Raw genomic sequence first — 72,089 nt, 5'->3', positions numbered from 1 at the left:
CAGACTGATTCCTGGGGTGTCAGGACATTCATATGAAGAAAGACTGGATAGACTCGGCTTGTACTCGCTAGAATTTAGATAGAGAAGTTTATAGAAAATTACAAAATTCTTAAGGGGTTGGACAGGCTAGATGCAGGAAGATTGTTCCCGATGTTGGGGAAGTCCAGAACAAGGGGTCACAATTTAAGAATAAGGGGGAAATCTTTTAGGACCGAGATGAGAAAAACATTTTTCACACAGAGAGTGGTGAATCTGTGGAATTCACTGCCACAGAAGGTAGTTGAAGCCAGTTGATTGGCTATATTTAAGAGGGAGTTAGATGTGGCCCTTGTGGCTAAAGGGATCAGGGGGTATGGAGAGAAGGCAGGTACAGTACAGGATACCGAGTTGGATGATCAGCCATGATCATATTGAATGGCAGTGCAGGCTCCAAGGGCCGAATGGCCTACTCCTGCATCTATTTTCTATGTTTCTATGTTTCCTTCGCTCCGTAGATGCTGCTGCACCCGCTGACTTTCTCCAGCACTTTTGTCTACCTTCGATTTTCCAGCATCTGCAGTTCCTTCTCCAACCCAACTAATGGTCGGGATATGGAGAGAAAGCAGGAATGGGGTACTGAGTTTGGATGATCAGCCGTGATCATCTTGAATGGCGGGGCTGGCTCGAAGGGCTGAATGGTCTACACCTGCACCTATTTTCTATGTTTCTAACCCAACCCCCTCCCCCCATTCAAACAGGAAATGCACCCTCAATGTCTCCACATCCTTCCTGTAATGAGGCAACACTCTAAATGCGGCCCGATCAAAGTCTCATAAAGCTGCAACATGTTTAATCTAGTTTAGAGATACAGCTTTGAAACACACCCTTCGACCCACCAAGTCCAGCCGACTAACAATCATCCTTACACTAGTTCTGTCCTACACACTGGGGACAATTTATAGAGGCCAATTAACCTACAAACACACATTCTTTGGAACGTGGAAGGAAACCGGAGCACCTGCAGAAAACCCACGTGGACACAGTGAGAACATGCAAACCCGGGTCTCTGGTGCTGCAAGGAGCAACTCTACCGCTGCGCCACCATGCAACCCTGGCTGTGTGGACTTTCTGACTCGGACTCACTGCCCCAACTACTGATAGCAAGCATAGCATATGCCATCTGTACCACTGTGGTGTGACTTTCAGGGGGCTAGGAAATTGGACCCCAAGATCCCTCTGTTCTATTTATTTGTAACTCCTCAGAAGATTCAAAAGTCCACGTATATGAGTGTAACCCACACAAGTATAATCATTTCCCCACCATTATCATCCCAAGTAAACTGGGTAGAATTACCAAAGGACAATTAATTGGACTATTCCCTCTTCCAAAAGATAGCCAAGGCAACAACTATCATGGGCAGCATGGTGGTGCAGCGGTAGAGTTGATGCTTCTCAGCGCCAGAGACCCGGGTTCAATCCTGGGTGCTTTTCAGTACGGAGTTTGTTCGTTCATCCCATGACCCGAGTAAGTTTTCTCCGGGATCTCCAGTTTCTTCCCACCTTCAAAAGAGGTACAGTTTTGTAGGCTAAATGGCTTGGGTAAAATTGTAAATTGTCCCTACTGTGCGTTAGGATAGTATTAGTGTGTGGGGATCGCTGGTCACCACAGACTCGGCGGGCCGAAGGGCCTGTTTTCACACTGTATTTCTAAACTAAACTGCAGTTTGGAGGTGATACTTAGGTCACAAGCCTCATCACCATTCACAGGGCAGATGGGAGTACTGGCTACTTGCCCAGATGCGTTGAGCAGCTGCCAACAGCATCAAAGAGCCCAAGCGAGCATCACCAGCTTCTACCTCGTGGATACACAACGGGACTTCATCAACACAATAGACAATAGACAATAGGTGCAGGAGGAGGCCATTCGAACCAGCACCGCCATTTACTCTGATCATGGTTGATCATCCACAATCCAGCCTTCTCCCCATATCCCATGACTCCACTATCTTTAAGAGCTCTCTCTAACTCTTGAAAACATCCAGAGAATCAGCCTTCATTGCCTTCTGAGGCAGAGAATTCCACTGATTCACAACTCTGGGTAAAAAAGTTTTTCCTCATCTCAGTTCTAAATGGCATACCCCTTATTCTTAAACTGTGACCCCAGGTTCTGGACTCCCCCAACATCAGGAACATGTTTCTTGCATCTAGCATTTGCAATCTCTTAATAATCTTATATGTTCCAATACGATACCCTCTCATCCTTCTAAAATTCCAGTGTATACAAGCCCAGTCACTCCATTCTTTCAACATACGACAGCCCTGCCATCCCGGGAATTAACCCCGTGAACCTACGCTGCACTCCCTCAACAGCCCAAATCTCCAAGCAGCCTTTTCCCATCTCGACGTGGAAGTATAGCATGTACCCTTTGTTACTGGACTACAACCCTCGTTTCAGTGCCGCTGTTATAGCAATCCACAGACCCCGGTACGTTACAACACAGTGCTACCTTCCTTCCTTGCAACGCACACATCCCGACACACACATCCCAACGCACACACACACACAAAATAAAACAGCTCGTCGATCAGTGACGAGTCTCTCAAACAAGTCGCATTATTAAAGGCTTGAACAGTGGGCACCGGAAAACACTCAGAGAGAACCCAAAGTGGCTCAACATTTCACAGTAACTACAGCATTTTATAACATTCAGTGACAAAGAGCAGCGGTGATCTCAAGGTTGCAACGGATGACGGATGAGAACCTAGACAGGACTAGAAGCATCTATACCCCCTCAACAGATAAGGAAAGCCCGATTTTCATCAGAGTGTATTCGTTTTAGCTATTTACAACCTCCAATGCCTATTTTAACAACGTTTGCTGTGCTGCGAAAGCTAAATACATTGACACCTCCATTTCCCCCCCATCCTAACATTCTATGTTGGCCATTTCCCCCCCCCCCCCCCCCCATCATGCTTCCCCATTATGTGAGCTCTAGGGTTCAACAGATTATAAACCACTCAACTTCCTTATAATTTTTTTAATTTCTGACAACAGAAACGGGACAGCACAGTGGTAGAGCTGCTGTCTTGCAGCGCTGGAGACCCGGGTTCGATCCCGACTACGGGTGCTGTCTGTACGGAGTTTGTACGTTCTCCCCGTGACCACGTGGGTTTTCTCCGAGATCTTTGGTTTCCTCCCACACTACAAAGACGTACAGGTTTGTAGGTTAATTGGCTTGGTATAAATGTGTAAATGGTCCCAAGTGTCTAGGATAGTGTTAAGGGGCTGTCCCACTGTACAAGGTAATTCAAGATCTCGACCGAGTTTAAAAAAAAAAAATCAAACTCATGGTAAGCACGTAGAATGTACGTAGCGGGTACGTTGGAGCTCGGGGACGTCTCTTAGCGGCTCGTAACGCTAACGGCAGGTACTCGGGAAACGCGGTAAGCTCGTGAAGATTTCTCAACATGTTGAAAAATGTCCACGAGAGCCCCGAGTACCTGCGAGCGGCTATTACTGTAATTCTCCAAGTTCAAATCAGGGGGAACTCTTGAATTACCACGTACAGTGGGACAGGCCCTTTAGTGTGCGGTGATCGCTGGTCGGCGCGGACCCGGTGGGCCGAAGGGCCTGTTTCCACGCCGTATCTCTATACTAAACAGGTAAGGTTACCCAAAACAACAGACACACCCCAGCAAGTTCCTCCACAGCATGCATATTTTAAGCTCTATGATTTACGATGTTTAATTACCGTTGTGGGCAGACAAGTTTGATTCATGGTTTAAGAAAAAACAAGTTTTATTTATGACTCAAGACAAGTACTGGAGTAACTCAAAGGGTCAGGCAGCATTTGTGGAGGACATGGATGACGTTTCAGGTCAGGACCCTTCTTCAGACTGATAGTTGAAGAGGGGAAATGGCTAGAAGTGGGGAGGGGGGGGGGGGGAAAGAGACAATCTGGCAAGTGATATGTGGGTACAGGAAGGCTTGGAACTGTCTTCCAGCTCTCTCCCCCCCACCTCCATCAGTCTGAAGGATCCCAACACAAAACATCACCTATCCACGTTCCCCAGAGATGTTGCTTGACCTGCTGAGTTATTCCAGCACTGTGTGTCTTTTGTAAAGCAGCATCTGCTGTTCCTTGTGTCTACAAGTTATTTATGGTACAGAGTGCAATTCTCAGAAACTAGTTAAACATTTGTGTCGTCTAAATTTTTTATTTTGAGATACAGCACGGAAACAGGCCCTTTGGCCCACTGAGTCTGCGACGACCAGCTGAGTTACCATGTCTCCACACACTAACACTATCCCACACACACTACAGATACTTTTACAGTTACAACAAGCCAATTAGACTACAAACCTGTACGTCTTTCGAGTGAGGGAGGAAACTGAAAACACCTGGAGAAAACTCACGCAGGTGACGGGGAGAACGTGCAAACTCTGTACAGAGAGCACCCGTTGTCAGGATCGAACATGGGTCTTTGATGCTGTAAGGTGGTAACTCTACCACTGCGCCACCGTGACACCCTGTTATGCTTAGCCAAAGTAATAATAACAACATCCAACAGACACTTTGATGGGATATTACGTATGGTTTGTGATCAAACAACAATATCATGGACTGCCCTCGCCCCAAAATGTAACTGAAACCAAACTCAGTTGGGTGAAAAAAAAATTAAAAAAAAATTAGAAAAATCGCAGCTACTACTGGGGTGGCACAGCTGGTGGAGCGGCTGCCTCACAGCACCAGAGACCCAGGTTCGATCCTGACCTCGGGTGCTCCAGTTTCCTCCCACATCCCAAAGACGGGCGGGTTTGTACGTTAAATGGCCTCTAAATTTCCCCTAGTGTGCAGGGAGTGGATGAGAAAGTGAATAACAGAACTGGGTGATCGATGGTCAGTGCAGACTCGGTGGGCAGAAGGGCCTGTTTCTGTGCTGTATTTCTCAATCAATCAAGTGGGAACAGGGCCCTTCAACCCAATAAGCCACTGTGCAACAAGACCAAGGCTGATCCAAAATAGTGTAAAACCCACATTCCTGCCATTCCCTCACGATCCCCAATTCCCCCATCGACTAAAATCTCAGCCTTTAATATACAAAGCCCTCGGTCCCCACTATACAACTCCCTTTCCAGAGAAGGAATCCACTTGGTTAATAGCAATCACACACAGTGAACAAGAGCTTATTTTTCAGGTCGAGCTGTTAACCAGTTGACAGGAGTTAAGCACCATCAACCCAAGATGGTGTTCACATAAATATTGACACCAGTTTTGAAGCACTCTAAACATCCTTTACACATGTCAATATGTTCAGCTCAATACACGAGCTGTCAAGGAGGGGGGCCGTAAATATTGTTTCTAAACTGTTGACGAATATTGACTCAAGGCTGCATTAAAACATCAAGCACTCGGTTTCTTTAGGACATGGGGCAGGGAAAGATACAGCACAGGAACAGGCCATTCGGCCCACAATGTCTATGCTAGAGATAAAGTCATCTTCTCTGCCTCCACATGGCCCACATCCTCCATTCCCTGCATATCCATGTGCCGATCTGACTATCATATGGTATACGCCTCCACTACCACTCCTGGCAGTGCATTCTAGGCATCCACCACCCTACTTAAAAAAAATAACATTCCCCACATAGCACCTTTCAACTTTGCCTCCCACAGCTGTGCACCTCTATGGTGGCACAGCAGTATAGTTACAGAGGCAGGGACCTGGGTTCGATCCTGACCATAGACACCATTTTTGTATGGAGTTTGCACCAACCAGCCATCACTCCGTACACCTGCACTATCCTACACACTAGGGGCAATTTAACCAAAGCCAATTAACCTACAAACCTGCACGTCCCTCATTGTGGGAGGAAACCGGAGCACCCGGAGAAAACCCACGCAGTCACAGGGGGAACGTTCAAACTCCACACAGACAGCGCACGGGTCTCTGGCGCTGTAAGGCAACAACGCTACAGCTGCGCCATTGTGCCACTGTAATAATCACACAAATCGGATCACTATATTGAAAAGTATCAAAAACAACAAAACTTGTATCTATACAACAGATCGCGTGGTTTAGGGAAGCTGGTGTGTAATAAATGCATGGATAAACCTTCAAACAGAAGCGCACACACTAATGACGTTACTGGTTACATTGGGATGGGAATGCATATTGTGTAGAAAGGAACTGCAGATGCCGATTTAAACCAAAGATAGACACTAAAAGCTGGAGTAACTCAGCAGGTGACAGCGTCCCTGGATAAAACGAATGGGTGACCCTCTGAAGACGGGTCTCGACCCAAAACGTCACCCATTCCTTTTCTCCAAGGATGCTGTCTGACCCGCTGAGTTCCTCCAGCATTTTGTGTCTAAGAGGGATAATATTCTTGCTTCTCAAAAAGACAGTGCTGGCGTAACTCAGTGGGTCAGGCGAGATCTCTGGAGAGCATGGATAGGCGACGTTTCAGGTCGGGATCCTTCTTCAGACCAGAATCGTCACCTATCCATGTTCTCCAGAGATGTTGCCTGACTCGCTGAGTTACTCCAGCAGCACTTTGTGTCTTTTTGTTGGCAAGCCGGGAACTGCAGTTCCTCATCTCTACATTTTTGCTTCTGTTTGAATACTAGGACTTTAAACTCTCCCCCGAAAGTCACGATCTGTGGAGAGTGCTTCAGTTTCACACTATGACTCCGATCTAGATCTTGTGCAGGTTTCTAGTGTGCAACCTCAGCAAGAACAAATGTACATGTTGCAGCAGGCTTCAAGGTATGGATCGACACAAAATGCTGGAGTAACTCAGTGGGACCGGCAGCATCTCTGGAGTGAAGGAATGGGTGACGTTTTGGGGCGAGACCCATATTGATAGCAGGACAGCCGTACAAAGCCAGCGTGTGAAATAATCAGTACAGAAGTCGGGGAGGTATGCTTGGTCAGAAATATATTCTGAAGAAGAGTCTGGACCCGAAGCATCATCCATTCCTTCTCTCCAGAGATGCTGCCTGTCCCGCTGAGTTACTCCAGCTTTTTGTGTCTACCTTCAGTTTAAACCAACATCTGCAGTTCCTTCCCACACAATACATTATAGACGCTCCGAGCTAGCCGTGCAAGGCCAGTGAGCCGCGGGCTCACCGCAACAGCAGGCCTGGCTCACCCGCCACAGAACCAGGAACCCATCTAGAGTCGTCTAAGCCTCGTCTCCTGCTCCACCCCAAAGACCACAAACAGGGGAGCAGTGGGGAAGGGAATCGGTGATGGACACTGAACACAGGGCTGTTTTGAAGATGGCGGCCTAGATAGAGTGGACGTGGAGATGATGTTTCCACTAGTGGGAGAGTCTAGGACCAGAGGCCACAGCCATAGAATTAAAGGACAAACCTTTAGAATGGAGATGAGGAGGAATTTCTTTGATCAGAGGGTGGTGATTCTGTGGAATTCATTGCCACAGATGGAGATGGAGATGGAGGCCAAGTCATTTGGGTATTTTTAAAATGGAAATTGACAGGTTCTTGATTAGCACGGGTGTTAAAGGTTACGGGGAGAAGGCAGGAGAACGGGGTTAGGAGGGAGAGATAGATCAGCCACGATTGAATGGCGGAGCAGACTCAATGGGCCGAACGGCCTAATTCTGCTCCTATGTCTAATGAAGAAATATTAAATAGAAATAGAAAATATTAAAAGTGTGGGCCAGAACGTGAGCGCCAGTGTGTGCTGAATTCTCAATGTGAATCGAGACCAGCCTTTACCACACCGATACGCCAGAGATGATGTGGGGGGGGGGGGGGAAAGGAGGGAGTAACAAGGTCACTTGTGGGCTGCACATAAAATTACAGGATGACATTAGAAGTGTTGAACTTGTCAGAGGCAGACACAAAGCCAGACAAGTGACTGGTGTTTACATTGCATTAGTTACTCTAGTGCCATCTAACACCAATGCCATGTTTTACAGACGTGACACATCGTCTCAAATTGCACATTCCGTTACCAAGGTGCATCATACAAACAACACCACTGATATCTCCATCTTGCTAAACACTTGCATTCCCCCTCCCATTCCCACACCCACCGCCCATCTCCTGGTTTCTAAACACTTTAACACCCCCTGCCATTCCCACACATTCCATCAGTCTGAAGAATGGTCTCGACCCGAAACGTCACCCACTCCTCTCCAGAGATACTGCCTGTCCCGCTGAGTTACTCCAGCATTTTGTGTCTGTCTTCACTAATATACAAACCAAAGATCCTATAGCGGAGCAAGATAGACCACTCCTGCTAAATGCAATGGGCTGACGTGTAGTACGCAATGGAGCGGAACGTGGGCCTTTTTTTCATCCATTTCAGTAACCCGACCCGACCGACCCGCAGTGTAATCAACGTTGCGGGGGAACAGTTTGTGTTAATAAATTATAATTCTGAAAATGAGAAGATTTTTACCAAAGAACTTTGATTTTTACGAGGATGTTTCCGTAACCGGTTTCCGTCTCCGCACTAGTATCTTTGCTCCGCTACGGGGTCTTTGGTGCAGAGACGGAAGCCGGTTACAGAAATGGGGCCGAAAATTACCCATGAATCTGCCCATGACCGCACTACGTATTTTACGTCGAGTGATCTATCTTGCTCGCTGTAGGACCTTTGATACAAACCAGCACTTGATCCCAGTGTTAACACAAACCTCTCCACAGAAGGGGGAAGCTCCCTCTAGCCCTACAGTTCACACCTCTTCTCCTTATCTGACACCATATTGTCTTTGTTGCATCTTTAGCCTTGCTCACTTACTCCACCCACCTGCTAATCAACCATCCCCCCTCACCTTTGTCCAGCCAGGAAGAATGGTCCCGACCCAAAACATCACCTATTCCATTTTCTCCAGAGATGCTGCCTGACCCGCTGAGTTACACACAAGGGCACAAAGTGCTGGAGTAAGTCAACAACTGTATTCCTCGTTTCTACCTCTCCAGTTATCATGCCCCGTTTTCCAGCTTTCTCCCCCCCCCCCCCCCCCCCCCCCCCAACACCCATCACAATCAGTCTGAAGAAGGGTCTCGACCCAAAACAGGGGTACTGATTGGGGATGATCAGCCATGAGCATATTGAATGGCGGTGCTGGCTCGAAGAGCCGAATGGCCTACTCCTGCACCTATTGTCTATTGAAACATCATCTGCCCATTCCCTCCACAGATGCTGCCTGACCTGCTGAGTTCCTCCAGCACTCTCCAGAAGGCTCAGGGCCAATAATAACTGGACATATTGTCATTTTACATTTGCCATTATTCAAATTCACACACCCATCTTAATCATATTGCTAACGATAAAATAGTCTAGGGCTCAAGAGTAGCTAATTGTCATTCGTATAGATAATGGAACAATAACATTCTTACTGCACGAATATTGACCATTAACTCCAGTGACATTTTGAAAACCTAATTAAAGGAACTTCTCCCCATTATCTTTTAAATTGTTTACTTGGCAGTGGAAATAATTTGAACTCAGTTTTATTGAAGGAATTTAGAGTTGCACAAAATCACGAGGGAGGATTTTGCAGAGATGTATAAAACCACGAGGGGAAAAGAGGGTGAACAGACACGTTCCATTTCCCACCAGGGTCAGAGAATCAAAAGCACGAGGGCAACAGGTTTATGAGAAGCAAAAGATTTTATAGGAAGATGAGGAGCACCCCTTTTCACAATGAGGGGGGTGGGTGGGTGTATGGAACGAGCTGCCAGAGGTAGTGCTCGAGGCAAGTACTATCCCCAACATTAAAAAAAAACACATTTTGACCGATGCAAGTAAGAGTTTCATTGTTCAGTCTGGGACATATGACAATAAAACACTCTGGACTCTTGGATAGTAAAGGTTTAGAGGGATATGAGGCGAATGGTATGTTAGCTTTCATTGCAAAAGGATTTGAGTATAGGAGCAGGGAGGTTCTACTGCAGTTGTACAGGGTCTTGGTGAGACCACACCTGGAGAATTGCATACAGTTTTGGTCTCCAAATCTGAGGAAGGACATTATTGCCATAGAGGGAGTGCAGAGACGGTTCACCAGACTGATTCCTGGGATGTCAGGACTGTCTTATGAAGAAAGACTGGATAGACTTGGTTTATACTCTCTAGAATTTAGGAGATTGAGAGGGGATCTTATAGAAACTTACAAAATTCTTAAGGGGTTGGACAGGCTAGATGCAGGAAGATTGTTCCCGATGTTAGGGAAGTCCAGGACAAGGGGTCACAGCTTAAGGATAAGGGGGAAATCCTTTAAAACCGAGATGAGAAGAACTTTTTTCACACAGAGAGTGGTGAATTTCTGGAACTCTCTGCCACAGAGGGTAGTTGAGGCCAGTTCATTGGCTATATTTAAGAGGGAGTTAGATGGGGCCCTTGTGGCTAAGGGGATCAGGGGGTATGGAGAGAAGGCAGGTACGGGATACTGAGTTGGATGATCAGCCATGATCATATTGAATGGCGGTGCAGGCTCGAAGGGCCGAATGGCCTACTCCTGCACCTAATTTTTCTATACATAGAAAAATAGACAATAGGCGCAGGAGTAGGCCGTTCAGCTCTTCGAGCCAGCACCGCCATTCAATATGATCATGGCTAACCATCTAAAATCAGTGCCCCAATCCTGCTTTTCCCCCATATCCCTTGATTCCTTTAGCCCGAAGAGTTAAATCAAACTCAGGCCAAATGTCGGCAGGGATGAATTGGGCTGGAGGGCCTGATCCGTACTGTACTACCATGCAATCAAGATCCAAGTCAAGAGAGGTTATTGTCATGTGTCCCAGATAGCACAATGAAATTCTTGCTTGCTGCAGCACAACAGACTATTGTAAGCCAAAATACAGAACAGTTCAGTTCAATATACACATAAATAAGCAGATAAAGTGCAATAGGCTGTGATCCGATAAGCATCTCATTCTCCTAGACTACAAAAACTACTGACCCACTGAATGCTGTTTCAGAAGTGAATAAGGTAGACACAAAGTGCCGGAGTAACTCAGCGGGACAGGCAGCATCTCTGGAGAGAAGGAATAGGTGATGTTTCGGGTTGAGACCCTCCTTCAGACTGATGTCAGGGGGAAGGGCGGGACAGAGATGCAATGCAGTCAAAGACAGTAAGACTGGTGGGAGAACTGGGAAGGGATGGAGAGAGAGAGAAGGAAAGCTTGAGAAGTCAATGTTCATACCGCTGGGGTGTAAACTACCCAAGCGAAATATGAGGTGCAGTTCCTTCAATTTGCTCTGGGCCTCACTCTTGACAATGGAGGAGGCCCAGGACAGAATGGTCAGATTGGAACGGGAGGGGGAGTTAAAAGTGCTGAGTAACCGGGATATCAGGTAGGTTAAGGCGGACTGAGCGGAGGTGTTCAGCGAAACCATCGCTGAGCCTGTGCTTGGTCTCGCCGATGTACAGGAGTTTTAAAAGTTCACAAGTTCCTGGAGCTGAATTAGGCTTTTCGGTCCATCAAGGCTACTCAGCCATTCAATCTATATTTCGCTCTCAACCCCATTCTCCCCATAACCCCCAACACCTGTACTAATCAGGTATCTATCTATTTATCTCTGCCTTAAAAATATCCCTTGACTTGGCCTCCACTGCCTTCTGTGGCAATGAATTCCACCGATTCACCACACTCTGACTAAAGAAATTTCTCCTCATCTCCTTCCCAAAGGAACGTCCTTTTAATTCTGAGGTTATAACCTCTGATCCTAGACTCTCCCACTAGTGGAAACATCCTCTCCACACCCACTCTATCCAGGCCTTTCACTATTTGGTAAGTTTCTATGAGGTCTCCCTTCAACCTTCTAAATTATAGCCAGTACAAGCCCAGTGGCTTCAAACGCTCATCCTATGTTAGCCCACTGTTTATTGCTTAAGGGGGAGGGGGGGATTCTGAGCCACAGCCCAGCTTTAAGTCGCCAAGCCGGGTATACAGTGAATTAAGGCAACGCTGCCCAGAGCCGACCAACGCCTCATATGCGTGCCAAGAACACGCAAGTGGGACAGGCCCTTTAATACCGTCCCGCCGCGACCTATTCCCAACTCGCTGACCCACCAACATTACCGGGCACTCGGGAAGGGATTTATTCAGTGGCTGTAAAATCCCAAAATACCACCCACCCCCCATAAAACAAAAAGATACATTTATAATTGCCAAACACGTGCGCTCCAACCACCTGTAATTAAACTTGGTGTGGTTTCAAGGTTTAAAACCCGACTCAACTTCAAAGCCATCTCCCTATCTCTTGACTACACCATTACCAAGATGTAGTTCTTGTTTCCGCTTTGAGGAACTGTCTCCACGCAGAAGCAAAACAAAAGAAACTCTTTTCAAATATTTCACCTCGCCTGTGTTTCAAACTTGGGTGACAAAGGGCGGAGGCTCCAGATAGACTTTGGCTTGCACAGGAGGGAAGTCCCTCATCCACAACCCTATCCTACCACAGCCTGCTCTGGAGTGAACACTCCGTCCTCCCCAACAAAATCCTACCTCCCTTTCCCTCTACCCCAGAATAAAACTGCCCCACACCTTACCCTCCCCCCGCCTCTACCTCCACCTGAACCCTATCCTACTCCCCTCATTCTGCCCCAAAGGAAGCTCCCTCCTCCACTCCCCTACCTCCCCCTCGTTGCCCGACCCGGCATCTGCATTGCGGGGCCGGCCCGGGCACAGTGAGTGAATGAAGTGGTTCTCGTCCCCCACCGTCTGTGAGAGAGGGAGGCGAGACACACACACACACACACATAGAGACAGCCAGCTGCCTCGTCAACGGCCACACTCACAGTGGGGAAAGTAGCCCACTGGAGGACCGACCATACGGTGGGTGGGGTGGGGTCTCCAAACCCCCTCTACCCACCGTCCACGGACCCACCAGTGAGCAGGTCCACGCCCCTGACAGCGAAAGAGAAAACGAAAATATAGCACTCACCCTCCGACTCTCTCCCGTTTAAAAGGGCTTGGTCCGTCCCTCTCGGCTGTTCAAAAAGCATTGAGTAAATGGGAGAGAAATTGAAGGGAAGGGGTGGTGAGTGTGTGAGGCGTCTCACAGCAGTAGGGTGCGGTTAGTCAGAGAGCGCGGGGTCCCAGTGAAACTGGCCAGGAAACTAACATGAAACTGGCCCCTCTGTCTGTCTGCCTGTTGTCTGTCTGTCTCTCTCTCTCTCTCTCTCTCTGCCTCCCTCCCTCAGTCTCTGCCTCCCTCCCTCAGTCTCTGCCTCCCTCCCTCTCTCTCCCTCTCTCCAGTCCTGACACACTCGCTCTTCCCCCCCTCCCTACTCAACTGTGTCTTCCTTATTTTCAACCCTCCTTTTAATTTATTTTTTTTAAACCCGGCGATTTTCTCCAAAGATATCAGTTTAAAGGAAAACAAATTCACCCCCCCGTGACTGACTGACTCTCTCTCTCTCCCCCCCTCCCTTGACGTCAACTGCAAGGTCTGCCTTTCGCTGGGTCGCCTTTTTTAAAATAACATTACGTCGCCAGCTCTGTGCGATGTTACCAGGAAGAGGCGTTGCTTGTAAAACGCAGAGAATCTCCCGGTCAACGCCACTGCCTGCACCGCCCTTATTTAATCGCAGATTTGCTGCACAAATGTCAGGAGTGGCTCTGACCGCAGCCCAGACGCCTAGATGGGGTTTGTTGGTATAGAAAATACACTCTGGGGCGGGCCGGGCCAGGCCAGGGCAGGCCAGGCCAGGTGGTGTAGACACAACACAACTATTGCAACGTTTAAGAAACATTTAGACTGGTACTTGGATAGATAGACACAGAATGCTGGAGTAACAATGGGTCAGGCAGCATCTCTGGAGATAGGTTGTTGGGTGACGTTTCAGGTGGAGACCCTTCTTCAGGCTGAGAGTTAATCATGAAGGATTAAGCTGAGGGGGGAAAGATTTAATAGGAACCTGAGGGGTAACCGTTTTCACATAAAGGGTGGTGGGTGTATGGAACGAGCTGCTGGAGGAGGTACTTGAGGCAGGGACTGTCACAACGTTTAGGAAACATTTGGACAGGTACACGGATAAGGCAGGTTTAGAGGATATGGGCCAAATTCAGGCAGGTGGGACTGGTGTAGATAGAAGTCTGAAGAAGGGTTTCGGCCCGAAACGTTGCCTATTTCCTTCGCTCCATAGATGCTGCTGCACCCGCTGAGTTTCTCCAGCATTTTTGTGTACCTTTGATTTTCCAGCATCTGCAGTTCCTTCTTAAACACTTTGTAGCTAGAGCATGTAGGCCAGTGTGGGCAAGTTGGGCTGAAGGGCCTGTTTCCACGCTGTATCACTGACTCTAAAAATATTCCACCCTAATGCCACAGAGCAAGGGACTCACAAGTTCACGAGTTATAGGAGTAGATATTTTTAAGGCAGACATAGACAAATTCTTGATTAAAACCGGTGTCAAGGGTTATGGCAGGAAAATGGGATTAGGAGGCAGGAATCAGCCATGATTGCATGGCAGAGTAGACTCGATGGGCCGAACGGCCTGATTCCACTATAACTTGTGAACTTGGACAAGAGCTGCCATTGTGGCACCATTTTACAGTGCCAGCTACAGTTGGTAATATAGACCTGTTACAGCCGTTGGCTCCATCCCAGTGGTCCCGCGACCCTTCGTCACACCGTCCTTCTTCACACCATCACAGCGGTAGAGTTGCTGCCTTACAGCGCCAGAGACCCAGGTTTGATCCTGACTACGGGTGCTGCCTCTATGGAATTTTTTAAATCGTTCATCCCACCCACCCTGGCACTTTCCCCAGAAACCACAGGAGCAGCAACACCTGTCCTCACACCTCCTCCCTCACCACCATCCAGGGACCTCGACAGCCCTTCCAGGTGAGGCAAAGGCTCACAGGTCCCTCCTCCCACCCGGTCTACTGCACTTGGTGCTCCTGATGTGCCCTCCTCTACGTCGGAGTGGACAAATTGGTCTAGCACCAGAGGGCACAGCCTCAGAATTAAAGGACGTTACTTTAGGAAGAAGATGAGGAGGGTGTCAGGGGTGATGGGGAGAAGGCAGGAGATTGGGGTTAGGAGGGAGAGATAGATCAGCCATGATTGAATGGAGTAGACTTGATGGGCCAAATGGCCTAATTCTACTCCTATCACTTGACCTTATGACAAACTAGCATTGAACTGTCCAATTTTAGTTTGTGACCCTCCCGCCCGCAGAATATATTTTCACTTGTCAACCGACCCAGTTCAGCACATGCAATCGAGTAATATTTATGCTGGGAGACCGTGAGGCACAGCATTATTTTGTCAACACATATGAATGTGTTTTGAAATGCTTCTTCCTGGCTTCCGTGAGTCATCCTGGTAATCCCGGTGATTTCCGTGTGAAAGCCAGTCACGGTTCCCCAGCAACTGTATTTTTAATGCGTCACTGGTAGACCTTGGGAAGGGATACTGGGGAAATCCCAACCTTTTCCCAGCCTCCCTCCCATCCCCACACGTACAACAGGGCCTGAGCAACTCTGCAAATTGGCTGCAGGTCCCCATGCATTAGTGTTGCCAACTGTCCCGTATTATCCGGGACATCCCGTATATTGGGCTAAATTGGTTTGTCCCGTACAGGACCGCTACTACTCGGGTGGAGAGGACTGTTGGGTCAGAGTGCCGTGTCCGGCCCAGCCTCAACTGTCCGGTCATAGTGCAGCCCATGGAGTGCAGCAGCAGCGCCTCGCCCGTGGCCCCGTCCGTCGACAGCCCGGCCAGCTGTCCGACCTTCGGACCTTCGCTTACCGCCGACACCACCACCCCTCCTTCTCGTGGCCGATCATCGGTTCACAAGTCGGAGGGGGTGCCGGACTCTGCGTGCAGCAGAACGCAAAGCCCAGCTGAGGAGTTTTGGCCCGGGCCGCGCGATATCGCGCGCAAAGTCTAGTGCCCGGGCCAAGACTCCTCAGCTGGCCTGCTGGCTGGGCTTTGTGTGCAGTCCAGCACCCGGGCCAACTCATCATTCACCCAGCCAAGGCCGAATCGGTCGGGAATTTGTCCCTTATTTGGGAGTGAGAAAGTTGGCAACCCATCTTCCATCGAGTGAGCGGGGAAAGATTTAATCGGAACTTGAGGGGCAACTTTCGCATGCAGATGGCGGTGGGTGTATGGAACAAGCTGCCCGGGGAAGCAGATGAAAACAGTACAATAACTACATTGAAAAGCCACTCTGGTAAGTACACGCATAGGAAAGCTTTAGAGGGATATGGGCCAAAGATTCACCCCCATTACAGGAAAGATGTGGAGTCTTTGGAGAAGACCTAGAGGAGGACTACCAGAATGATTAGAGGGTTTCAGCTATTGGGAGAGGCTAAATAGACTTGGATTGGTTTCTTTCATGGAAGATTGAGGAGAGATTTGATAGAAGTATATACAATTATTAGAGGCATAGACAGGGTAGAGTCAGAACCGTTTTCCCAGGGTGAAAATGTTCTACACTAGAGGGCATAGTTGTAAGATGAGAGGGGGAAAGTTGAAATGTGGATCAAGTTCTTTACACAGATTAGTGGAGGCCTGAAACACGTTACTAGGGTGGCTGTGGACTGATCATGGCAGTTTAAGAGGTTTTTAGACAGGTGCATGGAAGTGCAGGGAATAGAGGGATTTGGATCATGTACAGGCAAGTGCATTCATAGTGGCACAGAGGTGCAGCGGTAGAGATGCTGCCTTACAGCACCAGAGACCCGGGTTCGATCCTGACTGCGGGTGCTGAAATTCTCCTGTGACTGCATGGGTTTCCCCGGGTGCTCCGGTTTCCTCCCACACTCCAAAGATGTCCAGGTTTGTCGGTTAATTGGCTTCTATAAATTGTAAATTGTCCCTGTTGTGTCGGATAGAACAAGTGGACAGGGTGATCGCAATCTCAGTGGGACGAAGTTCCTCTTTCCACATTGTATCTCTAAAGTCTGACATTAGTTTATCTTGCACAAACATTGTGGGCTGAAGGGCCTCTTCCTGCACTGTACTGTTCTGAGTTTTACTTTCAGTTTCGTTTAGAGATACAGCACGGAAACAGGCCCTTCGGCCCACCGAGTCCACGCCGACCAGCGATCCCAGCACACTGACACTATCCTACACACACTAGGGACAATTTACAATTTTACCAAAGCCAATTAACCTACAAACCTGTAAGTCTTTGGAGCGTGGGAGGAAACCAGAAATTCCAGAGAAAACCCACGCAGGAAGAACGTACGTACAAACTCCGTAGAGACAACACCCATGGTCAGGATCGAACCCAGGTCTCTGGCACTGTAAGGCAGCAACTCTACCTCTGTGCCGGTATCATCTCATCTTCTTTTCGTGTCCATCTTCCATGTTTCAAATGTTGACCTCGCTGTCATCGTCCGTCCTGAAAAAGACGCAAGCTTCCGGCAACAATCAGTGGGAGCCACCACTTGTTGCAATAGATGATGGTGGTGGCAGAATTAGCCCGGGATACTTCCAGCTTCCAGCCCTGCGACATGGCCGCCTTCTGCTATGGGGCCATGATCTCATCTGCCTGTATATGATTCATATCCCCTTATTCCCTGCATTTTCACGTGCCTATCTAAAAGCCTCTTTAACGCTACTATCATGTCTGTCTCCACCGCCTCTCTGGCAATGTGTTCCTGGCCCACACACCACTCTCTGTGTAAAAAAACTTGCCCCACACATCTCCTATATGCCCTGTTTCCCTGTCGTACGACTCTATCTAACCCAGACTGACAATGCAGTATTGGGGCAGCTAATTTCCAGATAGTGCAAGTTAAATCAAACGCTGGTTGACCCTGTCAAGATGAAACTCCAATTGTCCCTGGTTAATACTCAAACCACATCGCCATGAAGCAACATCTCTTATCACGTCAGACTTTCTGTCAGGCTGAGTTAGGGTATTTCCCACTGTCCACAACTCATTATGATTTGTGCTGCCCTTAGGCTGTGAACGATGGTAAATGAATTCACATTTTAAGCATTAGACTGATCTAATCTGACGTTGAGATGAGAAAGAATCTTTGGTCAGAATCCCGGGGACAGTTCTCCTGCTGTTAAAGCTGCAGAGAGAAGAGACGGGCTCGTCATCCCACCAAAGACGAACACAAAAAGCCGCAGTAACTCAGCGGGTCACACAGCATCTCTGGGCCAAATGGAATCGGTGACGATTCGGGTTTTTTTTCTTCTGAAGGGTCTCGACCTGAAACGTCACCTATTCCGTTTCTCCACAGATGCTGCCTGACCCGCTGAGTTAAGGGCCTGTCCCACTTCACGATTTTTAAAGTGACTGCTGGCATCATTGACCGACGTATTAGGTCACCGAAAAATTTGCGGTGTTATGCGGCGTTATACAGCGTGATGACGTACGACGTGCGGTGTTTTTTCAAGTGTTGCAACTTTTTTTTTGTCGCCGTTGGATTTTGAAATGTTCAAAATCTTTTTGTCGGCAGTCTCCGAAAAAATCGCCAAGTGGGACAGGCCCTTTACTCCAGCTTTTTGTATCTATCTTCGGTTTAAACCAGCATCTGCAGTTCTTTCCTCTACTTTCATCCCACCAAGTCCGCTCCAACCAACAACCACACAGATACATTAATCTTATCCTAATCCGTTTTATTTCCCCATACATTAACATCAATATCCCCAGATTCCACAACAGGGCTAATTAATTTACCAACCAGCACCACTTTGGGATGTGGGAGGAAATTGGTGGTGTATTTTGTCACAGGGAGAAGATGCAAACTCCACACAGACAGCACTGGATCGGGTAGGTGCACATAGTCTCTTGCCTACAGTAGGGGAATCGAGAATCACTCACTTCAAGGGGAGTCAGAGTCATAGACCACGTAAACAGGCCCTTCGGCCCAACATGCCCACTCTGACCAAAGTGCCCCATCTACACTAGTCCCACCTGCCTGCTTTTGGCCCATATCCTACCATGAACCTACCCTATCCATGTACCTGTCTAAATGTTTCATAAACGTTGCGATAGTTCCTGCCGCAACTACCTCCTCTGGAAGCTCATTCCAGACACCCACCACCTTTTGTGTAAAAAAAAGTTACCCCTCAGGTTCCCATTAAATCTTTTCCCCCCTCCCCTTAAACCCATCTCATTGGATTCTCTGTGTGGGAAGGAACTGCAGGTGCTGCTTTAAACCGAAAATAGACACAAAGTGCTGGAGTAACTCAGCGGGACAGGCAGCATCTCTGGAGAGAAGGTACGGGTGACGTTTCGGGTGGAGAAAGAGAGACTGAAGAAGGATCTCGACCTGAAACGTCACCCATTCCTTCTCTACAAAGCTGCTGCCTGTCCCGCTGAGTTCCTCCAGCATTTTGTGTCTATACTCTGGTTCCCTGTTCCCTTAATTTGGGCAAAAGACTCTATACATTTAAGATGGAACCCTGGTCACTGAACGATGAGGTAGTGTACGGGGATCGCTGGTCGGCGCAGGCTCGATGGGCCGAAGGGCCTGTTTGCGCTCTCTATCTCTAAACGCAACTAAAACTAAACAATCAAAAGATGTTCAATATATAACAAACAATGAAACAATATAATGCCAAGACAAAGGTATATAAAATCATGAAGGGAATTGATAGGGTGAATGCACAAAGACTTTCTACCAGAGCAGGGGAATCAAGAACCAGAGGTCATATGTTTAAAGTGAAGGGGGAAAGATTTAATAGGAGTCTGAGGGGTAACTTTTTCACTCGCATGGTGGTAGGTGTATAGAACGAGCTGCCAGAGGAGGTAGCTGAGGCAGGGACTATTGCAACGTTTAAAAGATGGAAACAAAGCCCTTCTTCAGACCAACATCTTCAGAAGCTGAAGAAGGAACCCCACCAAAAACATCACCTCTCCATGTTCTCCAGGGATGCCCCAGGTCCGTTGAGATACTCCAGCACTTTGTGTACTTCTTTGTAAACCAGCACCAGTTCCTTGTTTCTATATTGAAAATAACACTTGGACAGGTGCATAGATAGGATTGGGGAAGGTTTAGGGGGAGATGGGCCAATGGGACGAGCTTAGAAGAGGCACCTTGGTCGGCATGGACGAGTTGGGCAGAAGGGCCTGTTTCCATGCTGTACGACTGATTCCAGTACTTGTCCTCTTCGAAATATCCACCAGAGGGCGCAATATACAAGACAATGAACTTCCTCCTTCCAGTAACTCTATGCAGTATAGTTTAGTTTAGAGATACAGCACAGAAACAGACCCTTTGGCCCATCAAATCCACGCCAACCAGCAACCCCCGTACACTAGCACTATCCTACACACACACACAAGGGACATTTTACATTCTTACCCAAGCCAATTAACCTACAAACCTGGACGTCTTTGGAGTGTGGGAGGAAACCGGAACACCCGGAAAAAAACCACGCAGATCACGGGGAGAACGTGCAAACTCCGTACAGACAGCACCCGTAGTCAGGATCGAAGCCGGGTCGCTGGCACAGTCAGGCAGCAACTCTAGCACTGTGCCACTGTGCCTGCCCTTTAATCCCCATCATCAATACCATTTTTAACGGCATGCTCAGAACTTTGTTACTATTGTTATTATTATTGTTATTAAAAAACTTTACTTCAGATTCAAGGTCCAGACAAGAGATGGCATTACGTAAAATACATTGCATATAAAAACACCATAAAATGCATATAAAAGCTTAGTAAATTACTTATAAGAGCATCATTCGGAGTGGCGGCGCGGCTCTGGCTGCAGCGGCTTATCGGCGGTCCCGTTGTTTTGCGTTTTTTATGTTGTTTATTTTGTTTGGTTAGTCTAGTTTTTTGGTTTTAGTTTGTGTGTTTTTGGGGGGGGGGGTTGAAACGGGGTTTGCAGTTTCTCCCTGCCGGGGAATGCGACCTTTTTGCCGTATTCCCCTTCTCTGCCTCCGTCTGCGCTGAGGCCTAATGGAGCTGACGACCTCGAGGCTCCGGAGGCAGAGCCCGCCAGGACTCGCTCTGAGCTCGCTCCCGTGAGGGTGGTCCGGCTCAGGGCTGGAAGAGGTTGGGACGCTCCCGTGAGGGCGGCCAGCTCGAGGGTGGAACGAGGCTTCCGTCGGAGCGGCCGAGCTCGGGAAGGTGCGGCGCTGGCAGCCCGAGAGAGGTTCGGCGCCCATGTCGGGGCAGCCCAGGCCGGGGAAGAAGCGACGCCCAAGTCGGGGCGGCCCGGTCCGGGGGGAGAAGCGACGCCCAAGTCGGGGCGGCCCAGCCCGAGGCTGAAGACGGCGCAGTACTCACGTGAGGGTGGATGGGACGGTGTTCTGGCGGTGGTGGCCTGAGTCTGGGGTTCGGCCGCGGGCCAGTGGCTGCGTCTGCGTCTGCAGAACTGGTGGGCGGCAGCTTCAACCACCCCGGGCCACGGTGTTTGAGCCGCGGGACTGTTCTTAACATCGCCCGGGGGGAAGTATCGCCCCATCGCAGAGGGAGAAGAGGAGGGAAGTGACTGCGGACCTAAGACTTTTGCCTCCATCACAGTGAGGAGATGCTGGGTGGACTCACTGTGGTGGATGTTAATATGTGTTTATTGTTGTTTTATTGTATTGTATTATATGTATGACTGCTGCAATTTCGTTCAGACTTCGGTCTGAATGACAATTAAAGGCTATCTATCTATCTATCTATCTATCATATATTATATACAAAAATCACAACACATGATTTAAAATCCAGAAAATTTTATTCACTTTTTGTTTGAATGTTTCTCGGTGGAGCAGATCACAAGAAATGGCAAAGAACTGCAGATGCTGGTTTACAAAAAAAGACACAAAGTGCTGGAGTAACTCAGCCGGACAGGCAGCATCTCTGAAGAACATGGATTAGAGTATTGTATTCAGTTCTGGGAACCATGTTATAGGAAAAATGTCGCCAAGCTGGAAAGGGGACAGAGAAGATTTACAAGATTGTTGCCAGGGCCAGAGGGTCTGAGCTACAGGGAGAGGTTGAGTAGGCTGAGACTCTTTTCCTTGGAGCGCAGGAGGATGAGGGGTGATCTTATAGAGGTGTATAAGATCATGAAAGGAATAGATCGGGTAGACTCACAGAGTCTCTTGCCCAGAGTAGGTGAATTGTGGACCAGAGGACACAGGTTTAAGGTGAAGGGGGAAAGATTTAATAGGAATCTAAGAGGAAACTTTATCACACAGAGGGTAGTGGGTGTATGGAACAAGCTGCCAGAGGAGGTAGTTGAGTCTGGGACTATCCCAACATTTAAGAAACAGTTAGACAGGTACATGGACATTTCAGGTTTGGAGTGATATGGACCAAACGCGGGCAGGTGGGACTAGTGTAGCTGGGACATGTTGGCCAGTATGGGCAAGTTGGGCCGAAGGGCCATTTCATTGCTCTATGACTCGATGACTCTAATGAACATGGATGAAAACAACTACCGGTTCACTAACGCACGGCTGTTAGTGTGTAGAAGTAAGCTGCTGCATCTCTCTACAAAAGTGAAACCAGTTCAAAAATATTCAATTTATAACCCGAATACTTAAATCCAAATGCAAGTCCACCGCCGATTTTCCAGCACCCGTGGTTCCAGAGCCTTGGTGATTCCAGAGCGGTTCCAGAGCCGAGGTCATTGCCTCGGAGCTTGGCGATGGGAACGGATTTGCTGGCTCTGCAGTTCCAGAGCCCCAGCCACAGGGGGGCAAACTCAACTGGCTGATTGGCCACGGAAGTCCCAGTGAGGTCGAGATCGAGGGAGATTTGCCGGAAAATCGGCGGTGGACCTATATTATCCCAGAGGGCCTGTCTTGTTCTTGGTTCTTGGTCCTCCAAAATATTCCAAATGGAATTTAAACTGGAGGTGGTGGAGGGAGGACTTAAGCCAGAAAGGGTTATTGGGAAGAAAGAGCTACTTTAAATTTAGTTGCATCTGATTGGGTAACTATAGTAGGGTGGAGATTATTCCATGCTTTAATTGTGCGGGGGATTTAATTGTGTGCCTGTCCCACTGTACGAGGTCATTCAAGAGCTCTCCCGAGTTTAAAAAAAAATCAAACCCGTGGTAAGCACGTAGAATGTATGTAGCAGGTACGCCGGAGCTCAGGGACGTCTCTTAGCGGCTCGTAACGCTAACGGCGGGTACTCGGAAAACGCGGTAAGCTCGTGAGGACTCGTGAAGATTTTTCAACATGTTGAAAAATGTCCACGAGAGCCCCCGAGTACCGACATGCGGCTATTACCGTAATTCTCCGAGTTCGAATCAGGAGAAACTCAGGAGAACTCTTGAATTACCTCGTACAGTGGGACAGGCCCTTTACACATGACATTGGTGCTGTCAACCCCTACCTATTAGCAACAGTTCTCATTGACCCATTTCATTTATCATTGAACCACTGAACCAGATTAGCATCGATTAGCCCATGAGATGCACTAAGCATATTTACATGCATCGGATTTAAAAAATGAAAACGGAAAGCACTTTGCTTCAAACATATTTTTTTAATGTTTCAGTTAATCAAAAGTAAACATTTGTAAACGTAAAGAGCATTCGGCAAAGTGTGTCCCGCTAAACTGAGCTAATAATCCTGCCAGCAACTTTTAATTTGCATGGCGACACTTCAGTTCTGCACATGAACTCTCTTGGAGAATTGGTAACAAATGGTGGGAATCACAATCTGATCCCACCTCACCCTACCCTGCTTCCATTGTGAAAACCACCAGCCACCTCACTATTAAAGCTGACATACTCTTCAGAAATCAATAGTTGCCACCAGAAGTATACAAAATATTTTTTTGGCACAAGTAAATACATATTATTTTTCACACAATTGCATTGCTCAATAAAATCCATTTCATGATTTGTGCTTCCTGATATATTTGCCCTCTTTTTATATGCAGCTGATGTACACCCATAATGTTAGCTGCCGGTGAATCTTTGGAGTAAGGAATGATCAGAAAACACCCTGTAAATCAACTCTGAAAAAAAAAACCTGCAGATGCCGCAAATCTGAAATAAAAACAAAAACATGCTGGAAACGTACAGCGGATCAGGCAGCGTCCGTGGATAAAGGACTCTATGTTAAGGGCCTGTCCCACTGTACGAGGTAATTCAAGAGTTCTCCCGAGTTTCCCCGATTCGAACTCTGAGAATTACGGTAATGGCCGCTCGTAGGTACTCGGGGCTCTCGTGGACACTTTTCAACATGTTGAAAAAACTTCACGAGCTTACCGCGTTTCCCGAGTACCTGCCGTTAGCGTTACGAGCTGCTAAGAGACGTCCCGAGCTCCGATGTACCCGCTACGTACATTCTACGTACTTACCACGAGTTTGATTTTTTTTTTTAACTCGGGAGAGCTCTTGGGTAAACTCGTATAGTGGGACAGGCCCTTTAACACTCTTCAGAACTGGGAAAGATTGGAGATAGTTTCTCAAAACTGCAAAAGATTGGACAAAGTCAGTTCTGGGAAAGGATGTTGGGTTGAAACGTCAACTTTGTTTCTCTCTCCACAGATGCTGCCTGATCTGCTGAATGCACCCCAGTAAAACAATTTTTTACATTCTATGAATGTGCGGTTCCCAAATTTCTAACTACTAAATTCTACACAATGATTTATTTTTTTCTGAGGAGTACCATGGATCAATTTCCACATGATTTAACAAATAATGAAATTCAAAGTTTACCACAGCTGAAGTACAATCGAACACGTAAAAAACAAGGCTGACACAATAAAACTTAAGTGCTTATGTTCATAGGTTCATTCAGCAGAATTAGGGTCCATCAAGTCTACTCCAACATTCAATCATGGCTGATCTATCTCTCCCTCTCCACCCCATTCTCCAGCCTTCTCCCCATAACCCCTGACAACCACACTAATCAAGAATCTGTCAATTGCTGCCTTTAAAAGATCCATTGACTTGGCCTCCACTGCCATCTGTGGCAGTGATCCACAGATTCACCACCCTCTGACTACTGATGAAAGGAATTCCTCCTCATCTCGTTTCTAAAGGTACATTCTTTTAACTTGTGACTATGGCCTCTGGTCCTAGACTCACTCTCCCACCAGTGGAAACATCCTCTCCACATCCATTCTATCTAGACCATGTTTGGGTTCATAGCTCAGGTTAAAGGTAGCTCACTTTCCAAAGTATCTGAGGTACTGGTGACTGTATCAGGATAAGATGGGCCAGGGTCTCAGTCAGGATGGTGTCATTTGGTTCAGTTTAGTTTAGAGATACAGCATGGAAACGGGCCTTTAAGCCCCCCGAGTCCACGTTGACCATTAATCGCCCCGTAAACACGAGTTCCGTGTTATCCCACTTTCTCATCCACTCCCTACACACTGGGGGCAATTTGCCGACAGCCAATTAACTCACGAACCCGCACGACTTTGGGACGTGGGAAGAAACTGGAGCACCCGGAGGAAACTCCACGCGATCACAGCGGGGGGGGGACGTCTAAACTCCACAGACAGACAGCACCCGAGGTCAGGATCGAACCAGGGTCTCCAGCTCTGAGAGGCAGCAGCACTACCAGCTGCGCCACCGTGCCACCTTAGTTCGATCTGGGTGCGTACGGAGCTGTGGATCCAAGTGTGAAACTGGGGCCAGGGCAATTGTTCCATTGATAATGCTGCCTCGACCCACAGGCCATAGAGTCGGCGATGGACCAGGACAAGCCGAATCCTGCAGTCCAATTCAATCTCTGCACTCAGTCCTCATTACTCCTGCCCCTCCCTCCCTCCACAAAACAACCCTTTACCCATCTTCTACGGGAGGTCACGGTGGCGCAGTGGTAGAGTTGCTGCCTTGCAGTGAATACAGCGCCGGAGACCCGGGTTCGGTCCTGACTATGGGTGCTGTCTGTACGGAATTTGTACGTTCTCCCGAGACCTGCGTGGGTTTGCTCTGAGATCTTCGGCTTCCTGCTACATTCCAAGGACATACAGGTTTGTAGGTTAATTGACTTGGTCAATGAAAAATTGTCCCTAGTGGGTATAGGATAGTGTTAATGTGCGGGGATCGCTGGTCAGCGCGGACCCTGTGGGCCGAAGGGCCTGTTTTCACCCTGTATCTCTAAACTAAACTACCAAGCACCAACCCCTAATAATTTCTGTCTGTCTCAGACACATCCTCACTGCACTAACCCACTGCCATCCGCCCAGACTTTCCGACTCCCCCTCCTGAATTAATCCTCTGCCTCTTCATCTGTCTGACCCAGCCGTGAGTATCTCCCCTGACCTCCGTTCTCTTGTCAATCCACTCCCGAGCCTTCCCTATGTTAACCCACTCCAAAAAGTGGCAAGCAGAATCCAGGCCGGCAATGTGAAACAATGGGGGATGTAGCGTGTTGTGTGGAGGAACGAAGGGGTCTTGGAGAATACCTCCACACATCATTGAAGATAGCAGAGCAAGTCAACAAGAAGGCTTAGGGGATGCTTTCATTTATTTTAAATAAAATCAGTGACATCGGTGATAGGAGCAGAATTAGCCCATTCGGCCCATCAAGTCTACTCCGCCATTCAATCATGGCTGATCTATCTTTTCCCTCTAACCCCATTCTCCTGCATGTTAAAATGTTACATGATTTATTTAAGTCATGTATGTAGCAATTGGTTGCAGAGCTCTATGAATGCTATATAGAGTGTTACAAGTTTGCACGGGCAGTTTTCATTCCAAATGTGAGCTTGGAACAAGAATTCACAACGAGGAGCGAACTACATTTGCGTGTCTTATCCAACTTCTAAGGCTTGGTATATCGGGTTGACTTAGAATATTTGTCTTTTGAGTGACAAAGTACGCCAGAATATACCGAATTAAAGGCAATGGGAGATTGAATATTTCAAATATAAAATAAAATGACATGCATAAGAAGAATATTAGCGAGGGAATGGTAGAAAATCGTTTTTGAGAACCCTCGGTATAATCCAAATCTCCCAACCTACCACATTGTTGCCCTTGCACTTTAAAAAAAAAATATCTGCACTTTCTCTGTAACTGTCCAATAGTGTTTTTATTGTCACGTGCAAAGCGAAATTATTTTCTTGCAAACAGTCCAGTAGAGTATCTCCATACCTAGCATATCCCCAATTAGCAAATCGTACAAAAATAGTCCACTGATCCCACGTGCAAGAAGCTCCATGTTGTAACTATGTTCTGCCCGTTTCTCTTCATACTAGTGTATGGATTCATTATACTCACGTGTTGTATGATTTTACTGGGTTGTACGCAAATCAACGATTATCACTATGTAATCATATAACAATTACAGCACGGAAACAGGCCATCTCGACCCTTCTAGTCCGTGCCGAACACGTATTCTCCCCTAGTCCCATATACCTGCGCTCAGACCATAACCCTCCATACCTTTCCCGTCCATATAACTATCCAATTTATTTTTAAATGATAAAAACGAACCTGCCTCCACCACTTCCACTGGAAGCTCATTCCACACAGCCACCACTCTCTGAGTAAAGAAGTTCCCCCTCATGTTACCCCTAAACTTCTGTCCTTAATTCTCAAGTCATGTCCCCTTGTTTGAATCTTCCCTACTCTCAGTGGGAAAAGCTTGTCCACATCAACTCTGTCTATCCCTCTCAACATTTTAAAGACCTCTATCAAGTCCCCCCTTAACCTTCTGCGCTCCAAAAAATAAAGCCCTAACTTGTTCAACCTTTCTCTGTAACTTAGTTGCTGAAACCCAGGCAACATTCTAGTAAATCTCCTCTGTACTCTCTCTATTTTGTTGACATCCTTCCTATAATTAGGCAACCAACATTGTACACCATACTCCAGAATTGGCCTCACTAATGCCTTGTACAATTTTAACATTACATTCCAACTTCTATACTCAATGCTCTGATTTATAAAGGCCAGCACACCAAAAGCTTTCTTTACCACCATATCTACATGAGATTCCACCTTCAGAGAACTGTGCACAGTTATTCCTAGATCTCTCTGTTCAACTGCATTCCTCAATTCATTACCATTTACCATGTATGTCCTATTTTGATTTGTCCTGCCAAGATGTAGCACCTCACACTTATCAGCATTAAACTCCATCTGCCATCTTTCAGCCCACTCTTCCAAATGACCTAAATCTCTCTGTAGACTTTGAAAATCTACTTCATTATCCACAACACCACCTATCTTAGTATCATCTGCATACTTGCTAATCCAATTTACCACACCATCATCTAGATCATTGATGTACATGACAAACAACAGTGGACCCAACACAGATCCCTGAGGCACCCCACTAGTCATCTGGCTCCAACCTGACAAACAGTCATCCACCATTACTCTCTGGCATCTCCCATTCAGCCACTGTTGAATCCATCTTGCTACTCCACCATTAATACCCAACAATTGAACCTTCTTAACCAACCTTCCATGAGGAACCTTGTCAAAGACCTTACTAAAGTCCATATAGACAACATCCACTGCTTTACCCTCATCAATTTCCCGAGTAACCTCTTCAAAAAATTGAAGAAGATTAGTCAAACATGACCTTCCAGGCACAAATCCATGTTGACTGTTCCTAATCAGACCCTGTTTATCCAGATGCTTATATATATTATCTCTAAGTATCCTTTCCATTAATTTGCCCACCACTGACGTCAAACTAACAGGTCTATAATTGCTAGGTTTACTCTTAGACCCCCTTTTTAAACAATGGAACAACATGCGCAGTACGCCAATCCTCCGGCACTATTCCCGTTTCTAATGACATTTGAAATATTTCTGTCATAGTCCCTGCTATTTCTACACTAACTTCCCTCAATGTCCTAGGGAATATCCTGTCCGGACCTGGAGACTTATCCACTTTTATATTTTTCAAAAGTGTCAGTACTTCCTTTTCTTTGAATCTCATAGTTTCCATAGCTACTCTACTTGTTTCCCTTACCTCACATAATTCAATATTCTTCTCCTTGGTGAATACCGAAGAAAATAAATTGTTCAATATCTCCCCCATCTCTTTTGGCTCTGCAGATAGCTGTCCACTCTGACTCTCTAATGGACCAATTTTATCCCTTGTTATCCTTTTGCTATTAATATAGCTGTAGAAACCCTTTGGATTTACTTTCACCTTACTTGCCAAAGCAACCTCATATCTTCTTTTAGCTTTTCTAATTTCTTTCTTAAGATTCTTTTTACATTCTTTATACTCCTCAAGCACCTCATTTACTCCATGCTGCCTATAATTATTGTAGATCTCTCTCTTTTTCCGAACCGTGTCCAATTTCCCTTGAAAACCAGGCTCTTTCCAATTTTTACTATTTCCTTTCAACCGAACAGAGACATAAAGATTCTCTACTCTTAAAATTTCACCTTTAAATGTCCTCCATTTCTCTTCCACATCCTTCCCATAAAACAAAATGTCCCAATTCACTCCTTTTAAATCCTTTCGCATCTCCTCAAAGTTAGCCTTTCTCCAATCAAAAATCTCAACCCTAGGTCCAGTTCTGATCCTCTCCATAATTATATTGAAACTAATGGTAATGTGATCACTGGACCCGAACTGTTCCCCAACACATACCTCTGCCACCTGACCCATCTCATTTCCTAACAGGAGGTCCAGCACCGCCCCTTCTCTAGTAGGTACCTCTATGTATTACTGCAAAAAACTATCCTACACACATTTTACAAACTCCAAACCATCCAGACCATTTACAGAATGTGTTTCCCAGTGTGGAAAATTGAAATCTCCCACAATCACGACTTTGTGCTGTGTGCTTACTACTGATATCTGCTATCTCCTTACATATTTGCTCTTCCAATTCTCGATCCCCATTTGGCGGTCTATAATACACCCCTATAAGTGTTGCTACCCCTTTCCCATTTCTCAGTTCCACCCAAATAGCCTCCCTAGACGAGCCCTCTAATCTATCCTGCCAAAGCACTGCTGTAATATCTTCCCTGACAAGCAATGCAACACCTCCACATCTTGCCCCTCCAATTCTATCACACCTGAAGCAACGAAATCCTGGAATATTTAGTTTCCAATCACAGCCCTCCTGCAACCATGTTTCACTGATCATCACAACATCATACTTCCATATATCTCGGTACAAGTAATAAATACCACCACCTGGGGAACTGTAGAGGACACAACACACTGCTTGACTTTGTATATAGTTCTGGTCACCATATTACAGGCAGCTGGGATTGCAATGGGCAAGGTGCAGAGGGGATTTACAATGTTGTTTCCAGTGCTGGAAAATTAGGTTAACAAGGCAAAGATGGATCATTTGGGATTCACAAGTTATAGTAGAATTAGGCCATTCGGCCCATTGAGTCCACTCCGCCATTCAATCATGGCTGATCTCTGCCTCCTCATCCCATTTTCCTGCCTTCGCCCCATAACCCTGACACCCTTACTAATCAAGAACTCTATCTCTGCCTTAAAAAAATATCCACTGACTTGACCTCCACAGCCGTCTGTGGCAATGGGTTCCACAAATTCACCACCCTTTGGGGTTGTTTCCTTGGTAACTGAGAAGAGACTGAATTAAGATGTGCAAAATGATAGCAGCCCTAGAGGGAGACATGGGAAGGGCCTTATAATATACATAGTAGCGATGGTTTCTTCATCTTCCAATCAACCTTGTCGTGGCCTTTTCTCTGTAGCTATCACTTTCAATTCTGTAATCTGTTTATTTTCTCTTTTGTGTTCCCTATTGTATGGTTTGACCTGTCTGGATAGCACTCAAAACTCAGCACAGATAAACCAATTCAAATCCAATATTCCCTTCGCTCTGACCAGGGGGCAGAGATTTATAGCCATTAGTGGCATCTAAGAGCAGATGAGGGGAGGTTGTTTCATGCATGGGGTTGTTGGGGGCTGGATCTCACTGCCTTGGGATGGTGGTCGAGGGTAGACATTGTCCTCACAGTTTAAACACTCATCGGATAAACCATGATTGTGGGGCTTTGGTACCACTGTTAGAAGTTGGGGTTAATGGCCTGTCCCACTTGGCCGTCATTTGCGCCTCATTTACGCGTCGTATGTAAAATAGGTCGACGTGACATCACGCGCAAATCACGTGTCATCATGCCGTCTGGTGCGCGTGACGTCATTAGAATACCCTGTGGCGCACGGCGACGCACGGTTACGCATGGTGACGTTACCATGCATCACCACACGATACACGTGAGGTTGGGACGCCAGCGTGCGACACCAATGCGTCAGCGTGCGTACGCGATATGTCACGCGTACAGCACGAAATCCTGGAGCGCCGCGCGATACCGCGACTCCTCCACGTCTCCATGCGCCCGTCCCGCGCTACCCAAATGCTACCCGTACGTCACAACGCGTCGACCTATTTTACATATGACGCGTAAATGAGGCGCAAATGACGGCCAAGTGGGACAGGCCCTTAAGGCTGGCTGATTGATTGAATGCATTGAAAGATGTAGTAGGGCAACAGGCCCTTCAGCCCACTGAGTCCATGCAGGCTATCGATCACCCGTTCACACTAGTTCTATGTTACCTCACTTTTGCATCCACTCCCTACCCACATGGGGCAATTTACAGAGGGCCAATTAACCTACATACCCGCACGTCTTTGGGAGGTGGGAGGAAACCGGAGCACCTGGAGGAAACCCACGTGGTCCACAAACACAGGCAGCACCCGAGGTCAGGATCGAACCTGGGTCTCAGGCGCTGTCAGGCAGCGGCTCTACCAGCCGTGCCACCCTGCCGAGCACCTCGTTTAAGCTCAGCCGCACCGAGACATTGGGTTGAATGGCCTGCTTCTGTGTTGTAAACGTTCTGACCTTCCTCCTGAGTTTGCAATGCTCTTTTGCAGTGGGCAATGTTCGACTCATGGCACGCTGCATGGCTTGGTCACAACCCTTGCATTACCCTGGACCCCCTGCGGTTTGGCTCACTGCATATTCAATCGGAATCCGCACCGGCTTCATGCAAGGATTCTTGGCTGCATGCCTTCACAAGACGAAAAATCTGGTGCCCAATATTTTTTTTTTTGTGATAGGAGCAGAATTAGGCCGATCGGCCCATCAAGTCTACTCCACCACTCAATCTTGGCTGATGTATCTGTCCCTCTTAACCCCATTCTTCTGCCTTCTCCCCATAACCCCTGACACCTGTACAAATCTAGAATATCAATCACCACTTTACAAATACCCATTGATGTGTCCTCCGCAGCCGTATGTGGCAATGAATTCCACAGACTCACCACCTTATTTACATCAAGCCAAATGCTGGAGCCACTTCACTTTGAACTCACACGGTGGCACAGCGGAACCCACTCAAACATCCACATTGACTCGAGGCACAAAAAAGAAACTTGTTTTTTGTTGGTTTCAATGGTTCTTCAAATGCACAGACTCACAGAGGTTGTTAAAGGTCAAGACATGAAATAGCTCTGTAAAACTCAGTCTAAGTGTTGAGATCGGGCGAGGCGAGGCCTGGTGGTAGAGTGTTGACGTTGCGGAGTGTTGGAGAGGAGAGGCTGACGGATGTGGATCCAAACGTGACAGCCCGCGCGCGCTGGTTGAGGCTGAAACACAACGACAGGTAGAGTTACTGTAGGATCAAACGCAGGATCGAATACGACCATGTAACAGGTAGGGAGGAACTGCAGGTGCTGGCTTACACACAAAATGCTGGAGTCGAGACCCTTCTTATTCTTCAGACCACTGGAGCAGATAGTTCTGAAGAACGGTCTCGACCCGAAACGTCACCCGTTTCTTCTCCCTACAGATGCTGCCTGTCCCGCTGAGTTACTCCAGCATTTTGCGTATGTCAACCATGTTATAGGAAAGATATTGTCAAGCTTGAAAGAGTTCAGAGAAGATTTGCCAGGATGTTAATGAGATAGGAGTGAGACGAGCAGGATTAGGTCATTCGGCCCAACAAGTCTACTCCGCCATTCAATCAGGGCTGATCTATCTCTCCCTCTTAACCCCATTGTCCTGCTTTCTCCCCATAACCCCTGACACCCGTACTAGTCAAGAATCTATCTATCTCTGCACTTAAATATATCCACTGACTTGACCTCCACAACCTTCTGTGGCAAAGAATTCTACAGATTCATCACCTTCTAACTAAAGAAATTCCTCCTCATCTCCTTCCTAAAATAACTTCCTTTAATTCTGAGACTATGACCTCTAATCCTAGACTCTCCCACTAGTGGAAATATCCTCTTCACATCCACTCTAGCCAAGCCGTTCACTATTCTGTACGTTTCAAGGAGGTCCCCCCTTATTCTTCTAAACTCCAGCGAGTAGAGGCCCAATGCCGTCAAACACTCATCATATGTTAACCTACTCATTCCTGGGATCATTCTTGTAAACCTTCTCTAGACCCTCTCCAGAGCCAGCACATCCTTCTTCAGATATGGTGCCCAAAATTGCTCACAATATTCCACATGCGGCCTGACCAGCACCTTATCTCAGCATCACATCATTAATTTTGCATACAGGCCATCTCAAAATAAATGCTAGCATTGCGTTTGCGTTCTTTACTACCGATTCAACTTACAGATGAACTTTTTGGGAATCCTGCACCAGCGCTCCCAAGTCCCTTTGCTCCCTCCGATTTCTGGATTCTCTCCCCACTTGGAAACTAGTCTATGCCTTTATTCCTACGACCAAAATACATGACTCCACACTTTGCTACACGATATTCCACCTGCCACTTCTCTGCCCACTCTCCCAACCTGTCCAAGTCCTTCTGCAGAGTCCCTGCTTTATCTACACCACCTGCCCCTCCAGCTATTTTCTTATAATCCACAAACTTGGCTACAAAGCCTACAAACCCCCTCATCCAAATCATTAATATACAACGTGAAGAGTAGTGGCCCCAGCACCAAGCCTGAAAAAAGCCCCCTTTATTGCCACTCTTTGCCGCTGTCTGCCATCCAGCCAACCTGCTATCCATGCTAGTATCTGCCCTCTGATAGCATGGACTCTCATCCTTCTCAGACGCCTCAGACGCCTCTCGTTTGGCACCTTATCAAAGGCTACCAGGACTCGAGGCCACTGAGCCATGGGGAGAGGTTGAGCAGGCTTGGCCATTATTCCTTGGAGCGCAGGAGGATGAGGGGTGATTTTATAGAGGTGTCCAATAAAACCCACGCAGGTCACGGGGAGAACGTACAAACTCCGTACAGACAGCGCCCGTAGTCAGGATCGAACACTGGGTCTCTGGCGCTGTGAGGCAGCAACTCTACCGCTGCGCCATCGAGCTGCCCATTGCGATGGAGAGGGACTAATAATGTCAATCCAAGAGGGAGATTGGCAAAATGACTGCGGGCAGCGCTGATGGTGGCCTGGGAGTGCACAGACCCTTGCTCCAGATGTGTAGGGAGGAACTGCAGATGCTGGTTTAAACCAAAGGCAGACACAATATGCAGCCGTAACTCAGCGGGTCAGGCAGCATCTCTGGAGGAAAGGAATAGCTGACGTTTTGGGTCAAGACCCTCCTTCAGACCCAGTGGGCAGCACGGTGGCGCAGCGGTAGAGTTTCTGCCTCACGGCGACAGAGACCCAGTGTTCAATCCTGACTACAGGTGCTCGTCTGTAAGGAGTTTGTGCGTTCTCCCCATGACCTGCGTGGGTTTTCTCCAGGATCTCCGGTTTCCTCCCACACTCCAAAGACGTGCAGGTTTGTATGTTAATAAGCTTCGTAAAATGTAAAAATTATCCTTAGTGCGTGAAAGACATTGTTAGTACGCGGGGATCGCTGGCTTGTACGGACCCGGTGGGCCGAAGGGCCTGTCCGTTTCCGCGTTGTATCTCTGAACTAAACACAAACCTCAGCCGGGGATTAGGGAGGGGGTGTGTCGGTGAGGCGAGGGGCCGCCAGTACCCTGCAGACACTGACCTGGATGAAGGTGAGCGAGATTCACCAGGATGCGACGGGCGGGGGCCGAGGCATGGGGGGCTGGAAGGTCAGGTTCTGTCGGGACTGCAGGAGCTGCAGCGGCGTGCAGTTCTGCTGAACGTGGTTTGTGAACGAGCCCGCACCGTTGCCAATCTGCTGCCCTGCACCATTCTGCCAAAAAAGAATCAGAAACACACTTAGGAAACCCCGTGGAAACCCCTCTTGCACAAACGCAGCTGGACCCTTTCACGTTTCATTAAGAGCGGGCAGACAACGCACAATGGATTCCGTCGTTAAATGGATGATCTCCTCAGCAGAACATAAAGTGCCGGAGTTACGCAGTGGGTCAGGCAGCATCTCCGGAGAACAGGGATGAGTCTCTATTCCCTGGAACACAGGACGATGAGGGGTGATCTAGGGTGGGAGATTGCAACCTTCACGTGGTCCGCCCTGTTTTGACGAATGCAATCAACCCGGCGTGCACAATCAAATAAGATCAAATAGAACAAGTTGTCCTACAACTTTAGGCTGTGCACGCCATACGCAAGAAGAAGAAGAAGGGGTGATCTTATAGAGGTGTAGAAAATCATGAGAGGAATAGATTGGGTAGACTCATAGAGTCTCTTGCCCAGAGTAGGGGAATTGAGAACCAGAGGTTTAAGGTGAAGGGGGAAAGATTTAATAGGAATCTGAAGGGTAATCTTTTCACACAAAGGGTGGTGGGTGTATGGAACGAGTTGCCAGAGGAGGTAGTTGAGGCTGGGACTATCGCCACGTTTAAAAAACATAGAAACATAGAAATTAGGTGCAGGAGTAGGCCATTCGGCCCTTCGAGCCTGCACCGCCATTCAATATGATCATGGCTAATCATCCAACTCAGTATCCCGTACCTGCCTTCTCTCCATACCCCCTGATCCCCTTAGCCACAAGGGCCACATCTAACTCCCTCTTAAATATGCCAATGAACTGGCCTCAACTACCCTCTGTGGCAGAGAGTTCCAGAGATTCACCACTCTCTGTGTGAAAAAAGTTCTTCTCATCTCGGTTTTAAAGGATTTCCCCCTTATCCTTAAGCTGTGACCCCTTGTCCTGGACTTCCCTAACATCGGGAACAATCTTCCTGCATCTAGCCTGTCCAACCCCTTAAGAATTTTGTAAGTTTCTATAAGATCCCCTCTCAATCTCCTAAATTCTAGAGAGTATAAACCAAGTCTATCCAGTCTTTCTTCATAAGACATAAGAAACATGTAGGCAAGTACTGTATACGGATAGGACATGTTTGGAGGGATATGGGCCAAATGCAGGCAGGTGGGACTAGTCTAGATGGGGCATATTGGCCGGTGTGGGTAAGTTGGGTCGAGGGGCCTGTTTCCATGCCGTATGACTCTGTGAGTCTGAATGTGTAAGGTGGGCTGACCCTAGAGGAAACAAGGCTTACAGGGAACAGGCAGGATCAGATCTCACATGGTCGTACAGGAAAGCAAAGCCGATTCACGAACTGCCTTCTCCTACTAAGGTAATGAGGGATATACCATGATAAAGTGAAGAAATGGTTTAATAAGGACGCGTGTGACCTTTTGTAACGAGAAGACAAAAGGTTTCTAGTTGAGCTCCCTTGCATCAACCTAGTTCCAAGTACGCCCTCCCCTCCCGCCCTGCTGAAGAGTTAGATATCAGTTAGATAGTAGTGTGGCGGCTCCCAAGGGTCGCGCCATCATAGTGTCGAACCCCTCGGCACGGGAGTGGTTCAGTCCGGAGGCGGCCCTTAGCCAGAGGGTTTAAAGGCAGGGGTTTGGGTGCCATCTTTCTCTTGTTTGGTCTTCCCTACAACCGGGAGGAACATAATAAAGGGTGCCTCTCAAAACACTTCCTTTTGAGACCCACGCACTACAGCAGTGTAAATTGCTTACTGTCAGAGAGCATGGTGACAGCCTTCTGGTGCTTCTGTGGAAGGAGTACTTCCTGCAATGCGACGAGACAGGGAGGTTGCCTGCAGGAATAAATTGGAGAGAACACGAGTGGTTATAATGAAGATGGCCAAAGCACACGGCAATGGAAAGAGGCAAGGGGAGGCACGGTGGAGCAGCAGTAGAGTTGCTGCCTTACAGCGCCAGAGATCCGGGCTCAACCCTGACTACGGGTGCTGTCTGTACAGAGTTCGTACGTTCTCCCCGTGACCAAGAAGTTATTAAATTGTCTCTGGTGTGTGGGATAGCGTTAGTGCGCAGGGATCGCTGGTCGGCCGATCGCTCGGTGGGCCAAAGGGCCCGTTTCTGCATCGTATCACTAAACTAAACGCTAAAGTCTGTAGGGAGTGGATGAGAAAGTGGGGCAACACAGAACTGGAGTGAACGGGTGATCGATGGTCGGCGTGGACTCGATTGGGCCGTGGGGCCTGTTTCCCTGCTGCATCTCCCAGTCAATTGAAGCTGACCCATCTCTCCCTTCCAAGCTGGTGTGGCCGGCACTCTGTGACAGAGTGGGGTGGGAGAGGGTGGGAGGACTTGTCCAGCTCTGGTGATGGGGAGAAGGTGGAGGGGAGGAGAAGGGTAGAAACGTCACTGGTAGGGGGCAGAGGGGAGAGGGGGAGATGGCCTGCAGGGGTCAGTGGAGAGGAGTGGTGGGGAGTTGACGTTTGATATATCCCTAACCCTCTTCACACATATATACATAAGTGCGCACACACACACACACATACCCACGCCCTACCCACACCCACACCGCGCGCGCACACACCGCGCACACACACCGCGCACACACACACACACACACACACACACACACACACACACACACACACACACACCACACACCACCACCCACCCCCACACACCTGCGCACTCACCCGCGCACACACACACACACACACACACACACCCCACACACCCACACACACACCCGCACACACACCCACACCCACACACACCCCCCACACACCTGCGCACTCACCCGCGCACACGCACACACACACACACACACACACACACACCCCCCCCACCCACCCACACCCACCCACACACACACCCACACACACCACCCCCCCCACACACCCCCACACTCACACTCGGGAGAGGGTCAGGTGGAGATGACTGTGTTCGAGAGTCTCTGCACTGACTGTTCCCATCGTTTCCCATGGCCTGGGTCCGGGATATGTTGAAGTCGGGGTGAGTGGCACAAGATGTGCTCTGGCTCCATGGACAACGGGGTGTGGGCTGCAAGGATGAAGCCTTCTCCCTGCGGGAAGAGAAACAACGTTTTAGGCGCATCAGTGCATTCAAAGCAGGCGACGGACGCTCCAATCCGACAGCCGGTCCTTATTGTCGGAACAAGGAATCGGCGGCACGGTGGCGCAGCGGTAGAGTTGCAGCCTCACCGCGCCAGAGATTCCAGTTCGATCCTGACTACGGGTGCTGTCTGTACGGAATTTGTACGTTCTCCCCGCGACTGCGTGGGCTTTATCTGGGTGCTACGGTTTCCTCCCACACTTCAAAGTCGTACAGGTTTGTGGGTTAATTGGCTTTGGCAAAAATTGTAAATTATTCATAGTGTGTGGGATAGTGTTAGTGTACAGGGACGGCTGGTCAGCGCGGACTCGGTGGGCTGAAGGGCCTGTTTCCGCGCGGTACCTCTAAAGTCTAAAGAGAACTGGGCATCGGTCGAGCACCCAGTTAGAGTCCACCTACTTTATAGATAAGGTTGTGAATTGACTGGCACAAGCGTTGGAGGAGTCAGTCTCCATTTCGGGTTCCAATTGGAAATTAACTTGGCAATCGTTGGTTGAAGTGTGATGGTTGCAATCGTCATTGCAAAGATTATTTTGCTTGCAGCTCCCAGGCCCAGGTGTGTACCAAGTAACAGCCTGAGGGAATGATCAAAAGATGGTGAAAGATCAAACAGACACCACTGCGCGGTGTAAGCCAACACAACACAACACATGGCATTAGCATCAAACCCTCACCACAACAAGCAATGCAAACATGTTTCTCCAGAGTCAAGAGCATTTTATTGTCATATGTCCCCAGAATCCTTACATGCTGCAGCACAACAGAATATGTAAGCATAGTACACTGTAAACTATATCATAAACAAGAAAAAACAGTTCAATGTGCCTGTGTATGAGTGTATCTATCTATATATATGTATAATTTATAATATGTATAATTATATACATGTAATTCTAAATATATATATTCATACACACATACAGTATATGCACACATGCACATATGTATACACAATATATACACACACACACACAAAGATATATCCACACACGTGTGGGCATTTATATAGACACACGCACATAATGTACAATATATATGTATAAATATATGCACACACACACACACACACACACACACACACACCCACACCCACACCCACACACACACACACACACACACCCACACCCACACCCACACACACACATACACACAAATTAGACCAGGGGTCGGCAACGTACGGCTGCCGTGCCGAATGCAGCCCGTAATCCAAAATCAGGCGGATTTTTTTCCTGTAATCATCCGGCCCGCCGAGCGCTGGCTGTACCTCATCCTGCGCAAAGCCGCCGGCATGGCTGCCCAAATTCTGTGTCTTTACATCTTCGCAAAAACACTAAGCGGTAACAATTACATTTTAACATATTCTGATTCACACTTTCCCCCTCTAGGCAGAGTTCATCTTCACTGAACATTTTATGCTTTATTTCTCGACATTCTTGACTTATTACTGATTAAAGTTTAAAAAAATCAAAAGGATTTGAATTTAAAACTACCAGCTTCAACTGATGACGTCACAATGGGTCGGCTAGCATTGATCAGCTTCGCTGAAGATTTCATCCTGTATTTCACTAGTTATTTGCGATTATAGTTTTAAAAATGCCAACTTTAACAAGATTTTCACTGTTAAAATCCTTCCTGCCGCCTTCCAACACACTTCAATACAATGTTGCAAGACAGAAACACTCTGAACTTTTCACCTCAATGGGATTTTTCAACAGGAGGGGAAGGGCCAATTTGTATTGCAGTTGGAACTTCTGCGGCAGGCAGGGAAAGTGCAATTGGAATGTTTTTTCAAGCCTACTGCTGAGGGAGGCAGGGGAGTGCTGGAATCTTATGTTCGAGAACGGCTTGAGTTGGAGGAGCACGCCGCCCCTGGGTGGGGAACGGTGTGCGATGGGGGAGCACTTGGCCTATAAATATAATATAAAATAATAGTCCAAAAGACAAAACCCCAAGTCTATGTAGTTCAGAGCTCATTGGAGGTTGTAGTGTTTAATAGCCTGATGAGTGTAGTGAAGAAGCTGTTCCTGAACCTGGACGTTACAGTTTTCAGGCACCTATTGAAGCAGTCCCTATGATATAACTTGACAGTTCTCCCTGTGCGTTTCCTCTAGGTGCTCTGGTCCTCCTCACATCCCAAAATGGTGTGGGTTGGTAGGTTAAATGAGCACTATAAATTGATCCTAGTGTGTAGGTTTAGTTTAGTTTTTTTTAAGTTTGGAGATACAACAAGGAAAATGGCCCTTCGGCCCACTGACCATTGACCATACAACCTTGACCATTGAACCTACACGCTATGGGCAATTTACAGAGGGCCCATTAGCCGATGTACCTGCATGTTTTGGGGATGTGGGAGGAAACCCACGCGGTCACAGGGAGAACGTGCAAACTCCACACAGACAGCATCCGTAGTCAGGATTGGACCCGGGTCTCTGTGGCTGTGTCACAGTGCCATAGTAGAAACTGGGAGGAATTTATGGAACTAAGAGTGTTATTGGCATACAGCCCAGAAACAGGCCCTTCAGCCCAGCTTTCCCATGCTCTCCAAGGTCCCCCATCTACAATAGTCCCATCCTCCCTTTGGCCCACAGAACATCCCTCTAAACCATGTACCTGACCAAATGTCTTTTAAACATTGTTATAGTTTCTGCCTCAACTACCTCCTTTGGCAGCTCGTTCCATCACCCTCTGTATGAACATGTTGCCCCTCAGATTCCCATTAAATCTCTCCCCTTTCACCTTCTCTGGGTAATATACTCTATCTGTTCCCCTTGTGATCTATATACCTCTACAAGATCAGCTCATCCTCCTATGATCCAATGAAGAAATTCCTAGCCTGCCCAATCTCTCCCTATAGCTCAGGCCCTCAGGATTTTGCAACATTCTCGTAAATCTTCTCAGCACTCTTTCCAGCTTAACAAGATCTATCCAAAATGTTTCCATCAACCGTGAAAGGCAAGAGGCACAGGAATGGCACCAGTCGCAATTCCACCGCAAATCAGTAGATGGCGATCTTACGCAGGACACTCAACAGAGTGAGGAAGGTGTCGTGGCCCAAAACGTCACCCATTCCTTCTCTCCAGAGATGCTGCCTAACTCGCTGAGTTACTCCAGCATTTTGTTTCTATCTTTGGTGTAAACCAGTATCTGCAGTTCCTTCCTACACTCAATGGAATATCTGGGACCTTCCCTTAGCTGGTTAACAAATAGACACTTCAATGGAGAATGGGTTTAAAAAAGAAATAATTAGAGTCATAGATAGTCATAGGGTGATACAGTGTGGAAACATTCGGCCCAACTTGCCCCCAACAGCCAACATGTCCCAGCTACACTAGTTCCACCTGCCTACGCTTGGTCCATCATAACATATCAAATACTTATAACTCTGACCTTGTACGTGTGTATGTGTGTGTATATGTGGTTGTCTTTATCTTCACAAAAACACTAGGTGGTAACAATAACATTTTTACATATTCTGATTGACATATTTCCCCTCGAACACCTTATCTGAACACTTTATGCTTTATTTCTCGACATTCTCGACTCATTACTGATTAAAAGTCTAAAAAGTCTAAAAAATGTTGAAATTAAAATGACCAGCTTCAACTGATGACGTCACAATGGCTAGGCCAGCAGTGATCAGCCTCACTGAAGATTTTATCCTACATTTGGCACGTTATTCGCGATTAAAGCTTTAAAAATGCCAACTTTCACAAGATTTTTATATATTCTGATTCACAGTTTTCCCCTCAAGGCGAGATCGCTCTCACTGAGCATTTTATGTTTTATTTATCGACTTATTATTGATTAAAAGTAAGAAGTTTAAAAACATCAAAAGACTTTGAATTTAATATGACCGGCTTTTCACTGATGACGTCACAATGGCTAGGATAGCAGTGATCATCTTCACTCAAGATTTCATCCTATATTTGACATGTTATTCGCGATTAAAGCTTTAAAAATGCAAACTTTCACAAGATTTTTACATATTCTGATTCACATATTCCCCCTCTAGGCAGAGACCACCTTCACTGAACATTTTATGCTTTATTTCTCGACTTATTACTGATTAAAGTGGAAAAAAAAATCAAAAACTTTGAATTTAAAACGACCAGCTTCAACAGATGATGTCACAATGGCTCAGCTAGCAGTGATCAGCTTCACTGAAGATTTCATCCTATATTTCACGTTATTCACTATTAAAGCTTTAAAAAATGCCAACTTTCACAAGAATTTTGCTGTTAAAATCATTCCTGCCAGCTTCCAACACACTTCGATCCAATGTTGTGACACAGGAACACTCTGAACCTTTCACCTCATAGGAGGCGGAGGGCAAATTGCTATTGCAACACGCAGGGCAAGTGCAATTGGGGGTTACCAGTAGGGAACGGGTGCGTTGGGGGAACAGACCCAACGGGTCTGCACTTGGTCTAGTATCCCTCTAAACTTGTCCTATCCTTGTACCTGTCTAACTGTTTCTTAAACATTGGGATAATCCTAGCCTCAACTACCTCCTCTGGCATCTCGTTCCTTGTTTGAAAAAGTTACCACTCAGATTCCGATTAAATAATTTCCCCTTCACCTTGAATCTATGTGCCCTGGCCTTCAATTCCCCTACTCTGGGCAAGTGACTCTACCCGATCTATTCCGCTCATGATTTTAGACACCTCTATAAGATTAACCCTCATCCTCCTGCGCTCCAAGGAATAGAGACCCAGCCTACTCAACGTCTCCTCTGAAGAATCTTCTCTGAACCCTTTCAAGCTTGACAATATCTTTCCTATAACATGGTGACAAGAACTGAACACAATACTCTAAATGCAGTCTCGCCAACGTCTTACACAACTGCAACATGACCTCCCAACTTCTATACTCAATACTCTGACTGATGAAGGCCAAAGTGCCAAAGGCCTTTTTGACCACCTCATCTACCCACGACTCCACCTTCAAGGAACCATGCACCTGCACTCCTAGATCCCTCTGCTCTACAACACACCCCAGAGGCCAACCATTCAATGTAGATTCTGCCAATCCAATTGACAATGTATGTTATCGAGGCGACAAAACTCCTGGTTCAGTTGGCGCAAACCCACTCATTCTTAAATACCAAAAATAAACGAGGATGCGGAGAACTGTAGATGCTGGTTTACAATAAAAGACACAAAATGCTGGAGTAACTCAATGGGTCAGGCAGCATCTCTGAAAAACATAGATATGCAACGTTTTGGGATCCTTCTTCAGACTGACTGATTGTTGTGGGGGGGGGGGGGGGGGGGGGGGAGGAGGGGAGAAAGCAGGAAGAGAGGAGGGCAGGACACAGTATGGCAGAGTGACAGGTGGATACAGTGAGGACAGACACAAAATGCTGGAGTAACACCGCAGGACAGGCAACATCTCTGGAGAGAAGAAATGGATGATGTTTCGGTCAAGACTTTTCTTCACACGCTGATACAGTGAAGTGTTTTTTTTGATAGACGGAGGCTTGGACAAAGGCCAGAGGTGAAAAAACTAAAAGCGTGAGAAAAGGATAGAAGAGTTTTTGTTTTATTAGTTTTAGAGATACAGCGCAGAAACAGGCCCTTCAGCCACTTGAGTCTGCACCAACCAATAATCCCCACACAGTAAAGGGCCTGTCCCACTTAGGCAATTTTTTTTGGCGACTGTCCAGTTGCAGCCTGCGACCACTCAGGCGACAACCTACGACGACCAAAGTCAACCTCCGTCCACCCGTGACAAGCTACGACCCTGTCGGCGACAACTGAAGACAATTCAGCCGCCGGTACCTGTCGTAGGTTGACGTAGGTTGATGTAGGTAGTCGCCAATGGAATTCACCGCAGTCAGCACCCAGCGACAACCAACGTCAACCTGCGACAACCTGCGTCATTTTGAGATCACCTGCGCAGACGGCCTGCCGCCATTTTGACTCTACTTTATCACTATCTCTCTCGGAACCCCTAGCGACGTCAGGCAGAACCCTAGCGTTCCGGGGCACCCCGGTTGAGAAATAAAGAGACTACATTATTAACAACACATTACAGACATCACACAATACCAACTTATACATACAATTATGCACTAATGCAAAAAAGTTCTCTTCCCACAGATGCTGCCTGACCTGCTAGGTGTTTCCTGAAACGTCACCTATCCATGTTCTCCAGAGATGCCGCCGGACCCGCTGAGTTACTCCAGCACTTTGTGTCCTTTTGTACATTAACTATCATCTGCAGTTCTTTGTTTGAAATGATAATCCCTTAAGGGCCTGTCCCACTTGGGCGTCATTTACGTGACATCATTTACGCGTCACAACGCACGGCGCACGCACGGTGCGCATTACACGTGCATGGTGCGTGGTGACGTGGGCAGTGACGCGCGGTCGAGCACGGAGCCCCAAGATTTTGGGGTTCACAAAATCTTCGTGCCCCACCTGCGTGACGTGCAATTGACGCCCAAGTGGGTCAGGCCCTTAACTTAGTTATAGCAGTTATATCAGACCCTTTTGGTCCGTTATAACTAGGGTTACCGTATTTACATCATGAACACTTGTAAAATCAGAACACTTGCCTGACCGGTGGGCTTGCAAAGAATGGTTGTAACATCAGGCCCTGTTGCAAACTTGATGCAATCCTTCCATAAGAAGTCTTTCGGAGGGTTATGTGGAACCTTTGCGCCTGCTGCCCACACCTATTATGTAAAGAGACAAGCATTGTTAATGCATTCACACACAAAGGGAATGAAGGCCAAATAGTGAAAGGCCTGGATAGAGTGTATGTGGAGAGGATCGTTCCACTAGTGGGAGAGTCTAGGACCAAAGATCATAGCCTCAGGACGTACCTTTAGAATGGAGATGAGGAGGAATTTCTTTAGTCAGAGGGTGGTGAATCTGTGGAATTCATTGCCACAGATGGCTGTGGAGGCCAAGTCAGAGATTGATAGGGCAGAGATAGAGAGGTTCTTGATTAGTACGTGTGTCGGGGGTTATGGGGAGAAGGCAGGAGAATGGGGTTGCGAGGGGAAGATGGATCAGCCATGATTGAATGGCGGAATAGACCTGATGGGCTGAATGGCCTCATTCTTTTCCTGTAACATGAAAAATGCTTCAAGTAAAGCATCTTCATGTGGAACATTATACACTGGAGGAACTCAGAGGGTGATGCAGCTTCTGGGGAAGGGAATGGATAGACAACATTTTGGAGCGGATCCCTTTCATCTGCCTGAAGAAGGGATCAGATCTGAAGCATCATCTTTCCATTCCCTCCCCAGATGCTGCCTGACCAGGTGAGTTCCTCCAGCACTGAGTGTTTTGATCAAGATTCCAGCATCTGCAGTGTCTTGTGTCTCCATCTTCAGGAGGATAGAGGGATGAGGTGAGAGAGTGCGCCAGAATAAGACGTGGACAAGGCATAGGATCGTTCATTTTGGCGAACATCAACAGGAAATCATTGATAAAAAATACATCTCTTGATGCTCCTGAACACATCATCAGTGATGTAACCTGGGGCCATTGGGTGCTTCGGGTCTTTCAACATCAGACACCCGACCCATCCGTGGTTGATCAGACCACGACTTGTGTTCAGCTGGCAATCGCTCCTCCCCATGGACCTCCTCTCCTGATCCAGAGCCATCTCAAGGCCTTCTCCGCTGCCTCTGTGGTGTTCTTGATGGCTCTTCTCCCCTCCACTCCGTTGATGCCCGGTGCACTCAAGGCTTTGTGGAGCCATTGCCCTGCAAAGCCTCTGCAGCCAACCTCAATGGGCCTAACACCTTGCCTTTTAGCCCTGTTAAACGGTGACATGTTCCAAAGTATAGCCGCTGGGCTAGAGGGCTGAGGAAAGGTTAATAAACGTTGTTATCAAATAATTATTATTATCCGCATTATAGATAAGAGGGAGGTGTTGCCTTTTGGCAAGTCAGAGTAGGGACCTTCACAGTGAATGGCAAGGCCCTGGGGAGGTTTGTTGAGTTGAACATTTTTAATGCTGTGGGCGACAAATAAACGTGGCAACTCATGTATAAACCATAGAAAATAGTTGCAGGAGTAGGCCATTCACGATCTCAAATTGTGGAGTACAGAGGCAAATAAATAAATGATTTTCTGTTTCTATGAGATCCCCTCTCATCCTTCTAAATTCCAGTGAATGTACTGCCTTGGTGAGGTGTGCTGTATGATTCTACCAGGCTGTATGGAAAAGCAAAGCATCTCACTGTACCCAGGTACATGTGGCAATAAATATCATTAAGTATCGTAAAGAGCAGACATATCTCTGAAGGGGAAAAGATTTAATAGGAATCCGAGGGGTAACTTTTTCACACAGAGGGTGGTGGGTGTACGTACCAAGCTGCCAGAGGAGGTAGTTGAGGCAGGGACTATCACAACATTTAAGAGACAGTTAGACAGGTACATGGATAGGACAGGTTTGGATGGATATGGACCAAGTGCAGGCAGGTGGGACTAGTGTAGCTGGGACATTGTTGGCCGGTGCGGGCAAGGTAGGCCGAAGGGCCTGTTTCCACACTGTATCACTCTATGACTACTTAGAATGCAGGTAGAGTTGCATAGATTCACAAGGAGAATAAATAGATTAGATGCACAGAATCGTTTACCCAGAGAAGGGGAATCAAGAACCAGAGGACATTAGTTTACGCTGGGAGGGAAAAGATTTAATAGGATTTAATAGAGTATCATTCTGCAAATTAGGTGCAGGAGGAGGCCATTCAGCCCTTCGAGCCGGCACCGCCATTCAATATGATCATGGCTGATCATCCAACTCAGTATCCTGCACCTGCCTTCTCTCCATACCCCCTGATCCCTTTAGCCACAAGGGCCACATCTAACGCCCTCTTAAATATAGCTAATGAACTGGCCTAAACTACCTTCTGTGGCAGAGAATTCCAGAGATTCACCACTCTCTGTGTAAAAAATGTTTTTCTCATCTCGGTCCTAAAAGATTTCCCCCTTATCCTTAAACTGTGACCCCTTGTTCTGGACTTCCCCAACATCGGGAACAATCTTCCTGCATCTAGCCCTGTCCAACCCCTTTAAGAAATTTGGAAGTTTCTATAAGATCCCCCCTCAATCTTCTAAAATCTAGCGAGTACAAGCCGAGTCTATCCAGTCTTTCTTCATAGGAAAGTCCTGCCATCCCAGGAATCAGTCTGGTGAACCTTCTCTGTACTCCCTCTATGGCAGGAATGTCTTTCCTCAGATTAGGAGACCAAAACTGTACGCAATACTCCAGGTGTGGTCTCACCAAGACCCTGTACAACAGCAACATAAAAAAAAGACTAAAAGACATCCAAAAACAAACTTTAAAACAGAATAAAAATAACAAAAAGAATGAAAGAACAGACAGCTGCAGGCGAGGCAGCCACACTCAATGGCGCCACCACTCCTGCAGTGTTAATGTGCGGGAATTGCTGGCCAGCGACTGAAGGGCCTGCTTCCATGCTTGATTCACCTTCACCACAGAATACAGTAAGAGAACCGTCACCATCTGTGTTCTCGTTTCTCAAACCGTGAGATCGTCCATCACTCACACATAAAAGAAATTGTTTCAAAACGTGTCGGAAGGAACTGCAAATGCCGGCTTAAACCAAAGATAAAGGTTTAAAGGTCTTTTATTGTCGCGTGTACCAATTAAGGTACAGTGATATTCGATAGACACAAAATGCTGGAGTAACTCAACGGGACAGGCAGCATCTCTGGAGAGAAGGAATGGGTCGAGGCCCTTCTTCAGACTGGTTTGGGATAAGGGAAACGAGAGATATAGACGGTGATGTGGAGAGGTGAAGAATGCATGAAAGATATTCATTCATAGGGAATTGAAGAATGCAGTTGAACAGAGGGATCTATGAATAACCGTGCATAGTTCCTTGACGGTGGAATCTCATATAGACAGGGTGGTAAAGAAAGCTTTTGGTATGCTAGCCTTTATAAATCAGAGCATTGAGTATAGAAGCTGGGATGTAATGTTAAAATTGTACAAGGCATTGGTGAGACCAATTCTAGAGTATGGTGTACAATTTTGGTCGCCCAATTATAGGAAGGATGTCAACAAAATAGAGAGAGTACAGAGGAGATTTACTAGAATGTTGCCTGGGTTTCAACAACTAAGTTACAGAGAAAGGTTGAATAAGTTAGGTCTTTATTCTCTGGAGCACAGAAGGTTAAGGGGGGACTTGATAGAGGTCTTTAAAATGATGAGAGGGATAGACAGAGTTGGTGTGGACCAGCTTTTCCCTTTGAGAATAGGGAAGATTCAAACAAGAGGACATGACTTCAGAATTAAGGGACAGAAGTTTAGGGGTGACATGAAGGGGAACTTCTTTACTCAGAGAGTGGTAGCGGTGTGGAATGAGCTTCCAGTGGAAGTGGTGGCGGCAGGTTCGTTGGTATCATTTAAAAATAAATTGGATAGGCATATGGATGAGAAGGGAATGGAGGGTTATGGTATGAGTGCAGGCAGGTGGGACTAAGGGAAAATAATTGTTCGGCACGGACTTGTAGGGCCGAGATGGCCTGTTTCCGTGCTGTAATTGTTATATGGTTATATGGTTATATGCAAAAAAAACTATGATAATGGAAACAGGCCATTGTTAGCTGCTTGTAGGGTGAAAACGAGAAGCTGGTGTGACTTGGGTGGGGGAAGGATAGAAAGAGAGGGAATGCCGGAGTTACGTGAAGTTAGAGAAAGTTAGTTGAATTAAGTTACCAAGCGAAATATGAGATGCTGTTCCTCCAATTTACGTTTAGGCTCACTCTGACAATGGAGGACAGAAAGGTCTGTGTGGAAGGGAAGGGGAATTAAAGTGTCCAGCAACCGGGAGATCAGGTAGGTCCAGGCAGGCTGTGTGAAAGAGGTGCGATATTTGACTGTGCGTGCGATTTGGAACGCCGCGCGTGGTTTGCCGTTAACGACTGCCAGCAGTGCGCCGTCAACCGCTCCTCTTACCGTTACGCCAGAGCCGACACACACTCGGGTCCTTGGGGGGAACCTGTACATTGCCACGGGTTGGCCGCCGATGTTTTGCTGCAGAACGTAGTTGCCGATGTCCTCCTCGGCGTTGGGGGAGATGTTGAGGATGCGGACAAAGTGGCCGTTGGTGGAGACCTCCACAATTTTCATATTCCCAATGGTGCTGGAATAAAGAAAAAACTTGTGTCCTTGTCTCCACACCACGAGACACAGGAGCAGAATTAGGCCCATCAAGCCCACTCCGACACTCAATCATGGATCACCTATCTTTCTCTCGCAACCCCATTCTCCTGCCTTCTCTCCATAATCTTTGGTCCCCTTGTAAATCAAGAACCTATCCACCTCCATTTTAAAAATACCCATTGACTTGGCCTCCACAGCCATCTCTGGCAATGAATTCCACAGATTCACCATCCTCTGACTACAGGGCCTGTTCCACTTGGAAGACCTAATCCGCAAGTTTAGAAGATTCTTGACGAGTTGAAAAAAATGTCAAGGTCGTGTTGACTCGCTGAAGTCAAATACCTCCTACAACTATGTCTACGACCCCCTACGACCCCCCTCGACCTCAGTCTTCCACACCTAAGACCAACTACGACTAGCTACGAGTGGCAAATGATCACGATAAAATTATGTCATGTTTGCATTTTTTTTCTCGGACCAGTTACCGACCTACGACTAACATCACGACTTACTACGACCTACCTACGAGTAAAAAGTATCAATTTTTTCCACGCCAACCTTTTTTTTAACTCGTGGACATATTTTTATCAGGCTGGAAAAAACGCCGCGACGTACTTGAGGCCATGAGTACGCAGAGACCACTCACGAGCATGAGGAAGAGTTACGAAGACCTCCGACAACCTCGTGGCGACCATGCTGCGAGTACGAGTCAAGGGCAAACTCGGCAGAGGTCGCCAATTAGGTCGTGGAAGTGGGATATGGGCTTAAAGAAATTTCTCCTCATCCCCTTTTATTCTGAGGCTGTGCCCTCTGGTCCTAGACTCTCCCACCAGTGGAAACATCCTCTCCACATCTGCTCTATCCAGGCCTTCCGTTGTTTGGTAGGTTTCAATGAGATTCCCTCCGCTGCTAAATTGGAGTATGTGCTAAGTCACAAATAAAAACATGTAGGTTCATTAAATGTTCCACATGTTGATGCACAAAGGCATTCGCAACACCATCTACAATCATGCTGCAATTTTATGTGTTCATCTCCCTTCATCAGCTAACATGCAGTGGGAAATATCCAGCAATTCAAAATTGATGGAAAGATAGAGTCATGCAGCATGGAAACAGGCCCTTCGGCCCAACTAACCCATGCTGACCAAGATGCCCCATCTACACTAGGCTTGGCTTCCCACTTTTGGCCCATATCCCTCTAAACTGTTTCTATTCATGTACCTGTCCAAATCTATTGTAAATGTTGTACCTGCCATGATTACCTGCCATATTGTACCTGCCATGATTACCTCCTCTGGCAGCTCGTTCCATACACGCACCACCCTCTGTGTGAAAAGGTTGCTACCCCAGCTTACTATTAAATCTTTCCCCTCTCACCATAAACTTGTATCCATTTAGTTCTTGATTCTTCTACTTTAGGTCAAAGACTCTCCATTCTGTCTTAATATCTTATATTATTCATGTTTAGTGTTTTCCGAGTCATTCGTAACTGTCACTGTATGTCATGTTGTTACTTGTGGGCGGAGCACCAAGGCAAATTCCTTGTATGTGAATACTTGGCCAATAAGCTTACTTACTCTTACTTCACCCTGTCTTCCCCACATTATTATATTCACCTCTATAAGGTCACTTCTCAGCCTCCTAGTCATAGAATCACACAGCGTGGAATCAAGCCTTTCAGCCCAACTTGTCCACTCCAACTAACATGTCCCATCAACACTAGTCCCACCCACCTGCTTTTGGCCCATATCCCAATAAACCTGTCCTATCGATGTCCCTGTCTAACTGTTTCTTAAATGTTGCGATACTACCTGCATCAACTACCTCCTCCGGCAGCTCGTTCCACACACCCACCACCCTTTGCGTGAAAAAGTTACCCCTCAGGTTCCTATTAAATATTTCTCCCCTCTGGTTCTCGATTCCTCTACTCTGGGCAGGAGACTCTGTGCGTCTACACGATCTATTCCTCTCATGATTTTGTACACCTCTATGAAGATCACCCCTCATCCCCCTTAGTTTAGTTTTTTAGAGATACAGCGCGGAAACAGACCCTTTGGCCCACTGAGGCTGCACCGACCTGTGATCACTGCACATTAACACTATCCTACACAGACCATGGAAAATTTACAATTATACCAGGCCAATTAACCTACACACACTCACACTTCAAGTTTTTATGTTAATTGTCTTCTGTAAATTGTCCCTAGTGTGTGTGGGATAGCACTAGCAGATCGGTTGATTGCCGTTCAGCGTGGACTCGATGGGCCGAAGGGCCTGCTCCAAGCAGCATCTCTAAAACACAAACTATAGCAAAGAAACTAAAACCAAAAACCCGAGCTAATATGTGGCAAGTGACTCCTGCACCACAAAATGGTGGCCAATAACAAATAATGAATGGAATGAATGGATGGATGGATGGATGGATGGATGGATGGATGGATGGATGGATGGATGGATGGATGAATCGATGGATGGATGGATGGATGGATGGATGGGCTGATATGTGGTGGTTAACCAGGTAGGTGGAATGATGATTCGATATTCCACTGCCTCTCCAGCCCACACCAAGGTGGATGTGCCATCACACACACACTCTCCATCCAAGCTCAGAATCACTGCAAGGGCCACTTTTCATCTCGCTCTCGTCACAGGGAGAACGTGCAAACTCCACACAGACAGGCAGCACCCGAGCCCGGGATGGAACCTGGGTCTCTGGCACCGTGAGGCAGCGGCTCCACCCGCTGCGCCACCATGCTGACCGAGAATAGGAGAGGCTGCGGACTGGAAGGGGATATTAATTTTCATGGTGACGGTTTCAGTTCTACTTGTGCTTTGGATACTTTTAAAAATCATTTAAAATCCTAACAAAATTTAACACCAGAATTAGCAATCATCTTCCGCCCAGTTCACCGACTTCCGCCCAGTTGCACTTACTCCCATCATCACTAAGTGCTTCCTGGCACACCTCAAAGGCTGCCTACCTCCCACACTGGACCATTATCAGTTTGCCTACCACAAGAACAGGAGTACGGAGGATGCCATCTTCACTCCGCCCTCTACCGCCTCGACAACAGAGACATCTACGTAAGAATGCTGTTCATCGATTACAGCTCAGCATTTAGCACCATTATCCCCTCCAAACTGATCACCAAACTCAGCGACCTGGGCATCGACCCCTCCCTCTGCAACTGGATACTGGACTTTCTAACCAACAGACCCCAGTCTGTGAGGTTAGACAAGCACACCTCTTCAACCCTCACCCTGAACACCGGCGTTCCACATGGCTGTGTGCTGAGCCCCCTCCTCTACTCCCTCTTCACCTATGACTGCACACCTGTACATGGTACTAACACCATCATCAAGTATGCAGATGATACAACGGTGATTGGCCTCATCAGCAACAATGATGAGTCGGCCTATAGGGAGGAGGTCCAGCTCCTAGCAGCATGGTGCGCTGACAACAACCTGGCCCTTAACTCCAAGAAGACCAAGGAGCTCATTGTGGACTTCAGAAGGTCTAGGGGCGGCACGCACACCCCCATCCACATTAACGGGACGGAGGTGGAACGTGTTTCCAGCTTCAGGTTTCTGGGGGTCAACATCTCCGATGACCTCTCTTGGACCCACAATACCTCAACATTGGTCAAGAAGGCTCACCAGCGTCTCTTCTTCCTGAGGAGACTGAAGAAGGTCCATCTGTCTCCTCAGATTCTGGTGAACTTCTACCGCTGCACCATCGAGAGCATCCTTACCAACTGCATCACAGTACGGTATGGCAACTGCTCTGTCTCCGACCGGAAAGCACTGCAGAGGGTGGTGAAAATTGCCCAACGCATCACCGGTTCCTCGCTCCCCTCCATTGAGTCTGTCCAAAGCAAGCGCTGTCTGCGAAGGGCGCTCAGCATCGCCAAGGACTGCTCTCACCCCAGCCACGGACTGTTTACCCTCCTCCCATCTGCGAGGCGCTACAGGTCTCTCCGTTGCTGGACCAGCAGGTTCAGGAACAGCTTCTTCCCTGCGGTTGTTACATTACTCAGCATCTTGGTGATTGCCAGTCACCCCCCCCCCCCCCCCCCCCCACCCGAACACTCCTTCCCCCAGTGACGGATCTCCCCCCTCCACCCAAAATCTGCACTACTGCTACTGTATATACATATATATATATTTTACTGCTCCATTATTCTGTGTTCGCACGTCTGGGTGAGATGCTAACTGCATTTCGTTGTCTCCGTACTTGTACACTGCACATCAAGCGCAAGCATCGTGTTAAAAATGTAACGTAATGAGAGATGAAGGCCGTGAAGATCTTTGCACGGTTGCACAAACCTCTCTGCATGCAAGATCAATTATTTCTGATTATTAAAACCGGCAGCACTTAATGTAACAGTCACCAACTGGAGCAGAATACTCCCTGGGACCACTCTTGTGTGTCCTGGAAAATTGAGGATGAATATTTCTTAGCTTGGATTCTGTGTGGCATTTCCCCATCAGTTTCTCACTCTCCCGTTTATGATTGTCCTTGTCATAGAGTGATACAGCGTGGAAACGGGCCCGGGCCCAACTTGTCCACACCGATCAACATGCCCCATCTACACTTGTCCCACCTGCCTGTGTTTGGTCCATATACATTGTGATAGTACCAGCCTCAACTACCTGCACCGACCGGCAGCTCCTTCCATACGCCCACCACCCTTTGTGTGAAAAGGTTACCCCTCAGGTTCCTATTCAATCTTTCCCCCCACACCTTAAACCTGTGTCCACTGGTTCTCGATTCCCCTACTCTGGGCAAGAGACTCCGTGTGTCTACCTGATCTATTCCCCTCCTGATATTATACACCTCTATACAATCACCCTTCCACTTCCTGTGCTCCAAGGAATAGTCAGTGCATTTACCCAATCTATTGCTCTCATGATTTTGCTCGCCTCTATAAGATCACCCGTCCTCCTGCGCTCCAGGGAATAGAGTCCAAGCCTACATAACCCCTCCATTTAGCTCAGACCCTCGAGTCCAGGCAACATTCCCATAAAATGATATTTCTGTGTTTCTCCTTGAAGTAGTGTCTCGACCTGAAATGTCACCCATTCCTTCACTCCAGAGATGCTGCCTGTCCCGCTAAGTTACTTTAGCATTTTGTATCTATCATCAGTTTAAACCGGCATGTTTAGTTCCTTCACACACCTACACACCCACACACACCTGCGCACACCCGCACACACCCGCTCACACCTGCACACACCCGCTCACACCCGCACACACTCGCTCACACCCGCACACACCCGCACACACCTGCACACACCCGCACACACCTGCACACACCTGCTCACACCTGCACACACCCGCTCACACTCGCTCACACCCGCTCACCCCCGCTCACTCACTCTCACTCACCCGCTCACACCCGCACACACACACCCGCTCACACCTGCACACACCCGCACACACCCGCACACACCCGCACACACCTGCACACACCCGCTCACACTCGCTCACACTCGCTCACACCCGCTCACACCTGCGAACGTCTACATTTACAGCTCCATCTCCAATGCATGGCCCAATGCGGACTCTCATTGTCATTACCCACTCATCTAGGATCAATGAAGCCCCTGTTCCACTGTCTAACCCACTTCTCCCCCACCATCCTCATCTTTGGACACCCTGTGCGTAGGGGAGAGGGTAGGGCTGAAGATGTCCTGGTTGGGTTGCTCCTGGGCCTGGCCAAGCTGGCCATCTGCCAGTCAGACGGAAGAGGGCTCTGCCTGAGCTGGCTTTCTGCCCCTTTTCCGGGGGTTACATCTGTGCCCCCGGTTTTGGAAAGGGGCTGTGCGCTGTCCGCGGGGAAATCCCGGGATCTTTTGGACACCACGGGGGGTGGAAGTCAACCTCGACGTGATTTGTAATACAGTTATATAGTAGTTCATTTAGTATATTTGTTAGACGTGAATTATGATGTGGGTTTTGTTTCGTTTTATATTGTACTGTAAATAATATTTTTATTAATTGATTAAATTATTTTTGATTAAAAAAAAACTGGGAAGTGAAATCTGAATTGTCTGTTGGTCATTGAATTGAATTAGTGAAATCTGTTGGTCTGGGAGAACCTTTCCACAAAGGACAGATGGGGTGGTAATGTCCAGCAGACTGGCACATTGCATGGCATCTGTGCCAGGCCCATCCTTCACAACACCAGGGACAGGTAGAACCTCAACAGGTAGTGACACTTAGTGCCAACGCACCTTGGCTCTGCGCTCCGCCTGATGCAGCCACACACGCAGCCACCCTATTCTGCACTCTGTATCTTCCCCTTCCTCCATCCATTGTCCTTAGTTTGACGATTGTATTTAGTTTTTTAGTTTAGAGATACAGCGCGGAAACAGGCCCTTTGGCCGAGTCCGCACCGACCAGCGATACCCACATATTAACACTATCCTTCACACACACTGGGGGCAATTTTACATTTATACCAAGCCAATTAACCCACAAACCTGCACGTCTTTGGAGTGTGGGAGGGAACCGAAGATCTCAGACAAAACCCACGTGGTCACGGGGAGAACATACGAACTCCATACAGACAAGCACCCGGGTTTGAATCCGGGTTTAAGCTGCTGTAGTAGCAGTAGCTCTACCACTCAGTACCGTGCCGCCCTTATACATTATTTATGTATAGTATTATCTGATCTGATTCAATAGTATGCAAAACAAATCTATTCGCTGTTCCTCGGTAAACGTGACACTAATAAACATAAAACACTAGCATTGTCAAATGTATAGACTGTATAGTGCTTTGCATGGCTTTTGCTTATGCAGATATTAAATCTTGCTGACCAAGAGGCTTAAAGGGACTGTCTCACTTTCACGACCTAATCCACGAGCTTTTTTACTCGTGGACATTTTTCATCAGGCTAGAAAAAAACGCCCCGACCTACTTGATATCACGAGTACCTACGACTAGCATCACGACCTACCTACGACCTCGTGACGACCATGCTGCGAGTACGAGTCAAGGGCAAACTCGGCAGAGGTCGTGAATTAGGTGGTGAAAGTTTCCACCCTGTTTCCGCGCTGTATCTCTAAACTAGAAAACAAAGCTAAATACAATCAAATCAAACGAAGGACAATGGATGTAGGAAGGGGAAGATACAGAGTGCAGAATAGGGTGGCTGCATCAGGCGGAGTGTAGAGCCAAAGCAGGTGTGCACCAAGTGTCACTAAACTGAGGTTCTACCTGTCCTCTGGTGTTACGAAGGATGGGCCTGGCTCAGATGCCACGTAATGTGCGGGTCCTATTTGGCGATTTTTTCGGCGACTGCCAGCATCGTTGACTGACGTATCAGGTCACCGAAAAGTTCGCGACGTGATGACGTATATTGACGTGCGCCGTTTTTTCAAGTGGCGCAACGTTTTATTTGTCGCTGCTGGATTTTGAAATGCTCAAAATCTTTTGGCGACCCTGATACGACGCCGGCAGTCGCCGGAAAAAATCGCCAAGTGGGACAGGCCCTTATTAAACAACTGTGCACAGTTCTGTTGCATGTTTAACACAATGCCCTGCTCCTTAACAACCTTGTTATGGTTGCTAATTCTAGTTTTACAAAGGTTGACACACTATCCCCCACCAACATTGCCCCACCCAGCTACATTACTTTTAAATCCTCCATTGTATTGAACAAGAAAACATATACTCGGAATGCTGTACACAATCACTGCTATGTCCCTGTGATTTCTCCCTGGTTGTTTCTTGATTTCGTTCCCTCTGGAAATGGATCCATTGAAAAGCCACACACCTCCAGATTCAGGGACAGTTTCTTCCCAGCTGTTATCAGGCAACTGAGCCATCCTACCACAACCAGAGAGCGGTCCTGAACTACTATCTACCGCATTGGTGACCCTCAGACTATCCTTGATCGGACTTTGCTGGCTTTACCTTGCACTAAATGTTATTCCCTTATCATGTGTATGTACACTGTGGACGGCTCGAATATAATCATGTATTGTCTTTCCGCTGACTGGTTAGCACGCAACAAAATCTTTTCACTGTACCTCGGTACACGTGACAATAAACTAAACTGAATACTGAATGTCAGGATAATCCCAAGGGGTTGATAATCCCATTGCTACAAACACTGGAGTGGGTGTGGGGGGAGGAGGAGGAGGGGGAGGAGGAGGGGAAAAGGGGAGGGGGGAGGGGGGGAGGGGGAGGGGGGAGGGGAAAAAGGGGAGGGGGGAGGGGAAAGGGGGGAACTTAAGGGCCTGTCCCACTTGAGCTTCATTTGCACGTCACGCAAACGGCGCGCGAAGATTTTGTGAAATCCCAAAATCCTGGGGCACCACGTGTCACTGCCTACGCCACCACGCCTCACCACGGGCCATGCACACGAAATGCACGCCATGCGCACCTCACTGGTGCGTCGTGACTCATAAATGATGTTGCGTAAATGACACCCAAGTGGGACAGGCCCTTTAATCGTCACGGCAACCAAAGAGGGCAGCAAAGATAAGTTGCACTTGGCAGTTGAAAGGACACGCCCGTCTCCCAAGCAACACACACACACACACACACACACACACAGCGGCCTGTGCAACATGTCCACTGAATCAAACCTGCTTATTGACTCAAGGTTCATGAATGATTTATAATTCTGGCACTCCCCTCCTGCTCCAAACTCTTGTCTCTATGTCACATTGTGGAATATAACCTTGCATTGCTAATTCACAGCAGAAGGTACAGTAGCTTGAAAGCGCGCACCACCAGACTCAGGAACAGCTTCTTCCCCTCTGTTATCAGGCTTCTGAACGGTCCTTCCATAAGCTAGGGTACTGTCCGATTCACCTCTACCCCATTGCGGACATTGGACTTTGTCTCTGGAACTGATGCGCTCCAATGCTGAGAACTAGATTCTGCACCCTGTATACTGTAATTATTCTCCTTCAGATTAGCTCGATTGTACCCATGTATAGTATTATGTGATCTGTTTGGATAGCATGCAAAATAAAGCCTTTCACAGAACATGTGAAACTAATAAACCTACATCTTATCACCTACGCTGGGTTATGGAAAGAGTTATGTCATTAGCAACCTCTTTCCTAGTTTGTTCCTGCAGACAGCCCTGCCAGTTTTCTCCTTATTCATCCACTTTTCAAAGCAAAGAACAACAATTTTACAAAGTGCTGTATTAACTGAGCGGGTCGGGCAGCATCTCTAGAGAACGTGAATAGGTGATGTTTCAAATCTGCATATGGGTCTTGATCTGAAACGTCACCTATCCATGCAATCCAGACATGCTGCCTGACCCGCTGAGCTACTCCAGCACTCTGGGCTTTTTTTTAAATCCAATTCTGTTTTTATTAAATTGTTTCCACCTTGGTATATGTAGGACATTCCAAATCACAACCCACCGTTTAAACCAATTCTGTTTTGGTCCACCCACAACCCCTGGGCCCTTTAAAATCAGTTTAGAGTTTAGAGGTACAGCATGGAGACAGGAACTTCGGCCCACCCAGTCCATGCACACCATCGATCACACGTTCACATGAAACGTCACCGATTCCTTCTCCTTCGCCCCCCCCCCCCCCCCCCGAGATGCTGCCTGAGCCACTGAGTTACTCCAGCATTTTGTGTCCAATTTTGTCTTTAGATGGAGCCTGGACTTGCCAAGTCTCACACTGGCCTCATCAAACACCTTAGGACCCACAGAATCAAGAGTGGAATACAGTCACTTCCATCCCAAGGGAATACCACAGAAGGTGGTGAGTACCTCTTATCTACTCTCTCATCTGCTCCAGTTTTCCATATTCCCTTAGATGTAGAACAAGGCCATTTAGCCCCTCAAATCTATGCTTGATCACGGAACAATCCCATTCTCCAGATAATTCTCCCCACATTCCCACCAATTCACTCCTGATTCTACCATTACCTGCACATTAGAGGCAATTTAAGGTGGCCAATTTAATTTGCCAACTCACACCCCCTTGGGAATTGGGAGGGCTCACACCGTTGCGCTCCACCGCCCTCTGAGGCAGAGGATTCCACAGACTCACAACTCTCTGTGAGAAAAAGTGTTTCCTCGTCTCCGTTCTAAATAGCTTACCCCTTATCCTTAAACTGTGGCCCCTGGTTCTGGACACCGCCAACATCAGGAACATGTTTCCTGCCTCTAGCGTGTCCAAGCCCTTAACAATCTTATACGTTTCAATAAGATATCCTCTCATCCTTTTAAACTACAGAGTATACAAGCCCAGCTGCTCCATTCTCTCAGCATATGACAGTCCCGCCATCCCGGGAATTAACCTTGTGAACCTACGCTGCACTCCCTCAATTGCAGGAATGTCCTTCCTCAAATTAGGGGACCATAACAGTACACAATAGTCCAGGTGTGGTCTCACTAGGGCCCATCAGCATGGAGAGGATCTCTTACCAATCTGCTCCCTCACTTTGCAAAGTGAATCGAAGTCAGGGTTGGCTCTGCACAATCAAAGACCAGTCGCACCCCGGCCACTCCCTCTTCTCCCCTCTCCCATCGGGCAAAAGGTATAAATGGGTGAAAACGCACATCTCCAGTTTCTGTATTCAGATACAGTTTCTTCCCAGCTGTTATCAGGCAACTGAATCATCCCACCACATTCAGAGAGCGGCCGTGAGCTATTATCTACCTCATTGGTGAACCTTGGACTATGCTTGATCGGACTTTGCTGACATTACCTTGCACTAAACGTTATTCCCTTACCATGCATTTATACACTGTAAATGCCTTGATTGTAATCATGTATTCATAAGGTCATATGTGATAGCAGAAATGGGTAGAATCAAGTCTACTCTGCCACAAATTCATGGCTGATCTATCTCTCCATCCTAACCCCATTCTCCTGCCTTCTCCCCATAACGCCTGACACCTGTACTAATCAAGAATCTGTCTAGCTCTGCCTTAAAAATATCCACTAACTTAGCCTCCACAGCCTTCTGTGGCAAAGAATTCCACAGATTCACCACCCTCTGACTAAAGACATTCCTCCTCATCTCCTGCCGAAAGGAACACCCTTTAATTCTCAAGCTGTGCCCTCTAGTCCTAGACTCACCCACTAGTGGAAACATCCTCTCCGCACCCATTCTACCCAGGCCTTTCACTATTCGGTTTGGTCTTTCCCCCCCCCCCCCCCCGACTGGTTAGCACGCAACAAAAGCTTTCCGCAGCACCTGGGTACACGTGGCAATAAGCCGAGCCGAGCTATGAAGCAGTAAGCGGTTTTGGTTACCTGGCGGTGGGTGTGTTGGGGTTGCAGGGAGTCACGACTGGCTTGGAGGGAGGAAACTTGCTGCACACACCGTTGCGGTTCAGTTCCCTGATCATGTTGCTGAAAAAGTCGTTGCCTTGGCCAGACTTGCAGCTGGTCAGAGACGCAGGCAGCGGAGGAGGCTTTGTGCAGTCTTTCTGTGGCTCCCCATTGCAACACACCGGCACTGTAGAAGAAGAAGAGACATCAGTGTAGGTGCTCCCGACAAGTCACCTCCCACGGTTTGCAAACGGTCTTGCCCACAGGCCACTTTCATTTTATAAGCCCAGCCCCATTAAGAGAGCGGACATTTCAAAACTGCATGCATTAACTTGGGGAGGATATCTGTAGGGCTTTCCCTCTCCCCCGCCATGGTTCTCCCACTAGTTTGGATCGACTGGGCTGATACCTGCTGGAATTTAGAAGGATGAGAGGGAATCTTACAGAAACATATAAAATTCTTAAGGGATTGGACAGGCTAAATGCAGGAAAAATGGTCCCCATGTTGGGGGAGTCCAGAACCAGGGGGGTCACAGTTTAAGAATAAGGGGTCGGCCATTTAGGGCTGAGATGAGGAAAATATTCATCACCCAGAGAGTTGTGAATCTGTGGAATTCTCTGCCACAGAAGGCAGTGGAGGCCAATTCACTGGATGTTTTCAAGAGAGAGTTAGATAGAGCTATTAGGGCTAACGGAATCAAGGGATATTGGGAGAAAGCATGAACAGGGTACTGATTCTGGATGATCAACCATGATCGTATTAAATGGCTCGAAGGGCCGTATGGCCTACTCTACATTTTCTATGTATCTGCAGTGCCCTCCATGATGTTTGGGACAAAGACCCATCATTTATTTATTGGCCTCTGTACTCCACAATTTGAGATTTGTCATAGAAAAAAAACAAACACATGTGGTTAAAGTGCACATTGTCAGATTTTAATAATGGCCATTTTTATACATTTTGGTTCCACCATGTAGAAATTACAGCAATGTTTATACATAGTCCCCCCATTTCAGGGCACCATAATGTTTGGGACACACCAATGTCATGTAAATGAAAGTAGTCATGTTTAGTATTTTGTTGCATATCCTCTGCATGTAATGACTGCTTGAAGTCTGCGATTCATGGATATCACCAGTTACTGGGTGTCTTCTCTGGTGATGCTCTGCCAGGCCTGGATTGCAGCCATCTTTAGCTTATGCCTGTTTTGGGGGCTAGTCCCCTTCAGTTTCCACTTCAGCATATAAAAGGCATGCTCAATTGGGTTCAGATTGGGTGATTGACTTGGCCACTCAAGAATTGACCATTTTTTAGCTTTGAAAAACTCCTTTGTTGCTTTAGCAGTATGTTTGGGATCATTGTCTTTCTGTAGAATGAACCGCCGGCCAATGAGTTTTGAGGCATTTGTTTGAACTTGAGCAGATAGGATGTGTCTATACACTTCAGAATTCATTATGCTACTACCATCAGCAGTTGTATCATCAATGAAGATAAGTGAGCCAGTACTTTCAGCAGCCATACATGCCCAGGCCATAACACCCCCACCACCGTGTTTCACAGATGAGGTGGTATGCTTTGGATCTTGGGCAGTTCCTTCTCTCCTCAAATACTTTGCTCTTGCCATCACTCTGAAATAAGTTAATCTTCATGTCATCTGTCCACAGGACCTTTTTTAAAAAAACTTTTAAGTACTCTTGGCAAACTGTAACCTGGCCATCCTATTTTTGCGGCTAACCAGTGGTTTGAATCTTGCAGTGTAGCCTCTGTATTTCTGTTCATGAAGTCTTCAGCGGACCGTGGTCATTGACAAATCCACACCCGACTCCTGAAGAGTGTTTCTGATCTGTCGGACAGATGTTTGGGGATTTTTCTTTAATATAGAATTCTTCTGTCGTCAGCTGTGGAGGTCTTCCTTGGCCTGCCAGTCCCTTTGCGATTAGTAAGCTCACCAGTGCTCTGTCTTCTTAATGAAGTTCCAAGCAGTTGATTTTGGTAAGCCTAAGGTTTGGCTGATGTCTCTAACAGTTTTATTCTTGTTTCTCAGTCTCATAATGGCATCCTTGACCTTTCATTGGCACAACTTTGGTCCTCATGTTGATAAATAGCAATAAAAGTTTCCAAAGGTGATGGAAAGACTAGGTGCTGAGAGCTCTCTTATACCTGCATTAAGGAGGCAATTAAACACACCTGAACAATTACAAACACCTGTGAAGCCATGTGTCCCAAACATTATGGTGCCCTGAAATGGGGGGACTGTGTATAAACACAGCTGTAATTTCTACATGGTGAAACCAAAATGTATAAAAATGGCCTTTATTAAAATCTGACAATGTGCACTTTAACCACATGTGATTTTTTTCTATTACAAATCTCAAATTGTGGAGTACAGAGGCAAATAAATAAATGATGGGTCTTTGTCCCAAACATTATGGAGGGCACTGTATGTTTCACTGATCTCCTGATTAATGTTACTGTTTGTATTCCTCGTTGTCAACTTCCCCTCCGGCAACAATGAACCCTTCTACATTTTTGCTTGAACAGCGTCTGCTTTGATCTGTCCTTTTCACGCCTTAACCTTCCATATCTCTGTCCTTCCCTCTCCCCTGACACTCAGTCTGAAGAAGGATCTCGACCCGAAACGTCACCCAGAGATGCTGCCTGTCCAGCTGAGTCACCCCGACATTTTGTGTCTATCTCGAGAAAATCTGTTTGTTGGACAAGTGTGAGTTTTAGCAGCGGATAAACGAGTTGGCGGGCACAGCGGCGCAGCAGTAGTGTTGCAGCCTTATTGCGCCAGAGTTCAATCCTCACTATGGGTGCTGTCTGTACGGAGTTTGTACGTTTGCCCTGTGACAGCGTGGGTTTTTTCCGGTTGCTCCGGTTTCCTCCCACTCTCCAAAGGCGTTCAGTTTTGTAGGTTAATTGGCTTTTGCAAATTGTAAATTGGCGCTAGTGTGTGTGTGTGTAGTAGAGTGTTAATCCACAGAGATCGCTGGTCAGTGCGGGCTCGGTGGGCCAAAGGGACTGTTTCCACTCTGTATCTCTAATGTTGGACTTGTTGTGGGGATAATAAAGCAGAATTGTTCTAAGCTCTGGCAGGCAAAGTGAGGTGAGAGAGTTTGCATGTGTGTGGAGGTACTCCACTCTTCCCTCCTGATTTTAGTTTAGTTTAGATACAGCATGGAAACAGGCCCTTCAGCCCACGCCGACCATCGATCACCCGCTCACACTAGTTCTGTGTTATCCCGCTTTCTCATCCACTCCCTACACTATAGGGGCAATTTACAGGGGGGCCGATTAACCTACAAAACCTGCACGTATTTGTATGTGGGAGGAAACCGGAGCACCCGGAGGAGACCCACTCAGTCGCAGGGAAAACGTGCAAACTCCACACACAGACAGCACCCGAGGTCAGGATCGAACCTGGGTTGTTGGAGCTGTGGAGGCGGCAACTCTACCGGTTGTGCCACTGTGCCGCCCACGGTTTAACACGATAACTGCACCAAACCATGAATCCTCTCGAGTGTAACAAAGACTTGACAATGAATGTCAGCCATTTATCATGTATCTGTGCACTGCGTCTTTCCGCTGACTGGTTAGCCAATTAGCCTACAAACCCGCACGTCTTTGAGACGGAGGAGGAAACCGGAGCACCCGGAGGAAAGCGACTGGGTCACAGGGAGAACGTGCAAGCTCCACACAGGCAGCATCTGAGGTCAGGACCAAATCCGGTTCTCTGGTGGCGCTGTGAGGCAGCAGCTCTACCCGCATCGCCACCGTGCCGTCCTAAATTGTGGTTGTAACGCATCGGGAAGGTTGATGTCAGCAATGTTTCTCTCCTCACCATCCTCCTCTCCCACCTCCTCTCCCACCCCCTCTCTCCCAGTCCCCACTGCCTCTTCCCACTGCTCACCCCTTCACTGTGATTTTGGTTGCCCCCGATGCATACTCCATAATGGCAGCGGGTGAGCAGAAATTATTAGGAAGGATTAACATGGAATTAAAAATATTGTTAAAATATTTGTTTAAATCCTCGTTTTATATGTCTCAACCAACGCTCCAGCCAGTGAAATATCCGCTGAAGTTCTCGCCTCTCATTCACGTGGATAAACTAATATTCAGTAACAAAGGAAAGCATTTAAGAGCAACATCCAATGTTACAGGAGGAACTGCTGCCTCACAGCTCCGGGGGCCCAGTTTCGATCCTGACCTCGGCTCCCGTCTGAGTGGAGTTTGCACGTTCTCCCCGTGACCGCGTGGGTTTTGTTCGGGCGCTCTGGTTTCCTCCCACATCCCAAAGTTGAGCGGGTTTGTAGGTTAATCGGCCCTCTGTAAATTAACCCCTAGTGTGTAGGGAGTGGATGAGAAAGCGGGATAACATAGAACTAGCGTGAACAGGTGGGGATTTGGTGGGCGGAAGGACTTGTTTCCATGCTGTATCTTTCAATCCAATTGCCTCACAGTAGATTCTTCATCAGTGATTGGAGCAGGATTAGGCCCTTTGGCCCAACAAGTCTACTCTGCCATTCAGTCATGGCTGATATATCTCTTCCTCATAACCCCATTCTCCTGCCTTCTCCCCTTAACTCCTAACACCCGTACTGATCAAGAATCTATCTATCTCTGCCTTAAAAATATCCACTTGGCCTACACAGCCTTCTGCGGCAATTAATTCCACAGATTCACCACCCTCTGACTAAAGACATTCCTCCTCCAATTCTTGCCATACTATCTCTCTAGCATTCAGTAACATACACCCCTTTGTACTTAACAAGAAACTCAACAGAAAGTCTTGCTTCTGCTTCTGAAGGCAGTGAACACTTCCACTGAGATGGTGCTGCTCTATGGGAATAACTGTTTCACTGGAGCTTGCGGTGTCTCAAGGGCCTGTCCCACTTACGCAACTTTTTCGCCGTCTGTCGGCACCCGCCATAGGTCGCCGAAAAATGTCAACATGTTGAGACCAGAAAGACGTTACGACTCTTTGGGCGACGACTCACGACCGTACAGGCGACACCTGGCGACATGTCGCGGGGTGAAGCCTGTACGGTCGTGAGTAGTCGCCCAAAGAGTCGTACCTTGTTCTGGTCGCCGCTGGATTTTCAACATGTTGGAAATTTTCGGTGACCTGCAACGATGGGGATGCCGGCGGATGCTGAAAAAGTCTTATAAGTGGGACATGCCCTTTAGTTCACTCTTATGTCTGTTAAGGTGACACACTTCAATTCATTCAAACTATGCAGTGGGAGATATCTGGTGTGTTAAGAGGGGTTGTCAACACTTTAGAACGGGCAAGTGATAATAACTGGAATTATAAGCAAACCTTCATGATATTACAGCTGGTCGAAACTTGCTAGAGATTGCAAATATCTATGGGCTTCTTCAGTTAAAGGAGTACTGGAGCTGATTTAGTTTAGAGATACAGCGTGGAAACAGACCCTTTGGCCCATCGAGTCCGTGCCGACCAGCGATCACCCTGTACACTAGCACTATCCTACACCCTCGGGACAATTTACAATCTTTATCGAAGACAAATAACGTCTTTGGAGGAAGTGGGAGGAAAGCGGAGGACCCTAGGGAAAACCCACACAGGTCACGGGGAGAACGTACAGGCAGCACCCGTAGTCAGGATGGAACCCGGGTCTCTGGCGCTGTGAGTCAGCAAGTCTACCGCTGGGCCACTGGTGGTGAGATACTTGGGTTAGATGGTGGGGAAGGTGGAGAGGTCTAGAATAATGTAACAACACTTGGCAAACACAACTGTTTGTGTGTTACAATTCCTCATGGTGTATTGATCGTGATTTCGTGATTGATTAGAAGACAACAGTGTGGAGACAAGCCCTTCAGCCCACGGACCATCGATCACCCGCCGAACACTAGTTCTGCGTAATCCCACTTCATCATCCACTCCCTTCACAGTAGGGGCCAATTTACAGAGATCACATTACCTACAAACCCGCACGTCTTTGGGAGATGGGAGGAGACCTCCAGCATTATTCCACTTATCACGTATCTGTACACAGTGGCTGGCAGGACTGTAATCGTGCATTGTCTTTCCGCTGACTGTTTTAAACTAAAGTCAAACTCAAACCGGAGCACCCGGAGGAAACGCACAGGGTCACAGGGAGGATGTTGTCCCAGGGACACAGGGAGAACACGGGTCTCTGGCGCTGTGAGGCAGCGGCACTACCCGCTGCCATGCCGTGCAGCCGTTTTCCAACCGCCCATGAAATACGCCTCAAAATCATGAAACCTTGTCGATATTGCCATCAGGGAACATGATGGGGTTTGACTGTGTGGAAAGAGAGGTGGGTTGGAATGAAGGTGGGGCAATAACTGTGGGTTGGACTCTCCTGGTCTGGGGTCTCTGGGGAAGGTGGAGATGGCGATGATGGGGTCATCAGCGGGGGGGGGGGAGGGGTCTCCACCCGAGACGTCACCCCGTTCCTTCTGTCTGGAGATGCCACCTCTCCAGCTGAGTTACTCCAGCATTTCGTGCCTATCTTAGACCCTCAAAGAGCCCAACGCAACACTGTCCCAAGGTCAACTGCAAATGCCTCCAGAGGGGCAATTGACGGGGATTGGCGTACTGAGGATCCCCCAACATGTCCAGGAGGTGCTGGAGTAATACTAGACGGCACGAGAGGAACAAATCGGGTGGACGCACACAGTCACTTGCCCAGAGTAGGGGAACCAAGAAGCGGAGGAGGGGGGGAAAGATTTAATAGGAACCCAAGGCGCAACTTTATCACACAAAGGGTGTTGGGTGTATGGAACGAGCTGCCAGAGGAGGTAGTTGAGGCAGGGACTATCGCAACATTTAAGAAACAGTTAGACAGGTACATGGATAGTTGTTTAAGAAAGAACTGCAGATGCTGGAACAATCAAAGGTAGACAAAAATGCTGGAGAAACTCAGCGGGTGAGGCAGCATTAATGGATAGAAGGATAGGCGGTGTTTCGGGTTGAGACCTTTCCTGAGACTAATGTCGGGGAGGTAGGGGGGTCGGGGTGTGGGGGGGTCGGGGGGGGGGGGGGTGGGGGAAAGAAAGGAAGAAGGCGGAGACAGTAGGACTTGTGGGAGAACTGGAGAGTGGGAGAACTGGAAAGGGGGAGGGGAGGGAGAGAGAGGGAAAGCAAGGGCTATCAAAAATTAGAGGTCAATGTTCATACCGCTGGGGTGTAAACTAGGAGAGATTTGGAGGACAGGTTTGCAGGGATATGGGCCAAATGCAGGCAGGTGGGACTAGTATAGATGGGACATGTTGGCCAGTGTGGGCAAGTAGGCGAGCGGTCTGCTTCCACGCTGTATCACTCTATGACGATCTGGACACTATGTTTTAGTCTGGAAGCAAAGGTGATTGTCATATCTAGGAGACCGATGTGAGCAGTGGTATGCTTGGAGTATCTTGGCCCATGGTTATCAATTGGCCATCGAGGCTGTGGGTTGGAGATGGGACGATTTACGCCAGGCTGGTGGGGAATGGTGCCCCAGGGGAAATGTAGTTCCTTGGACTCCTTTAAACAGAGGTGGCTCAGCGGTAGAGTTGCTGCCTTGTCAGAGGCCCGGGTCTGATCCTGACTATGGGTGCTGTCTGTACGGAATTTGTACGTTTTCCCAGTGACCTGCGTGAATTTTCACCGAGATCTCCAGTTTCCTCCCACCCGCTAAAGACGTACAGGTTTGTAGACTAATGGGCTTAGTGTAATTGTAAATTGGCCCTAGTGTGTGTAGGATGGTGTTAGTGTGCGGGGATCGCTGGCCGGCCTTGGCGGGCTGAGGGGCCTGTTGCCATGCTGTATCTCTAAACTAATCTAAAGGTTGTCCTTCTCCTGGCCACATCCACTGGATCCAGTCGCTGGTGGGTCGGGAGCTGGGGCGCCGAAGGATTTGGCTGCACGGGCCGCTGCGATGCAAAGGTCTGGTCACTATTGCCGTTCTCCTTCTTCCTTCTTCCTCCGTCTCTTCTTTCTCATGCCAAGGGCGCGGTCTAATCCCCGTGACCTCGTGCTGCGTTCACGACCTTTGGGGGTTTGCGTCATCCGTCAACGAGAGGAACCGTCAGGACAAGAAGAGCCTGCTCCCAACTCCCCTCCAGTTGATGGTGGTTCATCCCATTTGCACGTTACATTGACTGGTTCTCAATATCCCTGACTGCCGGATGTACTAGTGTGGTGCGTGGGGGGGGGGGTGGTGGAGTGCATGGGGACCTGGCTTACTATGCCGGTGGGAATGGGTTGGATGAACGTACCACAGGGGGTTGATGTGACGAGGGGTCGCCGCGACTCAAGGGGGTTTGGCCACTGCCGTTGACCAGAGCTCTTACCCAGGGCTCGGGACCTCTGTTGCGATGGCAAGGGCAGATGCTGTGGGCACTTGGTCGTATCTGATCTCAGCGCCCTCTGTACACATACACGGTAGACCGTCCCCTCGTGCGTTGTACCCGCTCGCGGTGCAAACCCACCCAGGCCAGGAGCTTCCCGAAGTACGGTCTCGGCGGGAAGACCAGCGGTGCTTTTCCAAGGGAGCTTGGTGACCCAAGATCGCATGGGAAAGCCAACATTGCCCAGATACCATGGAAGTTACCAACGGGCATGAAACCAAGCGAGAAGATGGCCGCTAAAGGCCACGCGGGCTTTCAATTCACCTCTCGGATCACTTACATATCGGGTGCCTCGGAAAGGAAAATAGACAGCCCAAAGACAAAGAAAAAATAGACTTCATATTTGACATCACACATGTCTATTCCAGAGTAGAGGAGAATTAAGTCTTCATCATCTTACCCATACAATGGTCATGTTTAAACCTTGGCATTTCGGTGGGGGGGCAGGGTTTTGGGTAGGGACTGGCCACGGAGCAAGGGCGAGGTGGGGGGGGGTTGCAGCTTGGCATGGGGTTGGCAGGGGGGCAGGTGAGGGGCGGTGTGGAGGGACACCGGGCCTGGAGCATGGTGGTGTACAGGGCAAGGGGGGAGGTGGAGGGGCAGCCCATGCGGGCCGTGGGGAGGCAGGTGGGGGTCATGGGCCGGCCGACGGAGCAGCCCATGCGGCTGGGGGGGCAGGGAGCAGCTGGGGGGGGCAGGGGGGGTCTCATGCCGGCCAGGCAGGCCACCAGGGAGTGGGGGGGGTGGGCAGGGGGGTTGGTAGGCTGGCAGGCGGGTGCTGAGGGCGGAGGAGGGGGGGCAGCACTGGGGGGTAGGGGGGGGTCCAGCTGGGTGGGGGGCAGGGAGGGGGGGGGGGCAGGGGGGGGGGCAGGGCCTCTGCACGGGCTTGAAGGGGGTGGGCATGGGGCAGGGAGGGGGGCAGGGCCGCAGGTTGACGGGCGGGCAGCAGGACGAGGTCGATCCCCGGCGCGCGGCGCTGACTGGTTGGTCGAAGGGCAGGGTGTCCGTGGGCAGGGCAGGCTGGGCTTGCATGGAGAACTCCCTCTTGCAGCAAACCATCGAGCTGTTCAACCTGCACAAAACACAGAACACAATCGGCACTGGTTTGACACGAGTATCAACCACCCCCTTCCTCTCTGCAGCCCGACACGTTGCATCTACTGCTCTACGCCAACCAACCTTTACAGAGATTCACACTGTGAGAGAGAGGGAGAGAAGGGAAAGGGGACAGGGACATTGGTGACCCCGAATCACCCCCACACTAATATCCCACCCACAGCCCCCGGCATTGCTGCCCCACTCACATCTGTGGGAGCAGACCAAGCCCAAAGAGATGGGATATGTAGATAATCTCAGCGGGGCAGAGTGAGGGGGGGGGGGGGGGGGGGGAGGGAGGGGGAGAGAGAGGGAGAGAGAGAGAAAGAGAGGGAGAGAGCTCAAGCGAGAGAGAGGGACAGAGAGAGAGAGACGGAGAGAAAGAGAGAGAGAGAGAGACAGAGACAGAGAGGGAGAGAGCGAGAGAGAATAATAATAATAATAATAAATTTTATTTATGGGCGCCTTTCAAGAGTCTCAAGGACACCTTACAAACATTTAGCAGGTAGAGGAAAAACATGTAAGGGGAATGAAATAAATAGTAGAGACATGACTAGTACACAAAGTAAAGACAGAATTCAATACAAAACACAGTATGAGGCAATTAATGCACAGATAAAAAGGGAGGGGGACGTGGGGCTAAGGATAGGCAGAGGTGAAGAGATGGGTCTTGAGGCGGGACTGGAAGATGGTGAGGGACACGGAATTGCGGATCAGTTGGGGGAGGGAGTTCCAGAGCCTGGGAGCTGCCCTGGAAAAGGCTCTGTCCCCAAAACTGCGGAGGTTGGACTTGTGGATGGAGAGGAGACCGGCTGATGTGGACCTGAGGGACCGTGAGGGTTGGTAGGGGGAGAGGAGGTCAGTGAGATATGAGGGGGGCAGATGGTGGAGGGCTTTGTAGGTGAGGATCAGGATTTTGTAGGTGATCTGGTGGGAGAAGGAGGGAGAGTGCAGTTGTGGAGAAGAACAGGAAGATGGTGCATCTACAGGTCTTTGTTTCTATAGGGTTTTTGAATTTCAGAGCTGCTCAGGTGAGTCTACAACACTCCCTCTCCCTCAGGTTAACTGCTTGTCATTCTCTGATGGATTCCAATAAAGAAGCTAACTCTCGTAGCTAATGGAGACACTGGGAGGATAACAAACATACGTACACCAGTCTTGAGATTAGCTCCCAGTATTGACAGATACACAAATAGCTAGATAGCAGGTTCCAGGAATAACTTCTTCCTTGCTGTGACCAGACTGCTCAACAGTCTTAGTTTAGAGATACAGCGTGGAGTCAGGCCCTTCAGCCCACCGAGTCCGCGCCGACCAGCGATCCACACACACCAGTACTATCCTGCACACAATAGGGACAATTTACCAAAGCGGATTAACCTACAAGCCCGTACGTCTTTGGAGTGTGGGCGGAAACCGACGATCTTGGAGAAAACACGTGCAGGCCACCGGGAGAACGTGCAAACTCCGTACAGACAGCACCCATGGTCAGGATCGAACCCGGGTCTCTGGTGCTGTAAAAGGCAGCAACTCTATTGCTGAGACACCGTGCTGCTCTGCTCTTCCAACCCATCTCATCACAGGTCTTGCACTTCTTTTCAATCTGAACCTTCTCTGTAGCTATAACGCCACAATGCTGTGACACTGTATTCTGCACCCTGGCATTCCTCTATGTGTTGTATGTGTGTGTGTGGCTTGTACTCATGCCCGCTATGTTTTTACTGGACACCAGGTGCATAGTTCATTGGAAATGGTGTTGCAGGTAGATAAGGTGGTCAACAAGGCCTTTGGCACTTTGGCCTTCATCAGTCAGAGTATTGAGTATAGAAGTTGGGAGGTCATGTTGCAGTTGTATACGACGTTGGTGAGACCGCATTTAGAGTTCTGGGCACCATGTTAGAGGAAAGATATTGTCAAGCTTGAAAGGGCGCAGAGAAGGTTTACTATGATGTTGCCAGGACTAGAGGGTCTGAGCTACAGGGAGAGGTTGAGCAGGCTTTGTGGGATTCTATTCCTTGGAGCACAGGAGGATGAGGGGTGATCTTATAGAGGTGTATAAAATCACGAGAGGTATAGATCAGGTATTTAATCTTGCCCAGAATGAATAGGAACCTGAGGAGTAACTATTTCACGCAGTAGGTGTATGGAACGAGCTGCCAGAGGAGGTGG

The 72,089-nt window shown here is 48.0% G+C and overlaps 2 protein-coding genes across 3 annotated transcripts in view; both read right to left on the bottom strand.

The window, feature by feature from the left end:
- LOC129707662 (GTPase KRas) overlaps positions 1-13,190 on the bottom strand; it is a 44,268-nt gene extending 31,078 nt beyond the window's left edge. Inside the window, exon 1 of one of the 2 annotated variants that reach the window (XM_055652819.1) lies at positions 12,910-13,190. The gene's annotated coding sequence lies outside the window, so the exon portion shown is untranslated. The remainder of the gene's footprint in view (positions 1-12,909) is intronic. The other variant, XM_055652818.1, reaches the window with a different exon arrangement.
- A 17,925-nt stretch (positions 13,191-31,115) lies between these two features.
- LOC129708033 (uncharacterized) lies at positions 31,116-69,490 on the bottom strand. Its single transcript, XM_055653575.1, has 9 exons — positions 69,229-69,490; positions 60,428-60,632; positions 48,970-49,156; positions 44,582-44,701; positions 38,422-38,597; positions 37,803-37,972; positions 36,649-36,728; positions 34,739-34,909; positions 31,116-32,411 (listed from the first exon to the last, which is right to left on the bottom strand). The coding sequence occupies exons 1-8, from the start codon at positions 69,488-69,490 to the stop codon at positions 34,760-34,762; spliced, it is 1,350 nt and encodes a 449-aa protein (XP_055509550.1). The 3' UTR covers positions 31,116-32,411; positions 34,739-34,759.
- Between the last annotated feature and the right edge of the window lie 2,599 nt (positions 69,491-72,089).

This window comes from Leucoraja erinacea, chromosome 22 (assembly GCF_028641065.1).
Source record: "Leucoraja erinacea ecotype New England chromosome 22, Leri_hhj_1, whole genome shotgun sequence".
NCBI classification, from domain to species: Eukaryota; Metazoa; Chordata; class Chondrichthyes; order Rajiformes; family Rajidae; genus Leucoraja; species Leucoraja erinaceus.
Note: the sequence above shows the minus strand (reverse complement) of the source record. Positions and strands in the feature narration are given on the sequence as shown.

Excerpts from the sequence above, each read along its gene's own strand:
- LOC129708033 (XM_055653575.1), bottom strand. The coding sequence starts at position 69,490 with ATGGGCTGCTCCGTCGGCCGGCCCATGACCCCCACCTGCCTCCCCACG. Across the intron at positions 38,598-44,581 it reads TTTGCAAGCCCACCGGTCAG|GCTGTTACTTGGTACACACC; the intron begins GCAAGTGTTCTG and ends TCATTCCCTCAG. Across the intron at positions 37,973-38,421 it reads TTCACAACCTTATCTATAAA|GGAGAAGGCTTCATCCTTGC; the intron begins GTAGGTGGACTC and ends CTCTTCCCGCAG.